At 34.7% G+C, this 72089-nt stretch overlaps 1 long non-coding RNA gene across 2 annotated transcripts; it reads right to left on the reverse strand.

Moving 5' to 3' along the window:
- Positions 1–12813: 12813 nt before the first annotated feature.
- LOC123572384 (uncharacterized) lies at positions 12814–41445 on the reverse strand. 2 transcript variants are annotated; one of them, XR_006696925.2, is made up of 4 exons: positions 41385–41445; positions 16930–17019; positions 13626–13688; positions 12814–13101 (listed from the first exon to the last, which is right to left on the reverse strand). It is a non-coding gene; the product is annotated as an uncharacterized lncRNA (long non-coding RNA). The 2 variants fall into 2 exon arrangements; XR_012428000.1 differs by having other exon boundaries at positions 12814–13688.
- Between the last annotated feature and the right edge of the window lie 30644 nt (positions 41446–72089).

Genomic DNA, 72089 nt, shown 5'->3' on the forward strand with positions numbered 1-72089 from the left:
CTCTGTTACCTTCTTTAGGCACCTGGGCTTACCAATCAGAAAGACATAATTTTTGCCCAAAGCCCCATCGTAGGTGGGAGAGCATCTGGAGTTTTAGGATCCCTCCTCAGACAAGCAGGCCTAACAAAAGCTATTCTTGAGCTATTATACGGGGAGCCTCAGAAATTGTATCCTTCCTATTCAAATAAGTGAGTACAAAAGGCATCACTCTTCCAACCTTGGAGATCCCTTCCCTCAGGGTATGGCCCTCCACTTCATTTTTGGGGCATAACATCTGTATAGGATAAGGGTAATGCCCCAATACTAACAGGAGAATGCTTAGGACTCTAACAGGTTTTCGAGAATGTGTCAGTAAGGGCCACTAAATCCTATTTTTCTTGGTCCTCTTTGTGGTCTAGGAGGACAGGCAAGGGTGCAGGTTTTAGAGACTGCATTGGTAAGGGTCACTAAATCCGATCTTCCTCAGTCCTCTTTGTTGTCTAAGAGGAAAATTAGTGTTTCTGCTGCTGTGTCTGTGAGCGCAACTATTCCGATCAGCAGGGTCCGGGGACCCCTGCAGGTTCTTGGGCAGGGGAGAAACAAACAAACTAAAACCATGGGCAGTTTTGTCTTTCAGATGGGAAACACTCAGACACCAACAGGCGCACCCTTGAAATGCATCCTAAGTCATTGGGACCAATTTGACCCACTAACCCTAAAAAAAAGGCAGCTCATTTTTTTCTGCACTATGGCCTGGCCCCAATATTCTTTCTCTGATGGGGAAAGATGTCCACCTGAGGGAAGTACAAATTACAAAACTATCCTGCAGCTTGACCTTTTCTGTAAGAGGGAAGGCAAATGGAGTGAAATACCTTATGTCCAAGCTTTCTTTTCATTGAAAGAGAATACACAACTATGTAAAGCTTGCAATTTACAGCCCATAGGAAGACCTCACAGCATACCTCCATACCTTAGCCTCCCTATAGCTCCCCTTCCTATTAATGATAAGCCTCCTCTAATATCTCCCACCCAGAAGGAAATAAGCAAAGAAATGTCCAAAGGACCACAAAAAACCCTGAGCTATTTGTTATGTCCCCTTCAAGCTGTAGGGGGAGGGGAATTTAGCCCAACCCGGGTACATGTCCCCTTCTCCCTCTCTGATTTAAAGCAGAGAAGGGCAGACCTGGGAAGTTTTCAGATGATCCCGATAGGTACATAGATGTCCCACAGGATCTAGGGCAAACCTTCAAATATCGCTTGGAGAGATGTCATGCTATTGTTAGATCAAACTCTGGCCTTTAATGAAAAGAATGTGGCTTTAGCTGCAGCCCAAGAGTTCGGAGATACCTGGTATTTAGTCAAGTAAATGATAGAATGACAGCCGAAGAAATGGACAAATTCCCTACCCATGAGCAATCTGTCCCCAGTATGGATCCCCACTGGAACTTTGACTGAGATCATGGGGACTGGAGTTGCAAACATCTGTTGACCTGTGTTCTAGAAGGACTAAGGAGAATTAGGAAAAAGCCCATGAATTATTCAATGATGTTCACCGTAACTCAGGGAAAGGAAGAAAATCCTTCTACCTTCCTCGAGCACCTACAGGATGCCTTAAGAAAATATACTCCCCTGTCACCCAACTCACTTGAGGGTCAATTGATGCTAAAAGATAAGTTTATTGCCCAATCAGCTATGGATATCAGGAGAAAGCTCCAAAAGCAAGCCCTGGGTGCTGAACAAAATCTAGAGGCATTATTAAACATGGCAACCTTGGTGTTCCATAACAGGGACCAAGAGGAATAGGCCTGAAAGGAAAAGTGAGATCAGAGAAAGGCCGCAGCTTTAGTCATGGCCCTCAGACAACCAAACCTCTGTGGTTCAGAGAGGACAGAAAATGGAACAGGCCAATCACCCAGCAGGGCTTTTTATCAGTGTGGTTTACAAGGACTCTTTAAAATAGATTATCCAAAGAGAAACAAGCCAACCCTCGTCCATGTCTGCTATGCTGAGGCAATCACTGGAAGGTGCACTGCCCCAGAGGACAAAGGTTCTCTAGGTCAGAAGCCCCTAAACAGATGATCCAACAGGACTGAAGGTGCCCAGGGAAAGCACCAGCTCATGTCATCACCCTCACTGAGCCCCGGCTACGTTTAACCATTGAGGGCCAGGAAATTGACTTCATTCTGGACACTGGCACGGCCTTCTCAGTGCTAATCTCCTGTCCTGGATGACTGTGCTCAAGGTCTGTTACCATCTGAGGAATCCTGTAACAGTCTGTAACCAGGTATTTCTCCCACCTCCTCAGCTGTAATTGGGAGACTTTGCTTTTTCACATGCCTTTCTTATTATGCCTGAAAGTCCCACACCCTTATTAGGGAGGGATGTATTAGCCAAAACTGGAGCTATTATCTACATGAATATGGGGAACAAGTTACCCATTTGTTGTCCGCTATTTGAGGAAGGAATCAACCCTGAAGTCTGGGCATTGGAAGGACAATTTGGAAAGGCAAAATATGCCCACCCAGTCCAAATCAAGCTAAAAGACCCCCCCACTTTTCCTTATCAAAGGCAGTATCCCTTAAGGCCTGAAGCTCATAAAGGATTACAGGATATTGTTAAACATTTAAAAGCTCAAGGCTTAGTAAGGAAATGCAGCAGTCCCTGCAACAACCGAATTCTAGGAGTACAAAAACCGAAGGGTCAGTGGAGACTAGTGCAAGATCTTAGACACATGAGGCAATAATTTCTCTATATCCAGTTGTACCCAACCCCTATTCCCTGCTTTCTCAAATATCAGAGGAAGCAGAATGGTTCACTGTTCTGTACCTCAAGGATGCCTTCTTTTGTATTGCCCTATACTCTGATTCCCAGTTTCTCTTTGCCTTTGAGGATCCCACAGACCACATGTCCCAACTTACGTGGACAGTCTTGTCCCAAAGGTTTAGGGATAGCCCTCACCTGTTTGGTCAGGCACTGGCCAGAGATCTAGGCCACTTCTCTAGTCCAGGCACTCTGGTCCTTCAGTATGTGGATGATTTACTTTTGGCTACCAGTTCAGAAACCTTGCGCCAGCAGGCTACTCTATCTAGATCTCTTGAACTTTCTAGCTAATCATGGGTACAAGGTGTGTAGGTCGAAAGTCCATCTTTGCCTATAGCAGGTCAAATATCTAGGCCTAATGTTAACCAGAGGTACCAGGGCTCTCAGCAAGAAATGAATACGGCCTATACTGGCTTATCCTCACCCTAAGACATTAAAATAGTTGCAGAGGTTCCTTGGAATCACCGGCTTTTGTTGACTGTAGATACCCAGATACAGCGAGATAGCCAAGCCTCTCTATACTCTAATCAAGGAGAACCAGAGGGCAAATGCTCATCTAGTAGAATGGGAATCAGAGGAAGAGACACCTTTCAAAACCTTAAAGAAGGTCCTAGTACAAGCTCCAGCTTTAAGCCTTCCCAAAGGACCAAACGAGCATGGGGAACCAATCGAGCATGACTGCCAAGAAACTGTAGTCCAAACTTACACTGCCTGAGATGATCTCTTTGAGTCCCTTTAGCTAATCCTGACCTTAACCTATATACTGATGGAAGTTCATTTGTGGAGAATGGGATATGAAGGGCAGGTTATGCCATAGTTAGTGATGTAACCATACTTGAAAGTAAGCCTCTTCCCCCAGGGACCAGCTCCCAGTTAGCAGAAGTAGTGGCACTTATCCGAGTCTTAGAACTGGGAAAGGGAAAAATAATAAATGTGTATACAGATAGCAAGTATACTTATCTAATCCTACATGCCTATGCTGCAATATGGAAAGAAAGGGAGTTCCTAATATTTGGGGGAACCCCCATTAAATGCCACAAGGAAATCATGGAGTTATTGCATGCAGCGCAAAAGCCCAAGGAGGTGGCAGTCTTACACTGCCGAAGCCATCAACAGGGGAAGGAGAGGGAGGAACAGCAGCGTAAGTGGCTGACAGAGGCAGGGAAAGACCAGCAGAGAGAGATAGACAAAGTCAAAGAAGGATAGAGAGAAAGAGACAGAAATTCAGAAAAAGAGCGAGAGAGAGAAAGATAGGAACTCAAAGGAAGGAGAGAGGAAGAGACAGAGAGACAGTCAAAGAGAGAGACAGAGAGAGGAAGGAACAGACAAAGTCAAAGAGAGAAAGAAAGAGACAGAGACCAAGAGGGAGTCAAAAAGAGAGAGACAAAGAGGAAGTCAAAGAAAGAGAGAGAAGTAGTAAAGAAAAAACAGTGTACCCTCTTCCTTTAAAAGCCAGGGTAAATTTAAAACCTATGATTGAAGGTCTGTTCTGTCACCCTATAACACTCCAATACCACCTTGTTGTCAGTGTAAATAAAGGCATAGCCTGAAAGCACTGAGGCCCCTGACAACCAGTAGCCTTCCTATCAAAAATCTTTAACCCAGCAGGTTTCTTAACAGGGGGTCTAAATCTAAACTAATTACCATACAAAGGTCTGACCAGACATAGGAGGAGCTCCCTTCAGGACAGGACAATAGATGGTTCCTCCCAGGCAATTAAGGGAAAAAGACACAATGGGTATTAAGTAAGTGATAAGGAAACTCTTGTAGAAGCAGAGTTAGGAAAATTGTCTAATAATTGGTCTGCTTAAATGTGCGAGTTGTTTGCACTCAGCCAAATCTTAAAGTACTTACAGAATCAGGAAGGAGCCATCTATACCAATTCTAAGTTAATGTGGACTGAATGGGGTCTTATTAATAGCAAAGAATAATTGAAATCCCAAACTGACAAGGTTTTCAACAAAAGTAAAGTTTGCTAAAAAGTTAACAGTGTAACATATATTATCCTAACTTATAATCTTATGGAAATCAGACCCTATCAGTACCCCTCAAAGCTCAAGTCTGTCAGTGCACAGCCATACAACTAATACACCTACTTATAGGGTTAGGAATGGCTACTGCTACAGGAACTGGAATAGCCAGTTTATCTACTTCATTATCCTACTACTACACACTCTCAAAGGATTTCTCAGACAGTTTGCAAAAAATAACAAAATCTGTCCTTACTCTACAATACCAAATACACTCTTTAGCAGCAGTGACTCTCCAAAACCACCGAGGCCTAGACCTCCTCACTGCTGAGAAAGGAGGACTCTGCACCTTCTTAGGGGAAGAGTGTTGTTTTTACACTAACCAGTCGGGGATAGTACAAGATGCCACCCGGGTTTACAAGAAAAGGCTTCCGAAATCAGACAATACCTTTCAAACTATTATGCCAACCTCTGGCATTTGGCAACATGGCTTCTCCCCTTTCTAGGTCCCGTGGCAGCCATCTTGCTGTTACTCACGTTTGGGCCCTGTATCTTTAACCTTCTTGTCAAATTTATTTCTTCTAGAATCAAGGCCATCAAGCTACAGATGGTCTTACAAATGGAACCCCAAATGAGTTCAACTAACAACTTCTACCGAGGACCCCTGGACAAACCCACCGGCCCTTCCATTGGCCTAAAGAGTTCCCCTCTGGAGGACATTACAACTGCAGGGCCCTTTCTTTGCCCCTATCCAGCAGAAAGTAGCTAGAGCAGTCATCGGTCAAATTCCCAACAGCAGTTGGGGTGTCCTGTTTAGAGGGGGGATTGAGAGGTGAAGCCGGCTGGGCTTCTGGGTCAGGTGGGGACTTGGAGAACTTTTCTGTCTAGCTAAGGGATTGTAAATGCACCAATCAGCACTCTGTCAAAAAAGACCAATCGGCACTCTGTAAAATGGACCAATCAGCTCTCTATAAAATGGACCAATCAGCAGGATATGGGTGGGGCCAAATAAGGGAATAAAAGCAGGCCATCTGGGCCAGCAGCAGCTTGGAAGGGGACCCAAGCAGGTTGCTGCTGCTGACTCCATTTTGTCCATTTTACAGAGAGCAAAATTTATCGTGAAGAGCGAAAGAACGCTGTGGAAGATGTTCTTTTGCTCTTTGCAATAAATCTTGCTGCTGCTCACTCTTTGGGTCCACACTACCTTTATGAGCTGTAACACTCACCGCAAAGGTCTGCAACTTCACTCCTGAAGTCAGCGAGACCATGAGTTCACCAAGAGGAACGAACAACTCTGGACATGCTACCATTAAGAGCTGTATCACGACAAAGGTCTGCAGCTTCACTCCTGAAGTCAGCGAGACCATGATCCCACCAGTAGGCAGAAACTCTGGACATATCCAAACATCAGAAGGAACAAACTCCAGACACACCATCTTTAAGAACTGTAACACTCACCCCGAGGGTCCACATTTTCATTCTTGAAGTCAGCGAGACCAAGAACCCACCAATTCCGGACACAATATGATGTTACCTGTAAGCCTCTCATATATTGTCATTATTATAATGAAGAAGTTTCCTTGTATTCCTGGTGTGTTGGGCATTAAAAAAAACATGAAAGTGAACTAAATTTTGTCAAATGCTTTATCTAATAAACTACCTTTCTGTCTGATTACATGCTTTGCTTGATTTTTAATCTTATTAAGTGTTTTTACATTGGTCTTAATGCTTATCAGTCTATCCTGGAGAATATTTCGTATATTCTCAAAAAAAAAAAAAACCCATATTTTTCTGTTAGGTGGTGAAGTAATTGCCAACACTGTATTATGTTAGTTAGTAGTTTTTATTATTATTATAATATAGTGCAGCCACTCTGGATTCTGATTTTTCTCTAAGGGGGTTGTGTTCATTGCTGCTTTACTTGTTTCTTTGTTTAGTAATTTGCCTGGATTCAATTTGTGAACTGTGCCTTTCTATAAGAGTAAAAATGCCAATGTCACTGATTTTTTTTATTATTATTGCTTTAAATTTAAGTTTGTTTTCCTACGGGTCACTTCAGTGTCAGTACAAATTAGTGGTCGGTTCATGATTTGTGGTTGAGTTTAAACACCATGAACAAGTAAAGTTCCCATTCTCTGCTGATAAATCTAGTTTAGGATGGAACTACAATAAAAAATTAGGAAGTTTACGTATCTAATTGGATTTCTACTTTCCTTCAGGCCCTCTCCATCTCCACTGTGTATGTGCACGGCTTCAAGTTTAGCTGTGGAAGTTTAGATTTCAAGACCACTCCGTAATCTCTCCTATGTGGCCTTATTTGTTCATGCAGCATTCCAGACTGCCAGCGATATATAGCATCTTGTAGAGGCTCCTTTTTACTGTTTCACTTCCCAGATTTCCCCGTTAAGCTTCTGGGCAGTCTGCCTGGTTGTTACTTTCCCCAACCAGTACTGCAATAGGATAATTACTGTGATGGCCCTTTCCCCTTTCGTTTGCCACTGATATTGTTACATTTTCAGACAGTTACTCAGTCATGAGATTATTTTCATTCTTCACTACAAATCGAGCAAGCACACTTCAGCAGAGAGATGCCGGTTTTCATAGCTTGTCCTTCCCTGACAGGAATTCTAAACACGCAGTGAGGTATAGGGGAGTAAGGAAAGGTCCTGCTAAGAATGTTATGACTCCTATTGTTCTTACCCAAGGTACAATAGTTATTCTTGAATAAATGCTTTTTAGTTTGTTATGTTCTTTAGTCAATTTCCAGAGCTCTTTTCCTTTCTTTTTTTCTTTCTTTCTTTTTTTTTTTTTTTTTTTGAGATGGAGTCTCGTTCTGTCGCCTAGGCTGGAGTGCAGTGGCATGATCTCTGCTCAGTGTAGCCTCCACCTCCCAGGTGCAAGCGATTCTGCTGCCTCAGCCTTCCTGACCAGCTGGTATTACACTCGCCCACCACCATGCCAGCCTAATTTTTGTATTTTTAGTAGAGATAGGGTTTCAGCATTTTGTCCAGGCAGGTCTCGAACTACTAACCTCAAGTGATCCGCCCCCCTCGGCCTCCCAAAGTGCTGGGATTACAGGCCTGAGCCACTGCACCAGGCCAATATCTGGCCAGTTTCTGGATTTCTGAAACAGTTGTTTTTGACAACTTGGTCTGGTGTGATTATTCTATTTTGAGATACAAAATGGTCCAATCCTTCGCCTCACTAATCCAGAAGTCCTGTCAAAACACCAGCAAAAACACACTTGAAATATTCCATTTCATCACCAAAGAAAGGGAAATAATCTCAAATTTGTATTATCCTCAGCTTCACAAAACTAAAGTATCTTATACTGAGTTAACACAACTGACATCTTTTAATCATAGGTGAGGGATGCATGACAAAGTGAGGATTTAGTGATATTAAAGATAAAACTATAAATATTATATTACAGTATTAGAGACAATAATTATAATAACTATTTTTACTAGTGCTCAAATGTACTTTAATTGAATAATGTCCTACTGGCTTTGGATATTACTGAAATAACATGAAATAAGGAAGATAGGAATATAAACTACAGAGAATGCACATTAAAGCATCAAGTCAAAAGATTTTTTTTAATTTAGAGAACAAATCTCTGTGACTCAGATACAATAAAAGAACCAATCAAGAGGCCCGTGGCTCACGCATGTAATCCCAGCACTTTGGGAGGCCGAGGTAGGCAGATCACAAGGTCAAGAGATGGAGAGCATTTTGGCCAAATGATGAAACCCCATCTCTACTGAAAATACAAAAATTAGCTGAGCATGGTGGTGCACACCTGTAGTCCCAGTTACTCAGGAGGCTGAGGCAAGAGAATCTCTTGAACCTGAGAGGCAGAGAACCAGTGAGCTGAGATTGTGCCACTGCACTCCAGCCTGGCAACAGAGCAAGAATCTGAAAACAACAACAACAACAACAACAACAACAACAAGCAATCTTCTTGATTTTGCTTTAAAAAGAAAATAAATTTAAACTGCAACACTAGTTGTTTTAACATTATATAGTTTAGGAAACTCTAATTTTAAAGTGTACATGGTTCAACTATGTAAATAAAATGAATAATACTGAACACAGAGGGTATTTCCTATAAAAAGCAACTACAACTCACCTCTGACTACTCTTTCTCAGGCAAGAGGCCTGTCACTCTCTTAGGGAGTTCTTCTCATTCTTTTATGAGAAGACAGTAAATCAGATCTTTAAACTGTGAAATGTCTTGAAAAAATGCATTACATGTATATTTCTAAGTGCATATATTTATACACACACATAATTAACCAGATTTTACACCTCTAATATAGACATGTATGTATATGTGTGTATATATATATATTTTTTTTCAAGCAGCTTCAAAAGCATGTATTCTCATGAACATCCCAATGTCATGTAGTCAGTGAAATTAAACTGTACCATTTTAGACAGCTGTCAAAATCAGCTCAATCATAACTCAATTATGAGTTAGCATAATATTAAGTTTTACATTCCTCAAGAAATAAGCAGAATGACTTATTGATAAATAAAAATCAGTCAATTTTTGTAACCAATTTATAACAATATTGTTAAATGGAAGAATTTTCAATAATATTATTCGAATAAATACCACTTTAGCTATACCATCTCCAGGAGGTTTAAAGAAACCACCTAATAAAACAAACATTTGTTAAACTTTTGCTGTGTTCAAGGCACTCTGCTGAGCAACAGAGATATAAATGTGAAAAGGCCATGGTTAATGAGATGTGTAGTACTGCATATGATTTTTTTAAAAATTATTCTTTGGTATATACATATACTGCAGATAGGGGAAGAAAGTAGTTTCAAGTTTCAATAGTATGATTAGGCAAGGCATTTCAAGAACAATTCTATTTCTGGTAATTTATTTTTCATTGGTAATTAGAGTTATAGGCAAGAAAGTTGTTAAAAGGAACTTAATCATAATATAGATATATAATTTAATATTCAACATGAAAAAATTTATAAATTACATAAATAAGATTGAACATGCTGTCATGAAAATTATGCTTTAAGGTATATTACATGATAAATAAATATTCACAATAATATTGTGAGGTGAACACAGTGTGTAAATATATAAACAGTGATTTCTACTTGATGTTTTTATAGAAAAATACATAAGGGAGTACAAAGATATATGGGTGGAATTATAGATAGATAAGTAAACATATAGATATGGATAGAGTAAGCAGCCATTACAAATATTTCATTGTATATCTGATTCATATGATTATATAAGACTTCTTTCTTTATACATTTCTGGAATGTTTAAACGTTTATATGGAGTTTCTATATTAAATTCCTAATCAGAACATAAAATTAAAGACCTTTCACTGGCTACCTACTCTCTAGCCCACTTCCTCATTCTGTGAGAGTTATATGCTTCCTTTGAATTCGGTACCCACATAAACATCTTTGCATTAAAAATAATCATAAGTAGATCATGACTTTATCACCTTTGAGAAACTGTAACCTCTTGAAAAGCAGAAATATTTTAAGAAGTGTCTGTTCATATCCTTCACCCACTTTTCAATGGGGTTGATTTTTATTGTAAATTTGTTTAAGTTCCTTGTAGATTCTGGATATTAGACCTTTGTCAGAGGGATAGATTGCAAAAATTTTCTTCTATTCTCTAGGTTGCCTGTTTACTCTGATGGTAGTTTATTTTGCTGTGCAGAAGCTCTTAGTTTAATTAGATCCCATTTGTCAATTTTGGCTTTTGTTGCCATTGCTTTTGCTGTTTAAGTCATGAAGCCTTTGCTCATGCTTATGTCCTGAATGATATCACCTAGGTTTTCTTCTAGGGTTTTTATGGTTTTAGGTCTTAATTCAAGTCTTTAATCCATCTTGAGTTAATTTTTGTATAAGGTGTTAAGGAAGGGGTCAAGTTTCAGTTTTCTGCATATGACTAGCCTGTTTTTGCAACACCATTTATTGAGTAGGGAATGTTTTCTACAGTGCTTGATTTTTATCAGGTTTGTCAAAGATCAGATGGTTGTAGATGTGTGGTGTTATTTCTGAGACCTCTATTCTGTTCCATTGGCCTATATATCTGTTTTGGTACTAGTACCATGCTGTTTTGGTTACTGTAGGCTTGTTTAGTTTGAAATCAGGTAGTGTAATGCCTCCAGCTTTGTTCTTTTTGCTTAGGATTGTCTTTGCTGTATGGGCTCATTTTAGATCCATATGAAATGTAAAGTAGTTTATTCTAATTCTGTGAGGAAAGTCAATGGTAGTTTGATGGGAATAGCAGTGAATCTATAAGTTACTTGGGCCAGTATGGCCATTTTCATGATATTAATTATTCCTATCCATGAGCATGGAACGTTTTTCTATTTGTGTCCTCTCTTATTTCCTTGAGCAGTGGTCTGTAGTTCTCCTTGAAGAAGTCCTTTATGTCCCTTGTAAGTTGTATTTTTAGATATTTTATTCTGAACAATGAGAACACATGGACACAGGGAGAGGAACATCACACATCGGGGCCTATCAGGGGGTGGGGTGCAAGGGGAGAAAGAGCATTAGAACAAATACCTAACGCATGCTGTGCTTAAAACCTACATGATGGGTTTATGGGTACAACAAATGACCATGGTACATTTATATCTATGTAACAAAGCTGCACATTCTGCACATGTATCCCAGAACTTAAAGTATAATAATAATGAATAAAAACAGAGCATGTGACAGAAATAGAGAAGGAAAGAGAGAAAGTGAAGGGGAGATCTTAATTCTCCAGATGTGTTTCATAAACTTTAAACATGTTTCTGTCTTCTTCCAGTTTTTTGCTGTAGAAAAGTCTGAAAGGTAACCTGGACATATAATCTACAAGACAAAGCTCTTATTTAATCCCCCATCCCACAGCTGCTGACCTGTTTCTGATGAAGAACCTTAATTCTTATATTATCATCTTTACAATGAACTAAAACTTGTAAGATTTCTCCTTATATCTTATTGAAATAATATGCAATTTATTCTATTTATCTTTAATGACAAAATTGTGATGACTTTCCTGTTTTGTTTTTCTCTGCAGCCTCTTTATAGACTCATCATTGAGATGTCAAATTATCACCCGTGTTCTCTGTACTACTGGATATTAAAAACAAAACAAAACAAAACAAAACAAAAAACAGGAACCATGATCTTCAGTTTCTCTCTAGAAAAAAATATACACACTAGGATATAGAAGAAAAATGTTTCAATGAGGTCTTCTAATTCCATTACAACATACTATACTGCTATATTTTAACAGCGCCTAAGAGACAATATTTTAAAGTGATAAATTTTGCTGTTAATGTAACCTGAAAATCCTCAATAATTAGAGGGTTAGCATATTTGAGGATGTATATATCAAAAAAAATTGTGTTATGTTTCAACATTTTAAAGATGAATACATGTACATGTATATTACACACAAATGTTCCAAATAATTTTCATTGTCATTGTACAGATTCTATAGTATTTCTTGTCATTTTTATGCACTTGTCAAACAACTGCAGAAACATTTATTGGTTAGTTTCTGCTTTAGCATTTTATTTTCAGTTGACATTTGCTAACTGGCTATTATTTATTTATTTATTTATTTTTTAATCTCTAGAAAGACCTCCAAATCCAGTGCAATTTTCTCTTATTATTTTCCGCAGTGCTGAATTATTTTGAACTTCTAAGTCCTTTTTATGTGAGTGTAGAAAGATAAAATACATCAAACTGAACCTTTTAATAAAACTTCAATGAAGTGATAAATCAGGTAGCTATTGCAAACAATGCAGAAGTACACTTGTGCCATTAAATGATGTAAGAAACACATCTAGTATAAATGAGTTGTTTGGAAATCAAAGAAACATCCCTCTGTTTAATATTTCCTGTAAGTTGATCCTTCAAACTCTATGTTTTAGCAAAAGAACTTGTTGCCTTTGAATTGGGATTTTTGCAGGTATTTATCAGCAGTAATCACATTTTCAATTATACTAAAGTCTCAAAGTTTGAAAGTACAAACCAGTTATTGTGTATTTATTGACTTTTATTTTAAAGTTTAATTTGTACCAGTGAAGAACTCCAGCGCCTTCTATATTAAAAAGTAATATTAATACCTTTTTTAAGAACTTACATATCAGATAACTGAAGTCAATAAGGTGACAATATTGTTATAAAATAAAAATTGATAGAACTGTGTCATACATGCTCACCTTTTCAAAGTCGGTAAGTTTGAGCTTCTGTGTTCCCTTGGTGTTTTCAAGATTGTTTTGATGAGTTTGTTGTTATTAATATTTTTCATAGCATATTTTTCTAGTCTTCCAAAAGACTGGTTTCAAAGAGATTAAGAAAGAAATTTGTCACTAAAGAGAGCCTTCTTTGTCTAACCTAAGTAGCAAGAAAACAATTCAAGCTACCCCATTCCCTTTTACCTCCTATAGGAATTGAGAAGAAATGGGACATCTAAATTGCTCAGATTTTCTTGGTGCACATCCTGGATCTCTGTGTAAATATTGCCAGCATATATAATACAATTCAAATTATCAAATATTTATGTTTGTATACTTACTGTTAGAATTCAGATTGAATGGTTACATATGGAAGCTTTGTAGTATTTAGCACCATTCTTGAATTTGATTAGTGCGGTTAAGATAGTTGTCTATGATAGAAACCTGGGCTTCTATTGGCACTCTGTAAATCTAAATTCCTAGACTATCGAGATAGAAAAAGGGATTTTAACAACTGGAAGAGGCAACACTTCCCTTTTTTAATAACACATCACCATAAATGCATGTTAGGCCAAAAGAAGCTTTCATGGGTAAATATACCCTCTAAAGCTGAAAAAATACTCACTTTTTAAAAAAAGGTACTCTTTTCGTTGTTGTTGTTAGTTTTTCAACCAAAAGGAGGAGGGATCTGTAGTGGTGGGGAAGACAAGAATTAGAGCAAATCACAGCATTTGCTCAATAGCATTTCAAATAATTGCGACTGCTCCCAGGGAGATAGAAACACTCCCTACTGATAGCCATGCTGCTTTAAATTCCTTTGCTGCTTCCCTATTGTCTCATCTCCAGATTCTCTACTAAGTGGGAAGATCACATTAGGGTAAATCACCAAAACTACTGAACAGAGGAATCTGATCTAGAAATCAAATCCCTTCTACTTTATTCCCCATGGGAATTTTACCTAAAAAGTGGAAGAAAAATATATCTGTTCAGTTGTGGCAGCACAATTTCTCCATTTATGATGTTAGATTATTTTTTGTATTTAAACACATATCTCTTTCAAGTAAATATACCTCACAATTTTAGGGAACTCCACTAAATATTCTATTTTATTATCTTTGCCATCCATACATAATGGGTTGTGTTATGATCTCCAATTTCCATGCCAGTCATTGAAAAATGAAACAAAACAATTTTCTAATGAATAATTATTTTACTTAATCTCTAGAGATATTTTCAGGAATTATTTCTCTGACAGTGACATATAGATAAACTTTCAGAAACAGAGTTGAAAGAAGGAAAGAGAGAAAGGGGTAAAGATTACTACCATAAATAAATTATATTTTGGCTTTTTAAACTTACATATATAACACAAATAAAATCTATATATATTATTTAAACAATGCTTTTGATTTCCTGATGATCTATTAAACAGCAATCTGACTCTAAACTCTGTTATCTGATATTTCAACAGAGTCTTATATAGGGAAACAGTGTATTAAACAATATTACTTTAGTGTAAATATGTAGTGAGGTCATTAAAATGGCAAAAGAGCTGAACCAAGAGGTAATTTTTCTTAAAACATTCTACCATCTCGAAGACTGATTCTTTTCATGTTTTAATTTTATAATCTATAATTTTAATTTCTTAAAGTAATATTAAACTGTAGAACATAATTTTATAAAAAGTATCAACCTTATAACTATTGTGGATTTTGTATCATTTTCATTTCCAATACTCTGCCATAAAAAACCTGAAAGATTTGTCCAAATTTTGTCTACTTAACTTCCAGTTTTTACTGCTTCATAGATGTGTTTAATGAGATTAGAGCCTAGATAATATTCACATATCTCAGATAAAAGAATGGTCAACAACTGGAGTATTTTGATTTCTCTATGGAGGAAAATAAATACATAACATAGGAATGTCCTGAAACGTAGAAAACTATTTCAAAATGGTGAACATCCATGAACATGAGAACTCTTCCTTTTACCTGTCACTTTATAAACATTGTTTTTTAAAAAAGGGTACATGACATTAGCAACTGGATGCTAAAGCATTTGCTACTATCAACACTTTCACTAAATTTCTAAAGATATTTTAAATGTTTCTATATTTCCGCACCTCTTTAATAAATTCATCATTAACTCTTCATTACTAAAAATATAAATTTTGAATGAATCAAAGACATGGACTGAGTAAAGAAGAAATATACATATATATGTAATATATGTACACACATACTTTAGAAACAGAAATAGAATGCAAAGCAATGGACACTATAATTTTAAAATTTATTGTTTTAAATTTGGAAACAATAAAATTCCTTATTTGTGATGTATAATTGTACCAATTTTGACAAATGTACTCATATATCTACCACCAAAATCATGATACATAACAGTTTAATTACCTGAAAATATGATCTTGTGTTGCTCCTTTGTAGTTAACCTGTTTCCTCATCCTTAATCCAAAAATTAACTGATCTAATCTCAAAAACTACATTTTTTGTATTTCACAAAAGTCATATATACAAAAGTTATATGGAATAGCTTAGTGGTTTTTGACACTAGTTTTTTTCTTATAAAATATAATCCCTGTTAGTGTACGTATCAATAGTTTAGTGTCTTTTATTTCTGAATATTTCTTTTCTGGGATTCATGGATCTGTGCTTTGGTGGCATTATTAATTTGTAAAATTCTTAGACCGTATTATTCTAATATTTCTTTTGGCCTGCTCTCTTTCTATTATTCTTCTGGAACTCCAAGTATAAGTATACTTGATAGTTCAGTATACAAAAATTATGTTATATATAATGTTCAGCTGGTTCAAATTCCTTAGGACTATATTATTATAGCAGTCAAGAGAGTTCATATAGCCCTAGGGGAAGGCAGAAAACATTTATTTTTGCTCTTATCATATGCATGCAAATTGTTTCTGGTCCTTCTTTTTGATTAGGATTGGAAAAGTTCATTTGGCAGTTCAAAGGTACCAGCATTATATTGGAGGCTGTGTTAATCATCTATGAGTAAATCTTCTCATCTCTGACACCATAACTAAATTTGGGCTGCTAATTATCTGAATTAACCTACTGTAATCCTTATACCTAGTTTTTGCAGGTACAAGACTATTAAATAAATTTGGATGAGATAGGTGTAACTACTCCTGGTTCTTTCAGGTTTTTAAAGGTGGTATTAATCTATGCTCTTCTACCAGGGAGGTGACGTTGTATTTTATTTACTAATTTTCTGCAGGCTATATGTATGCATGTAGAGATTGGGATAGGAAGAGTGTCTTAGAAGTTTCCACTTGGCTTTCTATGCTGTGATAACTCTTACCTTATGGACCAAGGAACTAAGAAATGTGTGGTCTCTGTCAACTAACAAATATATCCATTCCAGTTATCTATTTAAGAACTAGAAAAATGGTGTGAGCAGACTAACAGACTCACTTGTAAGCCAGATATAAAGCAGGATTCCATTTATTACTTGATCTTGTATGTCTTCACTATAAAAGAAAGTCTATGGTAATATGTGCCTGGATATCAATGACATCTCAGATTCTGTGCCAAATATTCTGAAAATGGTTAGGTGTTTACCTTTTATTACATTACAGGTACCAGAGTAAATAGCCATAAGTCTCTTTGATGAATGACCATTAAAATATTTACTTCAAATAATTCCCATGGTGTTAGAAGGTCCTACCCTCCCTTTGATGTAGTTCTAATAACTGACTCAGGTTTGACAACTGGGCAAGAGGTCATTACTTGTTATTCAGGAGATTACCATCAGGCCCTGATGATAAATCCTTGTATTATCACATTTAAACCTATGTTTCTAAGGTTTGAGAAATATTACAGTTGGATGTCACTCTATCTTGCTTCTGAAATGCTATTTTCTAATAACTCCAAAATTCCTACGTATGTTGTTACCTGATGTTAATTATTGTTCTGGTGGCAGGGGAGGATGGTGAAAATAGATCCGGAGAGGTGTACGCATTGCATAGCAGAAGCTTCTGCAACCTGTATAAGCAAGAAGGGGAAGTAGCTTTTAACAGGAAAAAAGAAGGAGGGGGCTTCTTTTGCAGACCTATAGATCTCAGGAGGACCGAGATTTCAAGATTGTAAAGGATACTGATTTCAGACAACCCCATCCAGAGATTTTGTTTGCCATTCTTTTCCATTCAAGCAGTCAAGACTTTGACCTTGATGTAGCAGTCTGGTTAGTGTAGAAAATGCAATAAATTTCTGTTACTTAGGCCACCCAGGGTGTGGTATGTTATTGCTGGAGCCCTAACAAACATAGAGGGAACCAGTTGTTACTATTTATTTTCTACATTAGGATTCTTGGTTATAAGTTGAAAAATTAATTTTACCTACCTTAAAAACAGAATGCAACTTGTAATCAAAGATTCAAGAATGTGTCATGGAAGACAAGGGAAGTGAGGTGGGGCATTGTGAGTGAATAGGTTCTGGGAACACATACACAGATATAAGTCTCTCTGAATCTCTTTGTCCACCTCTTCTGTTGTTTCATTATCTGTCTTTGCTAAAAGGCTTCCTTTGAACTAATAGGCCCACATGGTGAGAAGCATGGCATCTAAATACCTCTGGGAAACAGAATCCTATCTCTCTCTTTCTCTCCCTCATTTGCTTTTTAAATTTCAATTCCAGGAGAGGAGTTTTTGATTAAGCAAGTGTCTCTACCTCAACTATTGAACTGTGCCCTGAGGTGTTGCCAGTAAGTGTCATGTATTACAGATTAAGAGAAAGGACAGGTCTCCTTCAAAAAGGGAGAGAGGAAGACTGTGGGTAATCTGCTAGATGTACACTACTTATACTGTGTTTGGTTGAAAGTTTTATTGAGTAGCCATTTTTTACTTATTCCCAGCACCAGTAACTTGAAAAGTTTGAAGAATAAACCTTTAGAAGGCCATAGTAATAACAACAGCAATAACATCTTTCTATCTATCATCTATCCATCCATCTAATTATGTTTATTCACTTCAGTGCACTTATATTTGTATCATCTAATTTAATTATAGCTAAAACTCATGAACACTTTAAAACAATTATAATCATTATGCTGGTGAAAAGATTGGGCTCATATAGACAAATATATGTCTACAAAAGATCTGTTTAGAATGAGGCATTTTTAAGAATAAAGGTTTCAAGTATCTTATTCAAGTAATCAGCCCAGAAATAGTGGAACAGCACCATATTAAGATTCTAGAGACTTTGACTATGATACCAATCATGAGAGTATTTATAAAACAGTAACATCTGTCTTTATAAAGTAATGTCTGTTTATGACTCTTTAAATAATTTCTTTTGGCATTCTCACTGACTCTTGTATACCTTAACTTTTTTTATTTTGAAACATTAGTTGAGTTTATATTAAAAAAAATCAATTATCACCAATGGATGCTTTTATACTATGATGTCTTCACTGGAATTTTCTAATTTGTTTTATGTTTAAACAATTTTTGTGCCTGCATCAACTGGAGATAAACTAATCTCCAGTTTATCTAATATTTTAGAGGTATTTCAATGTCATTTGAGTTTTTACTTATAAAACAAGAAAAGACTAGAAAACTCAGCCCAAGTTCATGGAATATTTATATTCGCCATCTGCATGCCACTCTGTGTAAACACAGAAATTGTCAGATGAAGCAGCAAAACATAGGGCCTCTATAAAGTGCTATTCCCTGCTGAGCAGATTCTTGGAAACACTGCAAGTCTTGCAAGAAATATGAAGGGAGTCTTCTTTGAAATAAGCATGATATTCCATGCTGAGACAAATCACACTCACAGGGTATATGAACATTGAAATTAGAATTACAATCAAGAAATAAGAAACTCTAGCCAGAGATTCTACATCCAAATAAATAAGAAGAAAAATGTTAGTGTTTAGAAAAATGTAAAACATAAAGTAAAGCAAATAGAACAACAACCAAAGTAAAATACTAAGGATTATATATTGTTATCATTTAAAAAAATAAAAGATACCCTGTTCTGACTATGTTGATAAGTGCACTCCTATAAAATGTGAATGCTGAAGGTATGACAGTTGCAAACCTAATTAGATGAACCAGATGTGATCGTTGTAAAAGCCATTTCAGGAAAAACTAGTTTTGGCATGCTGGCTCCTCTTTCTGAAGTGAATGTCAAATATAAACATCCTTAATATAAAAACTTATAGCTCAAACCCTTTTAGAGCATTTTTTGTTTACAGTCTCTCCATAGATTCGTATGTTTTTAAGTGACTGAAGTTTTGTAAAATATTGTCTTCCCAGAGATCTATGTAACTTGCAGTAATATTACACCTACACACTCCTGCAAATGAAAGATGAAAAATATGTGAATCATAAAAGCTTAAAAATTAATTACAACAAATGGATTCCAAACAAAATTATCATATTAGAAGATAAGTGGATATAATGATACATTTATTTTTACCATAAAGCTTCTTAAAATAAGGAGTATAATTTTTTTTCTATATTCTCCACAAATACATCAAACTTCAGTGTAACATATGGACCAAGTGAAACAAATAAAATCTAAACATGTGTCTAATATGTTATATGTGACAAAGTTGTGGGAAATTAATTCCAGTATTGTGATTTATCTGAGAAATCTTGCAAATATTGCTCATTGAAATCAATTCTTAGAAACGTCTAACATAATGAGGGGAAAAATTGTGAAAAAATAATAATATAATTATGGTTTAAACTTATGACATCAGCTAGGCAACCAGGATACTTTATTTTCCTGTTTAATTGTGTGCTGCTTACAAGGGATGTGAAGGACCTCTTCAAGAAGAACTACAAGCCACTGCTTAGTGGAATAAAGGAGGACATAAACAAATGGAAGAACATAACATACCATTCTCATGGATAGGAAGAATCAATATCGTGAAATGACCATACTACCCAAGGTAATTTATAGATTCAGTGCCATCCCTATTAAGCTACCAATGACTTTCTTCACAGAATTGGAAAAAAACTGCTTTAAAATTCATGTGGAACCAAAAAAAGAGCCCGTATTGCCAAGACAATCTTAAGCCAAAAGAACAAAGCTGGAGGCATCATGCTACCTGATGCTATATATTCGAACTCTACTAAAAGGCTACAGTAACCAAAACAGCATGGTACTGGTATGAAAACAGAGATATAGACCAATGGAACAGAACAGAGCCCTCAGAAATAATACCACACATCTACAGCCATCTGATCTTTGACAAACCTGACAAAAACAAGAAATGGGGAAAGGATTCCCTATTTAATAAAAGGTTATGGGAAAATTGGCTAGTCATATGTAGAAAGCTGAAACTGGATCTTTTCCTTACTCCTTATACGAAAATTAATTCAAGATGGATTAGAGACTTAAATGTTAGACCTAAAACCATAAAAACCCTAGAAGAAAACCTAGGTAATACCATTGAGGACATGGGCATGGGCAAGGACTTCATGTCTAAAACACCAAAAGCAATGACAACAAAAGCCAAAATTGACAAATGGGATCTAATTAAACTAAAAAGCTTCTGCATAGCAAAAGAAACTACCATCAGAGTGAACAGGCAACCTACAGAATGGGAGAAAATTTTTGCAATCTACTCATCTGACAAAGGGCTAATATCCAGAACCTACAAAGAACTCTAACAAATTTACAAGACAAAAGCAAACAGCCCCAACAAAAAGTGGGCAAAGGATATGAACAGACACTTCTCTAAAGAAGACATTCATACAGCCAACAGACACATGAAAAAACGCTCATCATCACTCACCATCAGAGAAATGCAAATCAAAACCACAATGAGATACCATCTCACACCAGTTAGAATGGCAATCATTAAAAAGTCAGGAAACAATAAGTGCTTGAGAGGATATGGAGAAATAGGAACACTTTTACATTGTTGGTGGGACTGTAAATTAGTTCAACCATTGTGGAAAACAGTGTGGCAATTCCTCAAGGATCTAGAACTAGAAGTACCATTTGACCCAGCCATCTCATTACTGAGTATATACCCAAAGGATTATAAATCATGCTGCTCTAAAGACACATGCATATGTATGTTTATTGCAGCACTATTCACAATAGCAAAGACTTGGAATCAACCCAAATGTCCATCAGTGACAGACTGGATTAAGAAAATGTGGCACATATGGCCGGGCGCGGTGGCTCAAGCCTGTAATCCCAGCACTTTGGGAGGCCGAGACGGGCGGATCACGAGGTCAGGAGATCGAGACCATCCTGGCTAACACGGTGAAACCCCGTCTCTACTAAAAAATACAAAAAACTAGCCGGGCGAGGTGGCGGGCGCCTGTAGTCCCAGCTACTCGGGAGGCTGAGGCAGGAGAATGGCATAAACCCGGGAGGTGGAGCTTGCAGTGAGCTGAGATCGCGCCACTGCACTCCAGCCTGGGTGACAGAGCCAGACTCCGTCTCAAAAAAAAAAAAAAAAAAAAGAAAGAAAATGTGGCACATATACACCATGGAATACTATGCAGCCTTATAAAAGGATGAGCTCGTGTTCTTTGTAGGGACGTGGGTGCAGCTGGAAACCATCATTCTCAGCAAACTATCGCAAGAACAGAAAACCAAACACTGCATATTCTCACTGATAGGGGAGAATTGAACAATGAGATCACTTGCACACAGGAAGGGGAACATCACATAAGAGGGCCTATTGTGGGGAGGGGTCAGCGGGGAGGGATAGCATTAGGAGATACACTTGATGTAAATGACGAGCTAATGGGTGTAGCACACCAACTTGGCACATGTATACATATGTAACAAACCTGCATGTTGTGCACATGTACTCTAGAACTTAAAGTATAATAAAAAAAATTAAATTAAATAAAAAATAAAAAATAAGGTGCACTGGAAAATATTTCAACTACTAAGCGAATATAAGAAACAATTGTATACAATTTGAATGATTTAAAGGCATTACTATCAGAGTGTTTTAAATATAATAGAGTTTTATATAATAAAGGTCAATCACAATGAATATTAAAATCATATGTAAGGTTACATAGTAAAAAAAATTATTGTTTCTTGAGAATTAATGTCTGTTCACTTATCCAATCTTTACAGACTTTTTAACACAGAATTTCTTCTAGTGACTATGGGAAATAAGGTACAACTTTGTCCTTGATGTACATATGATAAAATTAGAAAGATGATTTAAAATTTTAATTTTTGTTTTTTTTTTAGAGACAGGGTCTCACTCTCTCACACAGGTAAGTGTGCAGTGGTGTGAACATGGCTCACTGGAACCTCAGCCTCCTGGACTCAACCATTCTACCTGCTCAGCTTCCCAGGTAGCTAGCACTATGGGTACACTCCACCACGTCTGACTTTTTAATTTTTTTAGTTTTTTTCTGTGGAAATGAGGGGTCTCACTGTGTTGCACAGGCTGGTCTCAAACTCGTGTCCCCAGGCATTCCCACTGTCTTAGCATCCCAAAGTGCTGGGATTATAAGCATGAGGCACCATGCCCAGACAATTTATACAATGTAATGGTGTTCTATGGATTGCTATGAATAAATGTTGTCTTGAAATTATACAGTATTTAGTAAAGCATGTAAAGAGACAATAAGTATACATTGTGAGGGTAATAATGGTTAACATTTACAAAGATAGTGCAGTTGGTGAAATAACGCATGAAAAAGGCACTGGGCACAAGCATGATGGACTGGAAGGGGAGCGATATGGATAACACCAAAGACTATGTTAGACCAGAGTGTCATACACCTGAGAGGGGAGAAGAAAAGCAGCATGTGGTAATATAGAAGACATAATAGTTATTCACACAGGCTCTGAAAACATATTTCCTGGTTTCAGATCAGGCTCTCCCTCTTACTGACATTGGTTAGTCGGCTTAAACTCTCTATAGTTCGGTTTTCTCCTGTATAAAATGGGGATAATATTTTCCGTCTCATGGGATAGTTGTGAAGGTTAAAGTTTATATGTGTGTGTGTGTGTGTATATATGTTAAATGTATGTGTATATATATACTCACACATATATACACACATATAGACACACACACATATATATATATCATGTTTATACCACTAAGTACATACTGTAATTAGCTGGTGGTCTATACTAAATTATTATCATTATTGTTAATTTATTAATTTATTTATTTTGTCACAGGGTTTCACTCTGTCTCCCAGGCTGGAGTGCAATGGTGCTATCTCAGCTCATTGCAACCTCTGCCTCCTGGGTTCAAGCGATTCTCCTGCTTCAACTCCCTGAGTAGCTGCGATTACAGGCACCCGCCACCATGCCCAGCTAATTTTTTTGTATCTTTAGTAGAGATGGTGCGTTGCCCTGTTGGCCAGGCTGGTCTCGAACTCCTGACTTCGGGTGATCCACCAGCCTTGGCCTCCCAAAGTGCTGGGATTACAGGCATGAGTCACCACACCCAGCCCGTATTCTATAATGAATTATTAAATATAATGTAGTTTGATGGAGGCAGAACTTCCTTTAATGGCAAAGTAAAGCTATCTGTAACTTCTGTCCCCAATATTACTAATAAAAATTCTTAAAGAATTATCAAAGTCAATTTTTTTCAGGTCTCCAAAAATTAACCAAAGTTTGAAACAATTTAAAAAGGATTTATTCAAGAAAACAGCTAAACCACAGTACAACCAGGAGGATGTGTGATACTTTAACATGGCCTACTACGCCTTTGCTCTTCCCAGCTCTGTGACAGCATTGAAAATTAGCAGTTTTATGACAAAAAATAGTTATAAAAAGCATTAGCTTCAGAGTCATAGGCAGGGTTAGATGGGTTCAGAGTTCTCTAAAATTCCTATTCAATATTTGGCCTATCACACAGTTCCCGAAAAATTTCTACGGAGAGAGCACTGTGATTATTTGACCTAACCCCGAGCTTGCTCTATGAGAAAAGCCTTGCCCTCAGGGTGATAGTTGAAAACAATCAGCTGCAATTTTTTTAAAATGTCCACTTTTTAATACAATGATGTAAGATGATCAACTAGATATGACAGAAAACACTTCTACTACTAAGGGACAAGACCACCAAGAATACTGGCACAATCCAAACAGATCTTTGGAACCAAGGCATTGAGAGTCATTGAAGGGATGCAGGTCCCAGATTCAAAGGAGAAGAAGCTGGGAACCCTGCATGTGATTGTCAAGCATGAGGGTTTGTTCCGGACCCTGAGCAGTTTTTGGGAATGTGGTGAGTGAAAGAAGTGTGGAGTGGCTCATTCTTGCTATGGACATTCAGAATCTTAGCTGCAGGAGACCCATGACCCCCATGAGCATTTGAGTGGGCAGGGAGAACTGCCCAGAGAATTGGCAGAGACAGAATTGCAGCTTGAACAGAGCCAACAGAGCCTGGTGCGGGAACAACTGCAGTGGAGCATCGCCATGGGTACCTATCCCTCAAGAATTGCGATACTCCTCTAAGTGGCTTTAGCATTTGTTGGATGCCAGACCTGATCAGAGCAGGGCTATCTTGCCTGTGGGATGTGGTCAATCTGATCTGAGTGCTCCCCATGTCTGCTCCCTGTGGGGTCAGGTGAGGCCAATCAGATTCAAGTGCTCCCCATGTCTGCTGGCTGCTTGTAGCACAGTTTTGGCTGCCCAGAGGAAGCACTTGCCAGAGGCCACTACCATACCTCTTTCAGCAGACACCACCTAACAGTTGAAGAGCTTCTGCACAGGGGCCTCCACTGGCACACCTGCCTGCAGCCCTCTCCATGCTACTTTGCTAGTGTAAGCACATAAGCTGTCACCACCACTGCCTCCTGCTGATGTACACCCATGTGAGGAAATCTCCCCTGTGCTGCTGCTCCACCAAGTGCATTTGCAGGCAGTTCTGATCAGAGTTTGACACCAGTGGACTGGGAATACCTCGAACCTTTAGGCACAGCAGGTGTTTAACATTAACGGACAAGAGAAAAAGCCATAGGCATGGTTTCAGCTCCCTGAGTTAGAGCACACAGCCCAGGAGTGCTCAGTTGAGCCTAGGCTCCATCCAGATATAAAGCCACCAACGAAACCCAATTTATACCACAGTGAAACCCTCAGGACATCAAAGAATACAAAAGCAAAAAGCCTTACGCAAAGGACAGTAACATCAAATATTAAAGGAATATCAGGCCACACAGACGAGAAAGGACCAATGCAAAACCTCTGGCATCTCTAAAAACCACAGTGCCTTCTTACCTCCAAACAACCACAGTCTCCCCAGCAATTTTTCTTAACCAGACTGAAATGACCAACACGATAGACATAGAATTCAGAATCTGGATGGCAATGAAGATCATTGAGATTAAGAGGAAAATTAAAAGCCAATCCAAGGAATCTACGAAATTCAATAAAACAATACAAGAGATGAAAGACGAAATAGCCATTTTAAGAAAGAACCACAAAATGATAGTGAGAGTAGTGAGAGACTTCAACACCACACTGACAATGTTAGACTAATCATCAAAGCAGAAATATAACAAAGATATTTGAGACCTAAATTTTGACACTTGGCCAAAGGGACCTAGCAGAAATCTACAAAATACTCCAACCAACAGCAATGGAATATATATTTATTTCATCTGTGCATGGCACATACTTTAATATTGACCACACATTGGGCTATAAAGCAATTCTAAAACAAACAAATAAAAAACCCCAAATCAGAACAACCCAGATCATAGTGCAATAAAAATAAAAGTCAATGGCAATAAGATCTCTCAAAACCATGCAATTAAACAGAAATTAAACAACCTGTTCCTGAATGACTTTTGAGTAAACAATGAACTTAAGGCAAAATTCAACAAATCCTTTGAAATTAGTGAAGACATACAACACAGCAGAATCTCTGGGAAACGGGTAAAAAGTGTTAAGAGGAAAGCTTATAGCACTAAATGCCTATATCAAAAAGTTAGAAATCTCAAATTAACAACTTAGCATCACACATAGAAAAACTAGAAAAATAAGAGTTAGCTAAGCCCAAAGCTAGCAAAAGAAGTAACCAAAATCAGAGCAAATTTAATGAAATTGATGGAAAAATCCATATGAAACATCAATAAAATCAAAGTTTATTATTTGAAAGAATAAGTAAGACTGAAAAATAACTAGGAGACTAATGAATAAAACAATAGAGGCAAATCAAATAAACACAATCAGAAATAACAAAGATAATTTTTCTACCAATCATACAGAAATAAAAAAAGTAAATCCTTAAAGACTTTTATGCACATCACTTATGCACACAATCCAGAAAACCTACAAGAAAAGGAAAGATTCCTGGAAAAAATACAACCTCCCAAGATTGAACCATAAACAAATTGAATACCTGAACAGAACACTAATGACTTCCAAAAAATGAAGAGGTAATAAGAAACGTATCAAGCAGAAAAAAATAAAAACAAAAACCTGTACCATATATATTCACAGTTGAATTATACCAGACATGTAAACAATTACTAATACATGCCCTACAGAAATTCTTCCCCAAAAATCAATGAGGGAGGACTACTTCCTAACTCATTCTATGAAGCCAGCATCATTCAGGTGTATAGAAACAACACAAACAAAACTTCAGGCCAATATCCTTGATGAACATTGATGCAAAAATCCTCAACAAAATACTAACAAATTGACTTCAACAGCACATCAAAATGCTAATGCACCATGTTCAAGTAGGTTTTATTCCTGGGATGCAAAGTTGGTTAAACATATGGAATAACAGTGGAAATCAATAAATGTGATTCAACATATAAGCAGAACAAACAATAGCAACAACTACAACAAAAAAACCCACAGAAATCACATGATCATTTCAATAGACTCAAAAAAAGGCTTTTAATAAAAATCAACATACATTCATGTTAAAAATCGTCAACAAAGTAGGCATCAAAGGAACCTACCTCAAATTAATAAGAGCCATCTATGACAAAACTACAGCCAACATCATAATGAAGTGGCAAAAGCTGGATTCATTCTCCCTGAGAACCAGAACAAAGTAAGCATCCCTACCGTCATAATTTCTATTCAACATAGTACTGGAAGTCCTACCCAGAGCAATTAAACAAGGGAAAAAAATTAAAAAGCATCCAAATATGAAGATAGAAAGTCAAACGATTTCTCCTTGCATATGATATGATTCTATAGCTAGAAAATCCCATAGTCTCTGCTCAACGTTTTCTAGAACTGATAAACAACTTCAGTAAGGTTTCAGGATACAAAGTCAATGTACAAAAATCAATAGCATTTCTACATATCTAAAATGTCCAAGATAAGATCCAAATCAAGAACACAATCCCTTTCACAATAGCCACAAATAGATAATACATATAGGAAGACAACTAACCAGGGAGGTGAAAGATGTCTTCAATGAGAATTGCAAAACAAAGAAATCAGAGATGATATAAACAAACAGGAAAACATTCCCTGCTCATGGGTAGAAATCAATAATATTGTTGAAATAGCCATACTGCTCAAAGCAACTTACAAATTCAATGCTATTTCTATCAAACTACCAGCATTATTTTTCAAAGAATTAGAGAAAACTATTCTAAAGCATATGGAACCCCCAAAGAGCTTAATAGCCAAAGCAATCATAAGCAAAAAGAACAAAGCCAGAGGCATTACACTACTCTAATTCAAACTATACCACAAGGCTACCATAACCAAAACGCATGGTACTGCTACAAACACAGACATATAGACAAATGAAACAGGTTAGAGGACCAGAAATAATGTGTTAAACCCACAGCCATCTGTATTTTGACACAGTAAACAATAACAAACAATGCAGAAAGAACGGCCTATATTAATAAATCATGCTGGAATAACTGACCAGCCATATTCAGAAGATTGAAACTAGACCCCTTACACTCACCACATAAAATATTAACTCCAAGTGCATTTAAGATTTGAATAAAAGACATAAAACTATCAAAACCTTAGCAAAAATGTAAGGAAATAGTATTCTGGCTATAAATGTTGGCAAAGATTTCATGACAAAGACTTCAAAAGCAATTGCAATAAAAACAAAAATTAACACGTGGGACTTAATTAGACTAAAGAGCTTTTGCATAGCAAAAGAAACTATCAACAGAATAAACAAACAACATATATAAGAAGATAAATTATTTGCAAGCTATGATCTGACAAAGGTCCAATATCCAGAATCTATAAGGAACAAATCAATGTGCAAAACACGAACAGCTTTATTAAAAAATGGGCAAATGATATAAATAGACTCTTCGCAAAAGAAGACATGCACATGGCTACCAAGCATAAAAAAAAAAAAGAAAAAAAAGCTCAACATTACTAACTAGGAGATAAATGCAAATAAAAGCCACGGTGAGATATCATTTCATACCAGTCGGTATGGCTATTGCTAACATTTTTTTTTGAATGACAGGTGCATGAGCTTAAGCCCATATTCCTATATTTCCAACACTTTTGGGGTCTGAGTCAGGAGAATCACTTGAGTGCAGGAGTTTGAGATTGCAGTAAGCTGTGATGTGCCGGTATATCAGTATGGGACATAAAGTGAGACTCATCCAAGAAAGAAAGGAAGGAAGGAAGGAAGGAAGGAAGGAAGGAAGGAAGGAAGGAAGGAAGGAAGGGAGGGAGGGAGGGAGGGAGGGAGGGCGGGCGGGCGGGAGGGAGGAGGAGGGGAGGGGAGGGGAGGGGAGGGGGAGGGGAGGGGAGGGGAGGAGGAGGGGAGGGGAGGGGAGGGGAGGGGAGGGAAGGGAAGGGAAGGGAAGGGAAGAAGGAAGAAAGAAAATACAGACATTGGAGAGGTTGTGGAGAAAAGAGAAAAAGGGAACGTTTACTGATGGTGGGAATGTAAAATAGTTCAGACATTATGGAAAGAAATTTGTAGATTTATCAAAAAACTTAAAATAACTATCATTTGTCATAGCCATCCCATTACTGGGTCCCAGTGGGTCCCATCCCATCCAAATGAATGTAAATCACTCCACCATAAAGTAATGCATGCATTTTTCCATCTCAGCACTATTCACAATAATGACAACATGAAACCAGCTTAGATGATCATCAATGATGCACTGGATAAAGAAAATATGGTATATATACACCATGGAATAGTATGCACTTATAACAAAGAACAAGATCATGTCCTGTGCAGCATCATGGGTGCACGTGGAGGTCATTATCCTAAATAAATTAACACAGGAACAGAAAACCAAATACCACATATTCTCAATTCTAACTGGGAGTTAACATTGAATATAACTGGACAGAAAGAGGGGAAAAAGAGTCACGATATGTACTTGAGGGTGGGAGGAGGGTGAAGATTGTAAAAATTCATATTGGGTACTCCGCTCATATTTGTTACCTGGATAACAAAATTGTACGTACACCAAACCCCAGTGAAACACAATTTACCCATGTAACAATTCTGCATATGTACCCACTGAACCTACAATTAAAAAAATGAAGAAAAAAAAACTTTGATACCAGCTGATAATTTAAAACTCCAGCCAAAGTTGCATGTGCTGGTTTATACCTTTAATCCCAGCATTTTGAGAGACTGAGTCTGGTGGATCACCTGAGGTCAGGAGTTTGAGGCCAGCATGGCCAACATGGTGAAATCCCGTTTTTACTAAAAATACAAAAATTAGCTGGGCATGGTGGTGCACAACTGTAATCTCAGCTACTCAGGAAGCTGAGGCAGGAGAATTGGTTGAACCCAGGAGGCAGAGTTTGCAGTGAGCTGAGATCACGCCATTGCACTCCAGCCTGGGAGATAGGAGCAGAATTCCATCTCAAAAATTTTTTTAAATAAAATAAAAATAAAACTCTAGCCAGAACTTTGAAAGAAACATCTAGGAATAACATTTTTATAGAAGGCTATGAACACCTCTGATATATTCTTGAGGACCTAGAAGGCTGAACACACGTTCAGTGCTGTGTACATGCTCATGAAAGACGAGAAAACATTACTCTCTTCTGACTGACCTTGAGGCCTAGCGAAAGCAGGAAACAAAGGCATTAAGAGAAATCAAGGTGAAGGCTGAATTGTAGTATCCTACAGCATTAAAGGCATGCCACAACACAAAGAGCTTCTCAGTGCAAAGTGGAAGACTAACTAACTTGCTTGATACATTTAGGGAAATCTCTGTTAAATGGTTAGCCTACCTCTAGTGTATCTGAGTAGTGACGTCAGTGGTTACATACCATAGTAATACAGATTTTACAGAATTAGTCACAGAAAGTAACAAAGAAACAAATAACAACAAGCCCTGGAGGCCGAACAGTCTGATTTATAAACTTGTGACATTAAATTATCTAAAATGTGCAGTTTTAAACAATAGTTTAAAAAACAAGTAAATAGTGTGGGGAAAAGAAAGAGAGATCAGACTGTTACTGTGTCTATGTAGAAAGAAGTAAACATAAGAGACTCCATTTTGTTCTGTATTTGAGATGCTGTTAATCTGTGACCCTACCCCCAACCTTGTCCTTGCAAGAGACACGTGCTGTGGTGACTCAAAGTTTAAAGGATTTTGGGCTGTGCAGGGTGTGCTTTGTTAAAGAAGTGCCTGAAGGCAGCTTGCTGGTTAAAAGTCATCACCATTCTCTTAATCTCAAGTACCCAGGGACACGTACCCTGCCAAAGGTCGCAGGGATCTGTGCCTAGGAAAGCTAGGTATTGTCCAAGGTTTCTCCCCATATGATAGTCTGAAATATGGCCTCGTGGGAAGAGAAAGACCTAATCGTCCCCCAGTCTGACACCCATGAAGTGTCTGTGCTGAGGAGGACTAGTATTAGAGGCAAGAAGGCCTCTTGGCAGTTGAGATAGAGAAAAGCATCTGTCTCCTACCCCTCCCTGGGCAATGGAACATCTTGGTGTAAAACCCGATTGTATGTTCTGTTTACTGAGAAAGGAGAAAATTGCCTTAGGGCAAAAGGTGGGACTTGCTAGTGCAATGCTGCTCTTTATGCACTAAAAAGGTTTATGGAGATGTTTGCCTATGCATATCAAGGCACAGCACTTTTCCTTAAACTTAAGTCACAGAGATCTTTATTCATATGTCTTACTGCTGACCTTCTCCCTACGATGATCCTATTATCCTGCCACTTCCCTTTTTCTAAGATGGTAAAGATAATTATCAATAAATACTAAGGGAACTCAGAGACCGGTGCCAGCATGGGCCTCTGTATGCTGAGCACCGGTCCCCTGGGCCCACTTTTTCTTTCTCTATACTTTGTCTCTGTGTCTCATTCTTTTCTCAAGTCTCTCGTTCCACCTAACGAGAAACGCCCACAGGTGTGGCGGGGCAGGCCACCCATTGAAATGAGAAAATATAGCTGGTACATAGGGAAAATGCAGTTAATGGGAAGAGTCTTGGAGGAGGCTAAAATGTTGGATTTACTAGGGATATTCTACATTTTCAATGACAAATATGTTCAAGGAACTAAAGAAAATTGTTTCTAAATAATTAATTGATAGTATTAGGAGGAAATCTCACCAAGTAACCAGTATCTAAAGAGAGAGAATAATAAAGAACAAGATGAAAGTCTGGAGCCGAAAAGTAGTATAATCAAATTGAAAATTTACTGGACACAGATAAATAATTTGAGAAAATCCAACATCTATTAATGAAAAAAAATTCTTTTCAAATTTGGAATTGAAGGAAAATGTCTCAGCCTAATAAAGTTCATACACAAAAATCCTACAACAAACACAGTGGTTAATGGTAAAAGAATAAATGCTTTCCTCCTTTGTTGTAATAAGACCGGAAGTTTTATTCTTGCTTTTTCTATTCGCATAGTATTGGAGGGTCTACCAATTGCAATAAGAAAAACAAATAAAAGGCAACTAAGAAGATAAATAAAATATTTGAATGAAAGAAGTAAAACTTCCTACAGTCATAGAGGACATGATTCTGTATGTAGAAAATTTAAAGAAATACTCCGTCATACACACACACACACACACACACACACACACACACACACACACACACACAAAAGGACCAAAAAAAAAAAAGAACATCAAATGATCAAGATACAAAAATCAATGCATAACATTAATTTGATTTATATATATGAGAAATAAACAACTGGAAAATGAAATTAAGAAAAAAGTTGCATGCACAAGAACATAGAAACTAATTAAAAACATAGAAATAAATTTAACAAAGTGAAAGACCTATAAACAAAAATTTGCAAAATATTGTTGAGATAAAGATTTTAATGAAAGTAGAGACATTTCATGCTTATGGAGTAGAAGGGTCTGTATTGTTATGGTAGTGAATCTCCTCAAATTTGGTTAGTGTTTCAATGCAATCTCTATCAATATTCTGGCAGGCTATTTTGCAGAAACTGCAATGTAGATCCTAAATTTTATATGAAAATTAAAACACCTAGAATAGCAAAACACATTCAAAGGAAAAAAATGTGTTTGAATCATTTTCACTTTCTGATTTTAAAAATTATTATATAGCTATAGTTTGAAGATAGTGTGGTACTAGTAGAAAAATAAATTCAATAATCAATGAAAACAATAAGTATCCAAAGATGAATTCGTATTAATTTATAGTCAATTAGTTTTTGACAAAAGTGTAATGACAATTCATTGAGGAACGATAGTCTGTTCAACAAACGATGCTGAGGAAGTTGTATACACACATTAAGATGAACTTAAACCTCACCTGATACCATATTCAAAAATTAACTTCAACTGGGGCAAAGAGTTAATTGTAAACCAGAGGATATAAAGTTTCAGTTTGACAAGAGACATATGTGTTCTTACTGTCTATTGTATGCCACGAAGACTCTTGTTAATAATAACGTACTACATACTTGAAAATTGCTGATAAAGTGGATTTTAAATACTCTCATCCTTAAAATATAAGCAATTGAGATAGTAGGAATATTAATTACCCAGATTTAATTTTTCCAACTGCATTCATATATCAAAACCAATATACCATAAAGATTGACAATAATAAATACTTTAAAGAGACTATAGGAGAATATATTTGAGGCCTTGGATTAGGCAAGATACAAATAAATAATAAACCAAATGTATGATCCATTAAAAAATCTTTCACTTCAAAATAAACTATCAAGAAAATGAAAATACAGTCAGTAGTCTGAAAAATATTTGCACGACACATATATTAAAAATAGCTTATATTCGGAATTTGAAAGAATTCTTACAGCTCAATAATAAGAGCAGATGATCCAATCAAAAAGTAGTCCAAATATATAAACACACATTACGTCAAAGAAGTTGTATGGATAGCTAATAAGCACATGAAACAATGTACAATTGACTTAGTCATTAGGAAAATGAAAGTTAAAACCACAATTTAACTATTTAATCCCCACTAAAATATCTATAGTGTGTAAAATGGACAGTAACCAAGCTTGTGAGGAAGTGGAGACACTGGAACTCTAATAGTTTGCTGGCAGGAATGTAAAATGGTGCAATCACTTTAGGAGAAGTTTGGCAATTTCTGAAAAAGGTAAACATAAAACTATCTCATAACCGAATATTTTAACTACTAGGTATATGCTATGGTTTTAATATTTATTCCCTCCAAAACATATGTTGATACTTAATCCCCAGTGTGGCAGTATTGAGAGGTGGGGCCTTTAGGGGTTGACTGGGTCATGAGGACTCTACTCTCATGAATCCACTAATTCATTAATGGATAAATGAGCTAAAGGATTAATGGTTTATCATGGGAATGAGACTGGTGTCTTTATAAGAAGAGAGACTTCAGCTAGCATGTTCAGTCCCCTTGCCATTTGATGCCCTACACCACCTGAGGACTCTTCGGAGAGTCCCAAAAAGCAAAAAGGCTCTTACCAGATGCAACTGCTAAACTTTGGACATCCCACTATCCAGAACTTTAAGATATAAAGGCTAGGTATGGTGGCTTATGGCTGTAATCCTAGCATTTTGTGGGGTCAAGGTGAGAGGTTCACTTGAGGCCAAGAGTTTCAGAAATACATTTTATTTCTTACAAATTATCCAGTTTCAGATATTCTGCTGTAAGCAATAGAAAATGGACTAGGTAAGTATTTCATCAAGAGAAATGAAAGTATATTTACATAAATACGTGCATATGAATGGTAATAGAAACATTATTTATAATAGCTAAAACCCAGAAATAATCTAAATGGAATAAATGAAGAGATGGAATGTGGTACATCTACATAGTAAAATACTGTTCATCAATAAAAGAAAAAAAAACAATGTGACATACTATGAATTTAAAACGTACTACTTTAAGTGAAAATAATCAGACACAAAAGACTATGTATTATATTATTTTGTTTATTAAATGTTCAGTAAAGGCCAGGACAGATTGACAGAAAGTGAACAGAAGTTTCTTGTGACAGGAAGCGAGAAGAGGATTAGCTATAAATAGACATGAGGGATTGTATTGGAGAGATGAAAATGCCCTTAAACCAATTTATGCTGATGGTTGAGCTAATCAGTAAAGTCAGTAAGAATCATTTAATTGTACAAAATAGACAAGATTTATGATATGTTAGATAGACTTCAATAGAACTACTTAAAATATAAGCAGTTTTAAATTTATAGACAATATTAATGTTGTTTTAATAATGATTATGGAAGGACATGGAGTTATATTTTAAAATGATATTTACCTTTACATTTTGATACACATTTTGAATTTGCACATTATGATTTAATTTGTCATATTTAATCTCATACAATGCAATGAGGTAAAAATAGAAGCTAAATAAATAGCCTTTTAAAAGTGGATAATTAATGTGAAAATATATTCAAATTCTTTTGAAACCTGCAACCTGTAGTTAAGTTTTAGTATTATCTAGATTATATTAGATAGAGCTGGAGCTAAATTGTGGTATCAATTAGGATAATCTTATAGTAATTTATATTTTCTGTGTCATGCACACCAGGAAAAATGACAAAATTCCATGGGCATTGCTTTAATTGTTAATAAAAATGCCAACTTAAAGTCAATATGCATTTATTTAGTCATATGAAGTTTTCTGATATTTATAGCTCCTTTCAGCACTTTTTGTTTGACTCTTTACTGAACATGATTTGCTCACAAAAGAATATAAAAATGTAACAACATAGAAGAGAATAATAGAATAATTGTATGTATAAGGTGTTTTCAGAATGAATTCCCCCCAGATATCAACATGTTTGCTTATATTTTAATGTTGTTCACTGGACACAATGTGTGAAATTACTTTCACACTTCATTGAAATTGAATTTCGTTGAGTCTATAAATTGCTTTGGGAAGTATAGTGATTTTAATATGACCTGTTTTTATCCATGAGAATGGGATGCTTTTTCATTTGTTAAGTCTTATCTGATTTCTTTGAGCAGCATTTTAAAATTATCATTGTAGAGATCTTTTACCTCTTTGGTTGGCTGTATTTGTAGGCATTTTATTGTTTTGTGTGTGTGGCAATTGTGCCTGGGATTGCCTTTCTTGATTTGACTCTCATTTCAGTTGTGGTTAGTATATAAAAATGCCAGTGATTTTTGTACATTGATTTTGTATTCAGTAACTTTGCTGAAGTTGTTTATCAGCTGAAAGAACTTTTGGGCTGAGACTATGGAAAAAGGGCTTGTCTGGGATTTGAACCCAGGACGTCTCACACCCTAAGTGAGAATCATACCCCATATCAATGAACCAAAACAAGATTAAATTTCATTATCTGCCCCTGGCAACTGGTTTACAATCACATTAACATCAAGATTCCAGATTAGCAGCAAAATAAGAGAAAGAAATTGAAAGGTTAAACTCAGAGACCTTAATGACCTTGTAATTGGACTATAAACAATATGCCTAAAATGCTCACATAAAATTCACAGTTAGTTAGATATCCTCAGTTCTTTAATTTTTCTTATGATATCAACATTTTCATTCAGTACAATACTATTAGAAAATCAGATCAGCTATTTTGGATTTCAAATGTAGACAAAATCATGTACATAATTTCACACTTTTGTGAAATCATGGCCTTAGTGGCCATCGTAAAGGGCCACTGGATGATTCTGTCATAAGGAAGGGACACAATCAGTTTTCACCATGAAGTACAGGACTTGGGAGCTGAGTGTTGGTCCCCTAAAATCTTCCAGAAATGAAGTCAGTCAGCTGAATCCACCTTATACTACAATAAAGCCCTCAAGGTTATCAAATAGGATAAATTTTTTTTAAAAAATCCAAAGGTCAGCAACTTTAAAGATTGAAGGAATGTAAGTCCACAAAGATAAGAAAGAAACAGCATAGGGACCCTGACAACTCAAAAAGACAGAGTGTATTCTTTCTTCCAAATGACTGCACCACCTCTCCAGGAAGGGATCTAAACTGGGCCATGATGGCTGAAATGGCAGAATATATAATATAAATAGGAATAAAGATTATTGAGATGCAAGGGTACATTGAGACCCAATCCAAGGAAGCTAAGAATCACAATTAAACAGTGTAGGAGCTGACAACATAGCTAGTATAGAAAAGAATGCAACTTACCTGATAGAATGGAAAAACACATGACAATAATTTCATAATGCAATTAAAAGTATACACCAAGAATAGACCAAGTCTAGGAGAGAATCTTAGAGCTTGCAGATTGGTTTTCTAAAAAAAGACAATCAGACAAGAACAGAGAAGAAAAATGAAAGTAAATGGATATAACCTCTGAGAATTATGGGATTACGTAAAGAGACAGAATGTCCCATTAGTGTCCCTGAAAAAGACTGGGAGATTGTAATCAAGTTGGAAAATATATTTTAGGATTTCATCCATGAGAACTTCCCCAACCTTGCTAGAGGTGCCAACATTCAAATTCAAGAAATGCAAAGAACCCCAGTAAGACACTTCACAAGAAGGTTATCCCAAGACACATAATCATCAGATCCTCCAAGGATGAAATGAAAGAAATAATGTTAAAGGCAACTAGAGAGAAAAGGCCAGGTCACCTACAAAGGGAAGTCCCCCAAACGAACAATGGGCCTCTCAGCAGAAATCCTATAAACCAGAAGAGATTGGCACCAATATTCAACATTCTTAAGGAAAATAAATTCCAACCCAGGATTTCATATCTGGCCAAAGTAATCTTCATAAGCTAAGGAGAAATAAGATCCTTTTCAGACAAGCACAGGCTAAGGGAATTTGTTACCACCAGACTACCCTTACAAGAGTTCTCAAAGAAAGCATTAAATATGAAAATGAAAGACTATATTACTAGCCACTACAAAACCAAACTTAAGTGCATAGATCAGTGACACTATAAAGCAACCACACAAACAAGTCTGCTTAATGAACAGCTAACATCATGATGACAGGATCAAACACACACATATCAATACTAACCTTGAGTGTTAATGGATTAATACTCCAATTAAAAGGCACAGAGTGGCAAGCTGAGTAAAAAACTAAAACCCTTAATAAGCAGTCTTCAAGATACCCATCTCACATGCAATGAAACCTATAGATCCAAAATAAGGGGATAAAGAAAAATCTACTAGGTAATTGAAAAGCAGAAAAAAAGCAGGATTGCAATGCTAATTTCTTACAAAATAGACTTTAAAGCAACTAAGATCAAAAGACAAAAAAAACAGCATTACACAATGATAAAGGATTCAATTCAACAAAAAGACCTAGCTATCCAAAATATATATGCACCCAACACAAGACCTCCCAGATTCATAAAGCAAGTTCTTAGAGACCTTCAAAGAGACTTCAACACCCACACAATAATAGTGGGAGATTTTAACACCCAACTGACAATAATTGACAAACTATTGAGGCAGAAAATCAACAAAGATATTTAGGACCTGAACTCAGCATTGGATCAAATGGATCTGATAGAGATCTACAGAACTCTCCACCCAAAAATAACAGAATATGCGTTCTTCTCATTGTCACATGGCACATACTCTGAAACTCATCACATAATCAAACATAAAACACTCCTCTACAAATGCAAAAGAACTGAAATCATAACAACCAATCTCTCATACCATAGCACAAATTAGAAATCAAGACAAAGAAATTCAGTCAAAGCCATACAATTACATGGAAAATCGAATATTCTGCTCCTGAATGACTTTTGGATAAATTATGAAATTAATGCAGAAATCAAGAATTTCTTTGATATCAGTGGGAACAAATATACAACATACCAGAATCTGTGGGATGTAGCTAAGGCAGTGTGAAGGGGGAAATTTACACCACTAAATGACCACATACAAATATTTTAAAAATCTCTATATAAGAACATAACATCACAACTAAAAGAACTAGAAAACCAAGATAAAACCAACCCCAAGCTAGTAGAAGACAAGAAGACAAGAAATAACCAAAATCAGAGCTGAACTGAAGGGTATTAAGACCCCAAGACCCTGCCCCCCAACCCCCCACACACAAATCACTAAAAATATCAATGAATACAGGAGTTGATTTTTAAAAATAATAAAATAGGCTGTGCTAGCTAGATTAATAAAGAAGAAAAGAGGGAGATTCACATAAACACAATTAGAAATGAAAAAGGGGATATTCCCACTGACCCCACAAATACAATGAACCACCAGAGAATATGATGGTCACCTCCATGCACATAAACTAGAAAATCTAGAATAAATGCAAAAATTCCTGGACATTTATTCCCTGCCAAAGAATAAACTGAGCCAGGAAGAAATTGATCCCTCAGCCAGGAAGAAATTGAATCCCTTGAAAACCACCACAAGACAAAGATTCCTTCTCTCACCACTCCTATTCAGCATAGTATTGGAAGTTCTGGCTAGAACAATCAGTCAGAGAAAGAAAGAAACAGCTTCCAAACAGAAAAAGAAGAGGTCAAACCATCCTTGTTTGCAGACAACATGATTCCATATCTAAAAAACCCCATAGTCTCAGCTCAAAATCTTCTTCAGGTTATTAAACAACTAAAGCAAAGTTTCAGGATACAAAATTAATGTACAAATATTACTAGCGTTCCTATACATCAATGATAGTCAAATCAGAAATGCAATTCCATTCACAATTGCCACACAAAAAAAATCTAGAAATACTGCTAACCAAATAGGTGAAAGATCTCTACAAGGAGAACTACAAAACACTGCTCAAAAAAATTCGAAATGACACAAACAAATAGAAAATTATTCCATGCTCATGAATAGAAATCATGAACATGATTAACATTGCCATACTGCCCAAAGCAATTTAGATACCATCTCATGCCAGTCAGAATGGCTATTATTAAAAAGTCAAAAAAACAGCAGATGCCGGTGAGGTTGTAGAGAAAAAGGGGAACGTTTACACTGTTGGGGGGAGACTTTAACACCCCATTATCAATATTAGACAGATCAACAAGACAGAAAATTAACAAGGATATCTAGAACCTGAACTCAGCTCTGGACCAAGTGGACCTAATAGACATCTACAGAACTGTCTACCCCAGATCAACAGAATATACATTATTCTCAGCACCACATCACACTTATTCTAAAATTGACCACATAATTGGAAATAAAACACTCCTCAGCAAATGCAAAAGACTGGAAATCGTAACAAACAGTCTCTCAGGTCACAGTGCAATCAAATTAGAACTCAGGATTAAGAAACTCACTCAAAATCGCACAAGTACATGGAAACTGAAAAACCTGCTCCTGAATGACTTCTGGGTAAATAACGAAATTAAGGCAGAAATAAAGATGTTCTTTGAAACCAATGAGAACAAAGTCACAACGTACCAGAATCTCTGTGACACATTTATTTCTGCCTCTAGGTTTTAAGGAATCACCACACTGTCTTCCACAATGGTTGAACTAATTTACACTCCCATCAACAGGTAGAAATACCATTTGACCCAGCAATCTCATTACTGAGTATAAACCCAAAGGAATGTAAATAATTCTGTCATAAAGACACATGTACATGTATGTTCACTGCAGCACTATTAAGAATAGCCAAGATGTAGAATCAACTTAAATGCCCCTATATAGATGGGATGAAGAAAATGTGGCATATATACTCCATGAAATACTATGTGGCCATTAAAAAAAGAGTAAGATTATGTCCTTTGCAACAACAAGGATGTGCCTGAAGGCCATTATTCTTAGCAAAATAATGCAGAAACAGAAAGGCAAATACCACATGTTCACACTTATTAAATAGAGTATCAATATTTATTGCAGTTTTGGCTTTGTTTATATTTAATTTTATTGTTATTAAAATATGTAAATACTTAATTTTTGTGCAGGTAAATTTATCCAGTAGTTGCATTGATTAATTTTACATGTCTTTGGGGTTTCCTCATTCTTCAATCAGCAAAACATAGCCATCTATATTTTATTACTTTTTATTAATATATACTTATAAATATTCTGTATACATGGAACTTTATAATGGTGTGATGTAGACCTCTGTAAATATCATTGCATTGGTTTCTGTAACTGCTATAACAAATTATAAGGAATTCTTTGGCTTAAAACACCACCAATTTATTCTTTTGTGGATCTAGATGCCAGAAGTTTATGATAAGGTTTACCTCATTGAAATCAGGTTTTCAGCACCACAGAGCTCGCTCTGGAGGATCTAAAAGAAAATCTGTTTCCTTGACTTTTTCAGTTTCAGGAAGCTGTCTTCATTTCTTGGCTCATGGCTCCCAAACTATGTTACATATATGGATTTTTCCTCTTCAGTCTTCAAATCTCCCTCTACCTTCCTCTTATAAGGACAGTGATTCCACTTAGGACCCACCCTGATAATTCAGAATGATCTACCTATGCCAAGATCCTTAACATAATCACATATGCAAGTACTAGCTACCATATATAGTGATTTTGACAGGTTCCAGGAATTATAACCTGGATATCTTTTGGGACTAGTATTCAATCTACCACAATCGTCTTGAGGAGGGAGAAATATGAACTAGAATATAAAACATTACCAATACACTTGAAAAACCATCTACCAACCGCGTCTAGTGCTTTAATTCAATTTTAACATAATTTAGCAATTATGAAAAATATAAATATAAATTATTTTCCCATATAATTAATTACTTTTCCAGCAATTTATGCAAGGTAATTGCTCATTTTCCCACAATTTGAAATGCATTACTAACATAAACAAGTATATAGTAAGTGCTTATTTAACATTATTGATAGGTTTTTGGAAACTGCAGCTTTAAGTGAAATTATGTATAAGAAAACCAGTTTTACCATAGGCTAATTGATATAAACAAGAGTTTAATTTCTGTGGCATATTTCTGGTCATAAAATCATTGCAAAACTGCTAAATGAAGAACAAAGCACTTCTAGTATTAAACATTGAAAAAATGTGAGCTTTACATACATGTAAGAAAGATTAATAAAAACAAGATAATTACTTACCTTCTTATTCCAGTTCAGGTTTGCGGTGGCAGGAGCCCATCAAGGAAGCTCAGAGTACACTGTTGGAATGCACCCTGGAGAGGCTACATTCCATTGCAGGGTACACTTACAGACATACTCCCACACACTCAGGTTACTCATTCACTCACCCATTCAGCCAAGAAAACTAACCACATCTTTAGAATGTGGGAGAAAACCAGAGCACCCAGAGAAAACTCACACATACACAGGCAAAATATACAAACTCTTCACAGACAGGGGCCTTGGCTGCAAAGTGATTTTTATCGAATCAACTTTATGAGGCATCAATATTTGAGTATAATGTTTGAGGACTTGCTATACTTGCATAGTAGTCTTCCTATTTTTGTAACTCAGTTTGGGCACGGAATTTGAAATTCAGAATCCTATGGCAAACATTTTTTTTTTCCAGGCTTAATTCCCTTCAAATACTTTGCCTGAATCTTATGCTCCAGACAGTCTAGAAAACTTGTTATTATGAAAAGTAAGACCTTTCCTCTTTACTTGCCTTTGTTCAGAGTGTTATATTCTCTTGAAGTAACTTTCTTTTTTCATATCCCAGCTTGAAGAAATTTTACCTCCTTAAATTGCAGCTGAAATGCCACTTTTTCTTCTATCCCTCTCTAGAGGTATCTCTATTCTCTTTTGCGCTACTAGATGCTTATAAGTACTTAACATACTTTGCATTTTATTAGTCTAAGATTACTAAATGCATGCTCGAGACAGGTTTGCATTCTGACTCCATCACTTACTAGTTGTTAAGACTTTGTGAAAATTATTTTTCTTTTTTATGATTTATTTTCCTCTACCATAAAATGATACAAATGACAGTTTCTACTTCAAAGAGAGAGTGAAAGGAATAAATAAAATAATTCATGTAAAGCATTGATTGTATTTAATACCAGACAATAGCAAGCTTTCAATAGACATTATTTATTACTATACTTTTTTCTATATTCATTTTTATCAGTAGGTAGATTATTTAGGTTATAAGCTTCATAATGTCAGGGCTCACAGGAGTGACTTGCAGAATTTATAGACAATATTTATTTAACCCATTTTCCACTGAGAAAAAAAAGTGCAACTTGCTGCCAATGTTCATTTAATTTTACATAACTCCATTTTGAGGCTTAAGCAAATCTGACTGATTTTTCACTGTGAAAATAAAATATGAAACTGTTATTGGAGTTATTTCTAAGCAGAACTTGTCTCTAATTCTAATGTAACATTATATACATTCCTGTTACAGAATACTCTTATCCCTAATCCTAATGTAACATCACATACATCTCTGTTACAGAATACAACATCATATTCCATCACAGAATGCAGCATGGCATACATTTCTCTAACAGATAATACTTTAGCATTAGAGACGAGAGTATTCTTTAGGCAAACAGGAAATGAGTGAATAAATTTACATTCAATTCAACTATGTGCATACACCCTTAGTATATCTATCTTTATAAAATAATCATATTCTTTAAAAAGCACAACCTTCCTCTATTCTTAACTTCTTTTTATGTGACTTGTTAAATGTATATAGATTCCCTATGTCTAAGTTTCTCACAACAGTGAGACTTATCCGATAAATTACAGTCTATGATCACTTTTATTTCAGGGAAAATTCTTAATTATGTAAGGTAAAATTAAAAGTTCAGCAGATAGATGTTTTCTCCACCCAACCACACGATCCAGTTGAATGTCTTGATTCTATGCGTGAATAAGTTCACTTAGAAAACAAATTATAAAATTGTGCTCCAACTTCAGGCAAGTACTTACAAACAAGTTTCTTGCTGTATGAAAATAATATGTTGATTTGTAGAAATTTTACTTTCAGAAAATTGTAGAATTACATTCTTTCTATATCAAAAGTTACAGGGAATTAATTGCATATTTTTGAGTTAAGGCCACCATATATACTCTCAGGCTTCCTCTAGGATCTCCCCTGACTTGTCCACTGTTCCCCCCCCCCGCCCCCACAAATTAAACATTTTGCATAATTTTGATAACTTTTTCTGGCAAAATGTATTATTTTGTTATAGTGTCTTTCATGTATTCTTTTCTGTTGCTTCTCAACATGGGTTAAAAGAAAGAAAGGACGGCTCCAGGTGACGTATGACTTCTGTGACAAAAAGTACAGATAATTTGCTTGTTTTCTCAGAGAAGCAGGCAGGCAGCCAAACTTCACAACCAAAATTAGTTCTCAATTTAATGTTCGATGTCATTTCACGAGGACTAGAATGATAAATGAGACATCGGACATGTTAACTCTGAGGAAAATTATCACTTCACCTTGTATAGGGCGTCTTTACGGGATGAAATCAGAGGAGATAAATCACCACACTCTGTGACAGATCTGCCTGTCATTTGGGGAAAGATGTGCCCCAGTGAGAGGGCAGGCACTGTGTGAGTTTCCCTCAGGCTATAACCAGATATATTTTATACCTCAAAATAATTATAGAAATTTAAAATGAAGATGATGTATGCAGGACACACATCCCAAGTTGATTTTTCCAAGTGACATTTTAAGCATGTGTGTGTATATAAATACAAATAGAGATGCATACACATTTGTGAACTGCATAATATCCTTGAAATGGTTTCTGAGTAAAGAAAATGTTTCCTGAGTGCCTACAATGTGCAGTGTGGCCTGTGATTATCAATATAAGTAAATGCATATGCCCAAATTTGAGTCACTGAGAATTTTGTTCCACAAATTTTTCTTCAGAAAACAGGAAATAACGTATATTTAAGCCCCTACAAAGTCAGTCATATTACAGCAAAATCTATCACATATCTTATTATGAAATCTTCAATACTTATTGGAAAAGGCACATTAACTAGAAGTGATAACACTGCAAATCAAATTTTGAATTGACACAAAAGTGAACTTACAAAATTTATCAAATTGGAGGCAAATATATTTTTATGCAGATTTTGTGCTTATTCCACAGTCATACCATCACAATTGAGAATTTTCTTTAACATTAAATTTAAAGAATTGTCAAAAGTAAGAGAAAAAGTGTTAAGTTGTATGCTTTCAGAAATAATGGAAAAATAGTCACCTAAGTGTTCCATGAATAAGTCTATGAATGGGTCTATGAATTGAGCATCTGAAATAAAATGCTCAATGGCAGAATCATAAACATTTTTAAACGGCAGTTATCAGATATTTTCAAGGGAGGTCATAATCTCAAAACTATAGGATAATGCCAAAATACCTCTAGTATTAGCAGTATTAATGTTAAAAAATACTAGATCATTGAAAAAGTAGTTCCACATTAGCAAACTTAAAGGTAAAAATCTGCTAGATAACTCTAAATGCAGCTTTAAGTTTAATGGAGCTAAAGCTATATAAACTGCTACAAACTAAAAATATAGTATTATAAATTTAAAACTATGTTCTGAAGAATGTAAATCTAATGTTTCAATTTCTTCTAAATCTCCACTCTAGTTTTACCAAAGAAAAAAATCTTTTTTAAATCATCTTTTAGAAAATCAATCACTATTATTTCTGGTTGACTGATATTTATAAAAATAAAATTTTGAAAATCAATCAATGTTCATAATGTAAAACTTTGTAATTCATTAAAATTATACGAAATTTAACATCAGATAATATATTTATAATTAAGAAATTAATAATTCAAAACAATCATTTAGGCCTGTCCTTCCAAGGAAAAATCAAACTTGTGATAAGCCTTTCAGTGATTTTTATTAATTCCTGTCTTTTGCATAGTAAAATAGATCAGCAAATGTTCGTTCATTTACTCATTTATTCATCAGGCGTTTATTGAGCACATCTCTTGCCTGGGTCTTGGGCTAGGCACTAGAGGTACAGTGTTAAACAAAGCGGATGGCGTCTCAGAGCTGAAATCCTGGTGATCATAGATTTAGTTTGTGTCACTGATTGTTCAGGACTGTTTTAACAACAGTAAGTTAGTGCCACATGAGCCTGACATGGAGAAAGTGTGAACTGGGAACAGATAGATCTGCAGGAATAATGCAAATGATAAGAGGTGCTCAAAAGCGAAAACTAACCAGTCCATCAACAAAGGAAGGATTGCCACCAATTTTTTTTTAATAGACAATCTTAACATAGAGGTTATGGTTCAGGGTGTGCATTAGTATCCACACAACTGATGGAGGAGGATAGTTCAGGAACTGACTCAGAGATAAGCTAGAAGAAAATACCTTCACTGGCTCTGTTGTCTGAGTAAAGTAAAAATTCTATCTAATTGTATTTATTCACTTATTTAGTTAGTCATCCATTTATTCATTAAAAATTTATTGAGTACCCTCTATATAATAGGAATTCTTCTATTTTATAGGCGTAGAGTGGTAAAACAAACTAAAAGGAGTCTATGCCCTTATGAAGCTTATATTCTACTAGATAAAGATAATAAACATCATAAAAATAGAATGTGTACAGATGTAGATTATGTATAGTATGTATGCTATACCTACTTATGAATGACTTATTATCTACATCTATATTGATCTACATTCATATCTCTATATAGCTCTCATCTCTTTGTAGGTACAGAGAAATAATAAAAAAGAAAAGTGGAAATTGAAATGGTAGACGAGATGAAGCGTTAGAAGGTTTAATAAGCTCTTTCTGATTCACTTCTTAGATACAGCTTCTTTCCTAGAAATCTTGAACATGATGCTTCACATGTTCTCAGTTCCTTAATGCTCTCTCTATCCTCCATGCCTTTAATTTTACTGCTCTGTCTACTTGGATGTTATTCTCAAACTCCTTTAATTTGAGATTTAAAAAGGCTTGTTTTTGTTTGAAAGCCTTCATTAACATAACACACTCTGTAACTTTTTTCCCCCCGATTGGGTTACCACCTCCTTCCTTTATTGTGCCCACAAGCACTCAGTGTGTTCTCATATGACCACAATATTTCCCTGCCATGAGAATTCCCCAACTCTCTCATTCACATTGAACCAAAACAGTTTTAACATTTTACTAAATATTTATTGACTGCCTAACATCATCAAATCCTCTTTGTAATATTTTTTCTTCATTGTGTGAATTCTCTTATTTCAAAATTAATTTTTGGGGGAATCTGGCTTCATGTTTGAAGGATGGCAGTTTTACTCCAGATACCATCCTAGGTTGACATCCTGGTCCAAAAATCTGGAGCAAGGGGAAAATATTCCCAATACAAAAAAGTTTTCTAAAATAGAAGAGGGAAACCTATTTTCCTTATTTTATAAAAGTAGTTTTATTACCATAAATTTATAAAAAATCTCAATTAGTGTTATGGATGTTGAAAGATGTTTTTTAAAATATTGACCCACAGCTATAAAAATCCCTCTTAGCAGTAAGGCAATGAATATATAGCATGATGAAGGCATTTATGACCACTGTTAGCAAAGGCAATAATTAGTAGAAGTTAGCAGTATAGCCTCTAGTTTTAATTTGAATATATGCAGCAGAAAAATGGTTACTGTTAGTTTTACTAGCAACTTTAGTATATGGGACAAGTGTTAACAGGGCTTTAAGAATTCTTTTTATATATAATATTTCATGAAAAATTATACTGTTTTGCATCACTCTGCAAGTAATATTCCACTGGCAATTTATCTTGACCTTCTGAAGTATACCATTTGAATCTGAAGTCCATCTCTCTGAAAGACTGATCTAAAATGCAGATTTGATCATTGTTCAATTTTAAAAAACTTCAGTTTCTCCAAATCTCAGAAAAAAATCAAAATCTTTTTTCTTTAATTCCTATCAACATAACACCTATTGTACTTACCTTGCCACCTGCATTTCTTTTCAATGTAAGAGAAATAGTTCTATTCGCAATCTTACTACAGTTATGCATGTAATTAAGATATTCATGTCTTTACATATGATATTCCATAGGCTTAAAGTTTATCCCTCATTTCTTATTAATCTAGCTCCTACTCCCCATAATTTCATATTGGCTGACATTTTTCTTATCTTCAGGATAAAATTCCTCCTCCATTAGCAATCTTCCAGTCCCAGACTGGGGGAATATCAAACTCCCCTACTATCTTTTGTATAATTTTAGTTTGATTTTGTCGTAAATACTATTTCTATACTGGCCTTAATATATTTACATGTTCATCTTCAGCATTGTTGTGTGATGCCTGTAGCCTTAGTTTGTGATTCTTGGCTTAGATTTTTTTTTCAGGATTCATGTCTCTCTCCCATCCCCAAAGTTCATGATTAACCAGGTTTTAAAATAGTCCCAAGTCACAATTTTATAAGAAAAGTGAAAGAAGAAAGACAGAAACAAAGAAGTATTGAAAGTAGTTGACTATAATTTAGTGCATCAAATGTTTAGAGTTATTGTCCTGAAAGGAACTCTGTAATTCTAATGCATTACTTTGTTCCTGCAACATTATAAGAAGAGAGAAAATATCTGAAAAATAAATTATGTAAGACTTGCTTCAGAATAAGTATGAACTTGAAAAAGCTTGATAACATTTCAGTTGAATAACGTATATTAAAATATTGGATTATCTTGTTTCCCACTTTTATTCATAACTCTGTGACCTACATTCCATGGTGTTTCCCAATGTATGTCAATAAGACAGGGTAATAAAAAGCAACAACACTTTTGATAAGGCCGTGCAAGACATGATTGCCATATGGATAAAGGGATGTAGATAACTCCAGGCATAAGCCTTCTCCCCTGCTTCCAAGACCACATAATTCTAAATGTACAGTGTTCACAGGTCTCTAGTCCTGTTATTACAGGCCATTAGCAATTTCTCATCTTTCTACTTCTCATCACAATTCACTTCTCTTATGCTCATTCTTCCAGAGTTCTGGTCTCTGCTTTGATAAGCAGCTTATGTAATAAATGTAGAAGTAAAGTATACCAAAGGCATAAGTAGGATACTTTCCTTGTCCTACTTTTATTATCTCCCATTTATACTTTAACAAGAAATTTCTGAAATTATAATGGCTTAGTGGAAATCAGTGACATAAATGATAACAATTTCAGGAGTGAGATAGGATGTTGAGTTTTTTGAGAGGAAAAATGTCCAGGTTGACAGTCACCTAAAACGATATATGTGCCCATAACAAAAATATTATTTGAATGTTCTTAATTATTTATGTTTTGAAAAAGAACGAGATCAACTTTAAATCACAAATTTTATAGGATTATATTGTGTTTCACATAATTGAATATCAGCCTTTCTACATGGAACCATTGCTTGGTGTTTGGTTTGGCAGGAAAGTAACAGAGCACAGCGGGTAGTACAATAAAGTGCTAGTTAACTTTTAGCCATCTTGTAGAAGTTAAATTTAATTTAATTCCAAGCTAGGGAACATTAAAATGTCTCAATTAACTTAGCATTGAGTAATTAAGAATATGAATCTTTTTAATATTAAAAAGCACCAGGATCCATTTTATAAAAGTTTTTTAAATATAATAACAATCAACATAAAAATAGATTATCACGCAGAAGGCATGCAGGGCATACCAAACACTATAAAATATAATTATAACAATGATAATACTGTAAAGCTAAAGTGTTTTAAAATTTGGAAAATAAATTCATCCTGTAATATGCAAAATTAACATATTTCACCATGTTGTCACTGGTTTATATTTTACTTTAGATCAAAGCAAAATTCAGTATTATACATAGTTACAGCTATTCAATAAACATTAATACTAAAGATATTGACTTCATTCTCTTTTGATAAGGTTATAATATCAAGCAAATATAACACATGTCTCATAGATGGAAATTGCAAAAGAAAAAAAATGCATTAAAGCATAAAGTGAAACCCATAACTCTTGGATTAAAATGCATTATGTGTCAGAGCTTGAGGAATAAATTTTTTTGTTGAAAACAGGAAATATATAGGAGACTACATAACTCTACTGCTTGGTATTTTAACTATTAACATTTCATTACTCACCTTAAAAGAGATTTATTTTTTTACAGTTTGCTTGCTTGTTGGCTTGTTGCTAATGTTCTAGAAAGTATTATAGACAGATTATTCCAATTTTCTTTGGCATGTGGTAATAACATATTTAATCACTAAGATCATTTGGCTCCCACCAGTTCTTACTAACTCTTAAAAAATGTTTATTCACACATCTTTCGGTTCATATTCTTCAAATAAAGTAGTGCAATTTAAAGCTAAGACCTGATGAGTCTCTGATGCCAATCAGGAAACTAAATTTCCTAGCTAAATACTGTATTAAATAAAAACATTCTCCATCAGCCTTATTGCAGCATCCTATTCTTCATTCAAACACAAAAATTTCATTATAAAGAATTCTTGCCAAATATACAACTCAGCCTTAATTTTATTTAAATTGTGTACGTTGGATAGATAGAAATAATCTGTAGATAATTTCCCATTTATATCTAGATAGAGGACACTTTGGGCACTTAAGGAATATTTGATTCAACTGGTAGTTTCCTATGATATGTCTTACATGAAAATTTTTAACTATTCTTTCCTCTCATTATTAATAGATTTTTCAGTAAAATGCGGACCTCAGTATTTTTGATAGTTTGTTTTTAACACTACTTCATTTTAATTTGATTATTTATAATTAAGTACTTTTAGCTTGGGCATTTTAGGTTTCAAAGTATCAGAAATTAGCTTGTACTACCTTTAAAAAGTGGAGCATTTTTTAAAGTACAAGGAGATGTTTTACATCAGGACATTTAAGCAGCTGGGCCTTAGGAAGGTCTATTTTAAATAAAAAAGGAGCTATCAGAAACTCAGAACATGCAAATTTTGTTTTGTTTTGCCATTTAAATTCACAGATAAAAATGTAAAACATAATATTTGGAAGTATATATATACATTGTGGAGTGGTCACATCTGGCTAACATATTACCTTACCTATCATTTTTGTGGTAAGAACATTTTAATTCTAGAATTTTTCAAGAATGGAATATTTTGTTATTAACTATAGTGGCCATATTGTACAGTAGATCTCTTGAACTTATTCCTCCTATCTAACTGAAATTTTACATCCTTTGGCCAAAATTCTCCTTAGCTGACCTCCAGCAACCTCACCAGTACCTGGTAACCACCATTCTACTCTCTACTTCTATGAAAACAACTTTTTATGATTTCACATAAGATCAAGATTATGTGGTATTTGTCTTTATGGTCCTGATTTTTTAAACTTAACATAATGTCCTCCAGTTTCATCTATGCTGTCAAAAATTACAGGATTTTCTTCCTTTTTATGTGTGAATAGTATTTCATTATGCATACACAACACATTTTCTTTCTCCATTCATTGATATGCACTTAAGTTAAACACTTGGGTTAAACAAACAAACATTTACAACTATTATAAATAATGCCACAGTAAACATGAGAATACAGGTATCTCTTCAACATACTGATTTCATTTCCTTTGGATGTATGCCCATTACTGAGATTACCAGATCATATGGTAATTTTATTTTTACCTTTTTAAGGAACTTCATACTGTTTTCCATAGTGGCTGTACTAATTTACATTCCCACAACAGTGTGCAAGATTTGCCTTTTCTCTAAATCTTTGCCAGCACTTGTTATCTTTTGCCTTTTTGGTAGTAGCCATTTTAAGAGGTGTGAGGTGATATCTAATTGTGATTTTAATCTGCATTTCTGATGATTAATGATGTCGAGCATATTTTTATATACCAGTTGGCCAGTCGCATTTCTTCTTTTGAGAAATGTCTTTTCAGGTCCTTTCCCCATTTTCTCATCATATTATTTGTTTTCTTACTATTGAATTGCTTAAGTTAACTCCTCATTAGATGTATAGTTTGCAAATATTTTATCACGTTCTTCCATTTGTCTCTTCATTCTGTTGATTGTTTATTTTGTTGTGCAGAAGGTTTTTAGTTTCATGTAATTTCATTTGTCTACTTTCGCTGTATTGACTGTGCTTTCAGGATAATATTTTCTAAAAAATAATCTCCCAGGCCAATGACATGGAGCTTTTCTCTTGTGTTTTATTACAGTAGTTTTAGACTTTCAGCGTCACACATTTAAGTCTTTAATTCATTTCAATTTGATTTTTGTACATGGTTGGGATAAGGGTCATTTTCCTGAATGTTGACACTCAGTTTTGCAAATACCATTTATTGAAGATGGTGTCTCTTTTTCCTATTGCGCGTCCTTGCCTCTTTTATCAAAAATCAGTTGGCTGTAAATGCACAGATTTATTTCTGGGCTGTCTATTCTATTCCATTGGTCTATGTGTCTATTTTTATGCAAGTACTATGTTGTTTTGGTTATTGCAGCTTTGTAGTGTATTTTGAATTCAGATAGTGTGATGCCTCCAGCTTTGTTCTATTTGCTCAAGATTACTTTGGCTATTTTAGAAATTTTTTGAATTTCTTTGTCAGATAGTTTTCTGTTAATTTATAGAAGACTACTAATTGTTGTTAATTTTGTACCCTTCATATTAGTTCTCATAAATTTTTGGTTGAGTCTCTAGGATTTTCTGTTTATAAGATCATGCCTTCCACAAACAGGGACACTTTAATTTCTTTCTTAAACATTAGATGTCTTTTATTTATTCTTTATGCCCAATTGATCTGGCTAAGACTTCTAGTACTACGTTGAATAAAAGTGGTGAAAGGGTTATAATTGTGTTTTCCAGATCTGAGAGGAAAACTTTTAAACTTATCTCTAAGTGTAATATTAGCTGTGGGTTTGTTACATATAGCGTATTTTTTAGTTCTGGTACGTTCCTTCTACAACAAGTACTTTGAGGGTTTTATCATTAAATTATGTTAAATTTTGTCAATTTTTTTCTGCATCTACTGAAGTGTTTTTTGTTTTTAATTCTGTAACAGTCATGTATTACATTTATCAGTTTGTCCATGTTTAACTATCCCTACATTTCTAGGATGAATCCAACTTAATCACAGTAAATGATCTTTTCAAAGTACTGTTGAATTCAGGTTGCTGATAGTTTGTTGAGGATTTCTGTTTTGAGATCTATTAGTAATATTGACCTGTAGTTTATCTTTCTTTCTTTTTTTTTTTTTGTAGCTTCCTTGTCTAACTTTGGAATCAAAATAATGCTGGCCTTACGACATGAGTGTGGAGTATTCCCTGTTCTTCTATTTTTTGCAAGAGTTTTAGAAGAATTTCTATTGGTCCTTTTTAAATGTTTGGTAGAATAGAGCAGTGAAGTCATCAGGTCCTTGGCTTTTCTTTGTTAGGAGACTTTTAGTACTAACTCAATCTCCTTACTCATTATTAGTCTGTTCATACTTGTTACTTTTTCATAATTCAGTCTTGGTTGACTGTATGTTTCAACAATTTATCTCTTTCTTTTTGGTTATCCAATTTGTTGGTAAATGGTTATTCATAATAGTTTCTTATGATCCCATCTATCCACTCATCCACCTGATGTCTTTTAATTGGAGATCTTAATATATTTAATACCTTCAGGGGAATTTTTTTTTTTTTTTTTTTTTTTCTGGTGGAGGGGATGGAGTCTTGCTCTGTTATCCAAACTGGAGTGCAGTGGTATGATCATAGTTCACTTCAGCCTCAAACTCCTTTGCTAAAGCAATCCTCCTGCCTTGGCCTCCTTAGTAGCTGTGACTACAGTTGTGTGCCAACCATGGCCAGCTATATTTTTTTATTTTTTATTTTTTGTAGAGACAGCATATTGCTATGTTAACTACGCTGGTCTCAAACTCCTAGTCTCAAGTGATCTTCTTGCTTCAGCCTCCCAAAGTACAGAGATTACAAGCGTGAGCCATCACACCTGGCTACATTCACAGGAATTATTGATAGGTAAGGACTTCCCACTGCCATTTTGTTCATGATTTTCTAACTTGTTTTCTAGATCCTTTTTTTTCTTTCTTCCTCTCCTGCTGCCTTCCTTTGTGGGTAAGTGATTTTATCTAGTAGTAAGTTTTTATTCCTTGCTTTTTATTTTTTGCATACCTATTACGAGTTTTTATTTCGTGGTTGCAATGAAGCTTAAAAAATACATCACATAGTCATAACAGGTTAGTTTAAACTGATATTAACTTATCTTTATTCACAAATAAACCTCTACGCTTTCATTCCACTCTCCCCATTCCTCACATTTTAATGTTTTATGTCACCGTTGATATTTTTATATTGCCTACAGATTTTATTATCAGTGAAACCTGCACCCAAATCCTGGTCATTCCATTTTATAGTCACATGGTCTTGTGCATGGCATTTAATTTTCCTGAGCATCATTTCCTCAAATGTATAAAAATATCTACATCATACCATTGTTCTATGGATTAAATAGCATATAATAAAGTGCATCTATTACTTAATAGAGCACATCAATTTGGCTAATCCTGCCAATGGGTTTGATCTCTACTCTTATAAAATCTCCTTAGATAATTATTCCCAGATTATCTAACCCCTTATTCTACTTTATTTTGTTACACATTTTATAATATTATTTAAATCAGTTATTTCTGTTTGTATTCATTTATTAGCTGTCTCTTCCATCAGATTGTAGTCTTCCTGATAGCCGGTTATTTGTTTAAATTGTTCACTAACATAATCCCACTTCCTGAAACATGTCTAATAAGTACAAATTTGTTTAATGAAGGAAATATTTGCTACACTCATAGGAACTACTATATTTCAGTGAAATGACACAGCACATAATTTTATTCTAGATCTTTGAATATATTGTGACATGACAAGCAATATTTGTAAATGAATTTCTAATAATGTCTATTTAATTTTTTACAATAAATATGAAGAGACTGTTTCCTAATAAAAATAAAAAGAGAAATATAACAATGAAAGCAGTAACAGATTGGAAAATTCAGTCAGTATAATATTCGTTATTTCAAAGCTGCAAGAAGTAAATACCACTCTCTAAAATTGCTCTCTTTGCCTCTCTTTGAGCCTAAAGAAGATAACTTTGGATTGTGGTGTTAGGCAAAATTTTTGACTATTTGTATAGTCTTCTGAACTCTATACATTTACAATATGAAAATGTAGAACTGCTTTAAATTGGATTGAATGTCATTTTGTTTTAAAGTATAGTATATTTTAAATAATATTTTTATTTATAATAAAATATTAAATTATCTAAAATCAAAAATTAAAAAATTATCTGATTCATACCTTTTAAGGGATCAGTTGGGCTTCTATGACTCCTTGCCCACAGAATGAAATAAAATATATATAAAGAAAGAATACTTGGCATTAAGAAATGAGTAAGCATTTAAACATGGGATGAAACAGCATAGACATGGAAAAAATTAAAAATTAAGTTAGAGAAATGTAAGGCAGCTATGGGCACTGAGAAGTAAATATTATCTATAATTGTGTGACAGACTATTTATCCTGATTTGAAATGAGAACGTCCACCCTAAAATGTCCTAAAAGTTTCTCAGTAACTGGGTTCCATATCTTAAATGGCTTTAAAAAGTCAATGAGATTAGAAAAAGCATAATTATGGCAAATAATAAAAGACTGTTTTAAATTGGTGGAGTGAGATTTTCTTCAAAATTACAAAGTCAATCACTTGAAAATATTATCCCAACATATTTGTTATTGGTTGTTATTATGGCATCCAATACTTCATTGATTTTAGACTTCTTTATTTTTTCTGAATCTGACCTTCAAACACCATCTTCTTCAAGTTCAATATGGCTCCCTAAAAATGTTTCCATCTTGCTCTGAGAAGTAAGGCTCTAGGGGAAAATTCATTGAAATGTCAGCCACAGTATGCAAAAATGGATGAAGAAATACAGAATGAAGAAAAGGACATAAAATTACTCTCTGGAAATGTATTATTTAAATTGGATTAATCACAATATATACTATATAAAAAAGTATGCATTCTATACACAGATACAAAATATAGGCATCATTTTTGTAGTCATTTAATAATATATTGAGGCTATTTTATTAGAAAATGAACTTTATGCTAACTGTATAAAGGAAAAAATTGCAGAAGAAGTATTTTTTAATTTGCTTTTCCTTGATTTTATTAAAAACTAAATTAATTTATAATTATATTGTTTCCATATAATTTATAATAAATAAAGCACATAGGCCAGGCGCGGTGGCTCACGCCTGTAATCCCAGCACTTTGGGAGGCAGAGGCGGGTGGATCACCTGAGGTCAGGAGTTCAAGACCAGCCTGGCCAACATGGTGAAACCCTGTCTCTACTAAAAATACAAAAATCAGTTGCGCATGGTGGCAGGCACCTGTAATCCCAGCTACTCGGGAGACTGAGGCAGGAGAATTGCTTGAACCCAGGAGGCTGAGGTTGCAGTGAGCCGAGATAGTGCCATTGCACTCCAACCTGGTGGGGACAAGAGCGAGACTTTGTATCAAAATAAAAATAAAATAAAACAAAAAAAGATAAAAAACATAAAAAGCAAAAAATTATTTCTTAGCTATATTCTGTTTAATCAAAAAATAGGGTATCCTCTATGTGAAGAAAAATGTAATGTTATTGAGCCATTTCTTTCAAAAGAACAAGCTACTCTACCTATGTAGAGTGACAATGTATCCTCAGGACTGAAGATCAAAAGAGGTAATATATACAAACATTCTTTGAAAGATGCTTTATAAAACAAAAAATTGTTTTATCATAAAATTTAAGGTAGTGCAGAGAGCTAAGATGAAAAATTTAAACATTGGCAATAAGAACAAAGACATACTATGTTTGAAAAATGGTTAATGTCCCTTTTGAATATCTATGTCAGCATTCATTTTATGTAGACATAAACAGGTGTCAAAATTATTTCTGTTCTGCCAACATTATTTTTCTGGAAATAATTATTGGGAAGCACTAAACTGTATTTACACTAACCATCTGTTTATTCAGTTGCCTTACAAAGACCGTATTAGAATAAAAGAAGCCTCAGGCACTTCTATTATAATAATGAATGTCTCATGAGATGGGATGATGTGCAGGTTACAACATTCTGATAGTAATTTCTAATGCATTACAGTAGAGCATGGACTCTTGAGAATCAGATGAAATTTTCTTCCATCTAGATTACATTTTCTCACTGTCCCAATGTGCTTGATATGAACTGACACCACCATAAATACTTTTATCTGAACGGCAGCACTGTCATAGTTAGACAGAGAAATATATAGCGTTGAGTGAAAAATAATTTCAGATACTTTCCAAGTGCTTTTTGCTGTTGTAACAGTAATTCCTGCAAAGTACATACTAAACCATGTAAAATTACAATCCTGACTATTGATTTAGTGAATTATGTATTCTTTGAGGAAAGTGGAAACTTTGTGTTCAGATAGTATGTAAAATACCTTCACTTTCTGGAGGCTTATTGATCTCCATGTTGCCTGTGTAGTCACTTGAAGAAGGAAACCAACTGCTCTTGCCCTTCTAATGAATTTTGAATGCATCAGTGATCACTGTATTATGTATCTCTAATTAACTAGAGAGACAGGCTCACCATATTCTAAACTTACACACTAAGGAAATACATAACACTGTGTTGTTAATTGAGAAAATACTCATCCCAACAAGGTTATCAACCCTAAAGGAGTTAAAATTTATCAAGTGCTTGAACAGTGCATAGCACTTATTAAGTGCTAAACAATTTGTTGACAATTAAATATTCACCGTATGAAATTTGTAAATTGCATTTTCTTCATAAAACACTGTATAAGTTTGTCACATATTTTAAATTATGACATTCCTTTTTTCTTTTAATGAGCCTAAATAACATTGGTGGTATTAGATATGATTGAACTCTATTATTGATTGGATTCACTAAGCATATTATCCAGATTTTTTAAATAGATGATATTTAAAAATTGAGGACTTTGCCATGTTGTATGATTACTCGAATTGCTTAAATATTTTAGTAACATAAGAAAAAGTTGTAGCGGTAGTGATGAATAGTATATCCAACAAAATTTCAATGCAACTTTATGTAACTTTATGTCACATCCTTGACCACTATGCTTGCTGCATTTCTAAACAATTTAACTTACTATTATTTAAAGTCTGATTAAAATATAAGCTCCCTGATAAAGTGTTCCCAAACTCTGTACTAAATTTCTTCTTAACGCAGTGCCAAATGTAAAGGCAGGTGAGACATTCTGAAAAACTTTTATCTTTCCTCAGCAATTATCTCTTCAATTATTTCTATCAATGCCCTAACTACCATTGCTTAAGAAATTCAAGAACAATTATCGTGAAATTGAGAAAATAGATTCCAAGTTTACATAAAAATGTAAAGTCCCAATAATGTCAAAAAATATTGATGAAAAATAATTTTGGACTTAATTTACTATCTTGAGATGTATTACCTATGTTCAGTAAAAGATTAACCTTGCCCAAAGGAAGGTTTGTTGTTTTGCACTGATGTTCTGAGGAGTAATTTGAACTTATTGGAATGTACTGCCTGATAAGAGTGTCTTCATTTGCCGGAGGACCCTGTGCTATGCCACTTTACTTATGCTAACAATGTAGTTTATGTTAGGGACTTTGTACCATATGGTGTCACCTCAGTCTCTGGAGGGCCTGGCGACTAAATTCAGCCATATGGGTGGTCAGCAGTGTCTATATGACCAGTCCTCATAAAAAGTCTGGATACCAGTGCTTGCATGAATTTTCCTGCGTGGCAATGCTCCATGTGTATTGCCACACGTTGTTGCCAGGAGGAATATGTTAACGCAACTCCTTTAAGAGATGACAACAGGAGACTTCATGCTTGTTCTTCCCTGCACCATGCTCGATAAGCCTTTTCCTATTGTTTCTTTTAATCTGTATCCTTTCATTAAAATGAAATGAAACCATGAGTATAACAACTTTGTTAAGATCTGTGAGCCTTTCTACTGACGTATTTAACTTAGAGGAGGTTTTAGAGATCTTCCTGACTGTATTTATACAACTATGATTTTAATTTTTTTTTGAAACACACAGAAAAAAATCAGTGGAAGAAAATGCACTATGAGATACAATATCGTTGCCACCAGCCATACAGCCATATGTTGCTATTTAAATTACATTTAAATATATCAAAATGAAATAAAATTAACTCTTTAGTTTCTCACACACATTATATAAATATCCAGTGCTCAACACTATAAGGCTGTTGGCTATTATATAGAATTGCACCGATATAAAACATATCCATCATGAAAGAAACTTATATTGAACAACACTTGAGTGAAAGTCCAACAGAAGAAAGGACAGGTTGATAAATGTTATGATAGATACATGTTTCAAATGAATTGTGCATTAACATTTGAGAGGCAAAAATACAACACATCTAGAAAATCACATGTGAAACAAATTAAAGGTTCATATACACATTTGACAAAAATAATACACATAAATACAACTACAATAGTGGTACATGTTGTGAAACAGAAGTTTGCTCTGAAAGTATATAATAAAAATGCCTAGTGATGCTCAGGCTAATTCTAATTTTGAGAAAAAGAAAAACTTCCCTGAATTTCCCAGTGTTCTTGTAAAAAGCCCCAGCTTCCTAGAGCCATCTTCGCATACCAGGAGATATGTAGACATTTGTCTAGTTGATTGCTGTGACCCTGGAGGGCAGTAAAATGTCTCTTATTACTTGGAGATTCCCAAACATTTACAGCACTGGACTAGCTCCCTAGGTTAAGTACCAAAGATTCCTGGAAAGATTGAAGCTTCATCTTTCTAGGTATTAGCATATCTATGAGGAATGAGACCCAACCACTTGGAGATAACTGTAGGTCTTAAAAGCTGAGACTTGCAGCCTATCAGACTCCAGCAAAGACTTTTTTCATATCTTAAAGAGCTAGAAAATAAAAGTGGGGCTACTAGTGCATGGAGGAGACACTTCGAGCTAGTGAGAGGAATAGCGACCTCCTTCTACTGTATAAGCACAGGAAAATCATCCTCTAAACCTCTTATTTTTGGACTTAGAACCACTCATGCAGGAAAATTCCCACCATTGGCTCTCATGGTGTCACCCTAAGTGTAATGACTAGAGCAACAAGGGCATGCAGATAGATACACATGTTATTTACTGTAAAGTTTAAAAAAATCTTTCTGATTCCACAGAGATTTTATTTGCACTCCTGATAAAATAAGTAGAGAGGCATATTAAAAACCCACCACTAACATATGTACTATATCTAAAATTTTTGAATGCTTTTATATCTTTTACGTGACACTAAATGCTTATCCTACAATTTATAAATGAGAAAATAAAGACAGAGAGAAGTTAAATATTCTACCTAACTACAATGACCTATCTCATAAGTGGTAGAGGTATGCTTTAATAAAGGAATTTGATTCCAAAGTCCATGTGATTAAAATCTATGCTATAAAATGAGAAGATCTTCCTAAGGAGCTTTCAGTTAAGATGCTACTTGAAAGCTTTAGGCAGCTATAAATGGTGGAGATGATTGTCCAAACAGAGAGAACATAACATAAAAAAGACATCATTTGGCACATTAAAAGGGGAGAGAAAATGCTGAACTAAAGAAGAAAACTCCTAATTAGTATAGATCTACTGACAAGGCAGCATTACAGGTTTTATTTTGTAGACTCCTACTAAGGGTAATGTACACACATTGTTGTTTATATAGATAGTCCTGAATAATCTCATGCTTTGCTAAATTGCAAGCTAAAATATCAAGGCTCATAAATAAAGATAAAGCTAGAAGCAGATTACTTAAAATTCATGCAGCTCTTCAAGTATAGATTCCTAAAAAAATAACCATCCAAAGAAAACCAGTAGCATAGCTAGCTCTCCCCTGGCATTCACACACAGAATCTTATCCTTAGTAGCCTTAAAATGTAAACTCTGCTTTCTTCATTCACTGTGGATCCTTATAGGGATTCACTTTCAAAAAAGACCAGAGTTATCAAAATTCTAAACTTGAAATCAATAAACATTGATAGGCAAATACCTAAAGAGATAAAGAGAGAGTGTACTACTCTCCATCTTTTTTTTTTTTTTTTAATTTGGAGAAAACGTTTTCACCTTTTCCTCATTTATGTTCTCACTTTCTGAAATAATTTAACAGAGTAGAATCAAAGAAGTTCTTGAAGCCATAAATCAACTACTATTTTCATTAAACAAAGACATTTTTGTAGAGACTTTAATTATTCTTAAGGTTTTTATGTTGCCTAGGTTTGTCCTTTTGTTACCAAGTTAGCAATGCCCTTACTTCCCAACATGCTTAGAAGCCAATACTAAATGGCACAGGCTTTTGAGAAAAGAAAGATTTACTATGAATCAACTGGAAAGGAGACAGAAAATAGCATTCAAACTTGTCTTCTTCAGCTAGAGACTAGGGTAGGTTTTATAAACAGAAGGGAATGAGGAATGATGTGATTAGATACTGCAATGAAGTGATGTCTGGAATCATGATCTAACTGGATTATGTCATGGTGTGGTGCCAGGGCTCAGTCTAATTGGATGATTGATCATGAGGTGTGTGCTTCTTCATTCAGTCCCTTTTCCTTGGATCGAGGACTTATCTTCTGCCTGTGGTTGCATGTGTGGTTAATCTGGGCAAGCTTGGGTTACAAACTTGAAACCTGGAGTCCATGGCAACTGACAAACAACTCATTATTTTATGATACAAAGTTGAATCAGATTGTGCTGATTCTGTGGTTACACTTTTCTGTGAGGAAACTTGTCAGCTGAAGCTTTAAAATATTAATGTACCTAAACAAAGTTACATATAAAACAAATCAGCTTCTAAGTTATACTAATATTGTTTTCTATTTACTGATATGGGAGCTAATACTCATTAAAGTAAAACTTTTGAGGAAAAACAGACTTGACTCATAATAAATATTAAATGTGATACTTATTAGTCCTTTATGAAATAATTTATGTATTAAGAAATATCACCATTTTAATATTTTATAGCTGACAGTTTACTTTGCAGTTGAAACTTGTGTCATTACTTTGAAATAGATCTTTCCTCAGTCATATGGAAACTGTTACAAACAACTTCAAGTTTTTGTCCTGATTTACTACTTTTCAATATGCATGGGAGTTAATTAAGTTAGCATCTCAGATCATCTCTTAGTTCATTTGTAAGTTGAAGAGGTTAGAATTACTAGGTATCTTGTAAACTTGACCAGCTCTGCAGCAAGTTTTAGAGAAAACAAAATATAACTTTAATTATTTGAGTTCATATTCTTTAGGATAAAATTTCTTTTTTTTTTTTTTAATTTATTTATTATTATTATACTTTAAGTTGTAGGGTACATGTGCATAACGTGCAGGTTTGTTACATATGTATACTTGTGTCATGTTGCTGTGCTGCACCCATCAACTCGTCATTTACATCAGGTATAACTCCCAGTGCAATCCCTCCCTCCTCGCCCCTCCCCATGATAGGCCCCGGTGTGTGATGTTCCCCTTCCTGAGTCCGAGTGATCTCATTGTTCAGTTCCCACCTATGAGTGAGAACATGCGGTGTTAAGAGTTTCTCACAATATATCTCTATATATCATTTTATATATCTATGGTTTCTTTATGTAGAGATATAGATATATAGAGAAACTCTAGATATATGTATGCACACATACCTATGTAGATACACATATACATACACAGAGAGACATATGTACATGCATACACACATATATATGTTTAGGCAATTTTAATTTATACTAAAGAACGTGTGTGTATATGTGTATGAGTGTGTGCATACATATGCATGTACATTTGTTTATATGTTTTATCAGAAAACCAAAGTGGTAGATGCCCCTTCTGAGCAATATCCTTAAAATCTTTTAATGGTCTCTGATTTCAGTTACCTTATAGTCCACACTCTTTACCATACCGTTGTTATAACTGTGGGCAGTTTTATATTAACAAATTTTGACTTATTAGATGAACCACAAGGAACCCAAAAAGTATTAAAAAATCATAAAATATCTGGTATATTTTATTTTAAAAATAACTTTATAGACTCACTGGGTATATGTGCAGGTTTGTTACATGAATATATTTTGTAGTAATGAGATTTGGAATTCTAGTGCACTTCTCACCCAAATAGTGAATATTGTACCCAATAGATAATTTTCAACACTCCTTCTCATCCCATTCTCCCCCATTTTTGAGTCCCCCAGTGTCTATTGTTTTTATCCATCACACTGTGTACCATTGTTTAGCTCTTAGTTATAAGTGAGAACATGAAATGTTTGATTTTCCAAATCTGAATTATTTCACTTAGGATAATGGCCTCCAACTCCATTTATGTTGCCTCTTGGAACATGATTTCATTATTTTTATGGTTACATGGTGTTCCACTGTGTACATGTATCCCACTTTCTTTATTCAATCATCTACTGATAATATACTTAGATTCCATGACTTTGCAATTGTGAGTAGTGAATTGTTTTGTGATAAACATACGAGTGTAGATGTCTTTTAGATATGACAATTTCTTTTTCTTTGGGTAGATATCAGTAGTGGGATTGCTGGATTGAATGGTAGCTATATTTTCAGTGATTTCAGAAATCTCCATATTGTTTTTCATCATTGTTGTGCTAATTTACATTCCCATGCACAGTATATAAATGCTCCCTTTTTTTCTTCATCCTCACTGACATCTGTTGTTTTTTGACTTTTTAATCACACCTATTCTGATGGCTGTGAGTAGGTATCTCATTTTGATTTTAATTTGTATTTATCTGATGATTAGCAATGTAGAAAATTTTTTCATACGTTTGCTTTCCACTTTTATGTCTTCTTTTTAGAAGTGTCTGTTCATGTCTTTGGCCAATTTTTTTTAACTGAGATTTTCTTTTTATCTTTTGAGTGGTTTGAGTTCCTTGTAAATTCTGGATATTACTCCTTTTCAGATGCATAATTGGCGCATATTTTCTGCCATTTTTTATGTTGTCTGTTTACTCTCCTGATTATTACTTTGCTGTGCAGATGCTTTCTAGTTTAAGTAAGTCTAATTGGTGTTTTATTATTTTTGTCACATTTACTTTTAATATCTTAATTTACCTTGGTTAATGTCCTGAAAAGCTTATTCTAGGTTTTCTTCTAGGTTGTTTATGGTTTCAAGTCTTACATTCAATTCTTTCCTTCCTTCCTTCCTTCCTTCCTTCCTTCCTTCCTTCCTTCCTTCCTTCCTTCCTTCCTTCCTTCCTTCCTTCCCTCCTTCCTTCCTTCTCCTTCTCATTCTCTGTTTCTCTTTCTCTCTCTTTCTCTTTCTCTCTCTTTCTCTCTTTCTCTCTTTCTTTCTTTCTTCTTTCTCTCTTTTTGTTCCAGGGTACATGTGCAGGATGTACACATTTGTTTTGTTGGAAAATGTGTGCCATGGTGGTTTGCTGCACCTATCAGCCCATCACCTAAGTATTAAGCCCAGCACGCATTAGCTATTTTTCTTGATATTTTCCCTCCCCCGTCACCTGCCCAACAAGCTCCAATGTGTGTTGTTCTCCCTGTATCCATGTGTTCTCATTGATCAGTTCCCACTTATAAGTAAGAACATGTGGTGTTTGGTTTTCTGTTCCTGTGTTAGTTTGCTGAGGATAATGGCTTCCAGCTCCATCCATATCCCTGCAAAAGACGTGACCTTATTCTTTTTTATGGCTGCATAGTATTCCATGATGTAGTCAACCCAAATGCCCATCAATGATAGACTAGATACATTTAAATTTTTAATTTACCTTATGTTAATTTTTGTATATGATGAGAGATAGGGGTCCAGTTTCATTCTTCTGCATATGACTGTATAATTTTTCTGTCACCATTTATTAAATAGGATGCCCTTTTACCATTGTTTATTTTTATCAACTTTGTCAAAAAAAGTTTGTTGTATATATGTGGCTTTATTTCTGAGATCTCTATTTTGTTCTAATGTCCCGTTTTCTATTTTTGCACTAGAAGCTTCTTATGTTCGTTATTATAGCCTTATAGTATAGTTTGAAGTTAGATAACATGATGCCTTCTGTTTTATTCCTTTTGTTACGATTGCTTTGACTACTTGGGCTCTTTGTGGCTGTATATGAATTTTAGGATTTTCTTCTAACTCTGTAAAAAATGACACTGGTAATTTGATTGGAATTGCTTTGACTCTGTAGATTGCTTTGGGCAGTATGATCATTTTAACAATATTGAGTCTTCCAATCCATGAGAATGGGATACTTGTGTATTTGTTTGTGTCATCTACTTCTTTCATCAGTATTTTCAGATCTCTTTGTATACTTCTTTAACCTCCTAGGCATGTTATTTTTTGTACTGCAAATAAGATTGAGTTCTTGATTTGATTATAAGTTTTAATGTTATTAGTTTATAGAAATAATACTGATTTTATATGCTGAGTTTGTATCCTGACACTTTACTGAATAATTTATCATGTCTTGGAGTCTTTAAGAGAAGTCTTTAGGGTTTTCTATGTATAAGATTATGTCATCAGTCAATCGAGATAATTTGCCTTAGTCTTTCATAGTTTAATTTCTTTAATAATTTTAATTTCTTTCTCTTGACTGATTGCTCTAGCTAGGACTTCCAATACTAAGTTGAATACAAGTGGTGAGAGTGGGTATCCTTGTCCTGTTCCAGTTCTTAGGGAGATGGCTTTCAACTTTTGCTCATTCAATATGATGTTGACTGTGGGTTTATCATGTGTAGCTTTTATTATTTTGAGGTATAGTTCATTTATTCCTAAATCATAGGGGGTTTTATCATAAAGATATGTTGGATCTTATCAAATGCTTTTTGTGCATCTATTGAAATGCTCATAGAGTTTTTGTTTTTAATTGTGTTTATGTGGTGAGTTACATTTATTGACTTGTGCATGTTGAACCATCCTTGCATCCATATTCACTAAATGCTATCCAATTATAAATAATGGAAAGCAAAGAATTATTCATTGTCAATATGTCGTTATATGTATATTTTAAAATGATAAACATTTAAATACTTTGATTTAACTAAAAACTGAATGTATATAATAATGTAGAATTTCTAATAACATGACAAAATAAAAATAGCCATAATATGATACTTTGTTTTATATATTAATAACATAGTATAAACATAACACTACAATATTATGACTGTGTTTACATATATTAATTAAATCTAATGTTAACAATCCATTATGACTATGACTTTTTACATCTTAAAAGGAATCTTCCTCCAATTTATTGTAGTTTTACAAAATGTTGTTATTAAGTACTTCCTAGATACTTTTTGGGGAGGTGAATATATATTAAATAATGAGTAGAGTATGTTGCAAATATCATTGATACCGGAAAAATCATCATTGACATAGAATAGTGATATCATCTGCTACTCTTTATGTGATAATTTATTACTCACCCCATCCAGCAATGTTTAGGTCAAATATCAAGTTCTCTAGCAACCCTCCCATAGGACTGAGAAGTTCTTCTCGTAAATTAATATAGTACTCATCATAGCTCTCTCTCACAGTACTTATACTTTATTGTGATTATACATTTATTTGCCTTTTTTGTCAAATCTCAGTTTTCAGATGCTAAATAAATGGCTATAGTATGTGATCATCATTAGCATTTTGATTCACTGTTTCTCCCAAAAAGCCCTCTATTGACTTTTTACTGCTTCACTTTCATTCTCTCTCTCTTTCTCTCTCTCTCTCTCTTTCTTTCTGTCTCAGAGTAGTATATATGTGAATATGTATGAACATGGCTTATTGCCGTGGAAAGGATACATACTTGTAGACCTGAGATACATACTTGCAGTTTTCAAATGCGGGCTACACTACAATTGCTCAGTTGATTCTTGTCAAGTTTCTGAGCTTCTTTCTGCCTGATTTTTTTCATTTGTACATTATGCATAATGATATAACTGGCCTCATATTGTTTTTGCAAATATTAATTCTAATAGAAATATTTGTATTGCCTGACACATAAGTAATTAGTAAACATTTCTACATTCTGTTATTCATATCAATATTATTTATGACCCTTGTCTTTGTTCTAAACTTTCTCGTCTTATGCCTGTGGAAGTTCACAATTTCACTCATTGTTTATATGTCAATGACTCACAAATTAAGGTCTTACTTTGTCTCTACATCACATGTCCAAATGCCCATTTGACATTCTCATTTAATAGAAATTATTCAGGCTTCTTGATTATTTCTCTCTGCTCTCCAAAATAACCCCATTTCTAATCTTAGTTTCGTCAACCTGAAATACCTCAACCATCTACATATAAGTTCAAGGAAATACTCAGCTTTGTCATATCCTTATCTGATATATCCAATTCATTAATAAACTTATTCAAAATATATCTCATATTCATTTATTTATCTCCATAATCTGTATTGTTACCTCCCTGTAAAAGCCACCCTTGATTCTCATCTAGACTGCTATATTTAGGTGATTATTATTCTTCTGGCTTTTTACTTCTCACTGCCTTATAATTATCCAATAATTATTAAACAATTAGAATAAACTTTTAAACATATAAGTAAGATAAAACCCAAACATCGTTAAGTCTTCAAGCCCTTTTCAGGTTGGGCTTCTGCCTACTAGCTAATTGCATATTTTGTACTCTCCGTCTCTCTAACTTATTAGGATTCAGTTATGCTAGATCATGAACATACCAAGCCCTTATTGCAAGCTATTTTATCTGCCTAGAATGTTCTTCCCTCATACTTAGAACTATTAAATTAATATTTATTCAATAACTATTTACTAATAGCGCTTAACAAATAAAAATCATGTAAGTTGTTTATTTTGAAAATATGATAGAAGTTAAAGCCTTAAATTTTGTATTAGTAAAATTACAACCCAGAAAAAAAAAAATTCTAAAAATAGCATATTCAAATAACCCCAAAGCATATGTAAAGTTTAAACAATTTTTAAAAAATAATAAATGAAATTGATATAGTAGATTTTTACATGTTCCTACTACTTCTGGTCTTTCAAAGATAAAATATAAATATAAAGTACATATTACGCAGAAAAGATAGGAAGTTAGCCTGGATAGATACCGCATCATATTATACTTTGGTTAGTACAAACAGTTTTACATTTCTTACTCTTTAATATCCTTTTATGGTTTATGCCACTATGTTCTAGGTACTATTATTCCATATTAAACTGATCCCACAAACAACAGTAAGGATGATTTTCTCTTTCTTTCCCCTTCCTCAGTCTTGGGAAGGGTCACATGGGGAAACTAAATCTTGGCTCTGATTTATTTGTTGAAATACACTCTCTATCCTAGAAAAACTTCAGAGGAGCTCTGAAAATTTGGGGAAACTAGTTACGTTTCAAGCATCAATGTTTGTAAATTAAAGGTTATAATTCCTAATTCCTACTCCAGGAGTTATGGCAAAGGTTATTTAAGATAAATTCTGTATAGTATTTATTACAATATTTAGGAATATAGGTAGAACCCAAAGTATCATATTCTCTTCTATTTCTCTGTTATTAAAAGTTAATATTTCATTTAATTATTTGTATATATTTTTATAGTTTAAAAGTAAGGAAATCATCCTTTCAAACCAGATGTATTATAAAAAGAGCTGTTTTATCCAATATTTCCTGAGAGGAAAACAGAGACAGTTTGTTCAAATCACTTTCCCCTCCTGTTTTTATAGTTTGGGAAGACAAGGAATCATTACAGCCAAGACTTAGTTTATTCTCTGAAGCGGACCAGACTTCATCTGTAGCTTTACCATATATGAAAGTGAACTGTTTCCACTGCCAGTTGCCACCTGACACATTCTACATTTGTGGACTTTAGATGAATGATTTTCTTTTGCTCTCACTGAGCTTGAAAGATCCCAACAGAGTAAAATTGGTATATATTTCAAAAGATGTATCAAGAATAATTTTCGAATGAAGAAAGATTAGAATGACAAAATGACCTATCTCATTTCCCCATGCTAACAAGAAAGTTCCTATGATTTTATTTCTACAAGACCACTTGGATCCTTGCTCTGATTGACAGCAATATAATCATTATAACTTAGAGAACACAGAAGGAATTTCAATTTAACCAACTCCGTATTACTGAGATACAACTTATGATGTATTAAATTATAGTATTTCAGAAGAAAATGTCAAGACTGATTACAGGTTCTGAAGGTATCTTTTAGTAGAGTATGTGTCTATCAGGAGATAATTTTTAATGGGTTTTCTATTAAACTTACAGATGTTATCAATACTAACAAAAATTATCTGTCACAATAAAATATATTTAGAACAACTTATTGTTAAAATTAACATTCTAAATTATGATATTTATTATTTAATGGTATAGTATAAGATATGGGTTTGTTGATAAGATAGTAAATAAAACTGAAGATTAGCATAACTCTGTAAAGAACAGAGCTAGATTGTTTACGTTCATTAAGAAGAAAAGCAACTGATAAACACTAAAAGTGGGAGTTTCTCTTTCGATATTAGCAATCTGAGTTCAAGGAATTACTTGCTCTCTTCTTTCAATTGTTACTGAATTAGCCAAAGACACACAAAAGTAAGAGTGAACCTGTACCCACACTAAAAAGGAGTACTGCAAATACATGAAGAAAAGATGTGATTTCAATAACAGCATCAAAAACAGAAAGACCAGTGGTTCTAAATTAAAATGATAAGCAGAGGTTTTTGAGGAGTTTCATAAAAATACATTAGAATTTGGGAGTATTTTTTTTTCATTTTTGTATTTTTGCACTTTTTATTTCAGTGATCTGACAACTTTGAGAATGGCTAGTACAATCCAAAAATTGATTAACAAATTGAAAGTAAACCCAGAAAAAATATTTAGCCCTTGTTAACATGAAATTAGTAAAATGTTTTAAATTCCTAAGGCACCTGTTGGTGGGAAGGCAACATTTATTCCATGGACAGTTTTATAAAGAAAGCCTTGTGCTATTGTCAGCACAGCTGTTATCCCTTGAGGTACATGTTTTTAAGCCCTCCTTACATTTCATGTGATTGGCGAATATTACTTGTTGTGGCTGACTAATAAGAAGGTAATCACATCTGTGAAGAATAGCATATCACCGAGATTACTGGGTCTTCACAACAAATACAGAAATTAAATGTTGACAGACGGGCAAGTTTGTTGCTCCTCTTTCTTCATTCTTCCTTTACCCCAGCATTGAGTCTTTAATCTTAAATTATTAAACTGCAATAACTTTATTTACTTTCTTTATCTGCCCTAAAATATTTTAAACAAGAATTCAAAAAATTGCTAGCATAGCCTGCGGAGTCAATACTGGACAAAAACAGATTCTCAACTCCTTCCAATGTGCTCTTCCCAAAATTCTCAGAAATATCAAGTCATTAAGTAGTTTAAAAGAGAACCACCAATTTAAAAAATCAAACCAAGATCCTCCAGTTAAACAGTTACTGAAAAAGAAAAGTTGGTATCTAGAATTCCTTTTTCTATTAAGTTGAGAAAGAACATTACATCTACTAAGCTGAGATCAGTAGGTCAGAATGAAATTAAACTCCTAATTTTCAAATGTAAAATGTGTAAGAGACCTTAAGTGAAAAATTGAATAATATATTAAAAAAATTAGACATTGTAACAAGATGTTTGAAGAGCTCTATATAAAATGTTATATAAAAAAGGTAAGAAATAACAGTGAAGGAAGAACCATCCATCTGTCAACTTCACAAGAGTAAAAAGATTCACAAGAGAAAAAGTTCACAAGTGTAAATTGTGTAAAAGATGGCCAGAATAAAACTTTATGAGCACTGCTGCTTTAGAGTAAAGTGTGCTGAAAGTGATGAAAGGACAAAGGAAAATAATTATCACAAGGACATAAAATTTCAAAATGCTCAGAGGATAGATCTGGAAGTTTTAATGTATGCTAGGAATAGCTTCAGGCTTAGGTAGGGAGAACAGATAGAGAGAAAACAAGAAAAAAAAACAGTCTTTAAAATGTCTAGGCAAATTTTCTGAGCAAAAAAACCATTATCTTTTTAAATAAACTATTATGTTATCACTAATTTTTAACAACTATTTATTTAATGCTTACACACAACTGATAATATTTTGGTGTCTTAGATCATAGAAGTAAACAAGACATGTCCTTTGCTTTGGGTTGTGGAGTAAGGAACTTACAACCACGAAAAAATTACTGTGCTGTTTAACAGCTGTGAAATGTTGAACGACTTCACTATGTTATTGCTTCATTCACAAAATTTGATTTCTTCTTGTGATGTTTGGCTATTGTCAAGTTGACATCATTACTGCAGCTTTCCAAGGTCTCCTCTGCATTTCCCCAAACCTTCTCTCAGTATGTTTCTATGTTAGGCTTTGCCAACAAACAACACTGGTGTGAGCTTTGGAAGACAGAAAATCTGGAGAAGCCATTATTCTCTGAAGGCAATCCTAGCCAGATATGAAGAGATGAGAGGTTTCACTGGACTGTTTCAAAGAGCACAGGGGAACTACCTGCTTGGCTGTTGCACACACAGACAATTAGTGAGAGTTTCACATAGAACCTTTAGCACTGCAGCAGTTTCCAAGACAGTTGTTGGGAGCTTCTGGCTGAGATCTCTGGTTGCTTTCCTGAAATTTTTGTTGAATTACTTACTGTTCAGAGTTAGCTTTCCTGACCTATCCTTCCATAGTTCCTGTAATATTTCTCTAAGCCTTTAATTCCAATATTAACTTCCAAACCTGGAAAACTTAAAGTGGCTTTTGTTTACTGTTGGATCTTAGATTGACTATAGTTTTGGTAACAGGAGTGAGGTTGATTTGCCAACTCCTGGCACACATGTGCTATCAAAGCATCTGGGGTATTTAAAACTTTATGCTTACAAGTCAATCAGCAACTGTAGACAAGAATGTCCATAGTTACCCACCAGATGTAAGGGGCCATCCAAACTTATGCTAGTAAAGAGGCCAGATTTGTAACGTTGACTCTAGTTTGAAACAACGTGGAATAGTTCATGACAACTCACTAATATCCTCCAAGATCTCTCAAATCTCTCCACTTCTTTACTGTCCAAACAGGCTAAGTTCAACAGAGACATGATAAGACTTGAAATATATTGTATTGCTTTTGGTTTAATATTTTGAAGAAAGAAGCAAGTCTAGAGGTTTCACTTGGCCCTTTTTACCATAACAATCCTCACTGCATATGTCAGGGGACCAACATAAGTGTTCTGCCAATCCTTGTTCCAACTACATCTTCAAAACTAGGGGGAAAAAAACACAGGTCAGGCTGATAGACTCAGTGGGCCCACTTTGAGACAGAGTCGAACCAACAACAGATTATGACACTTTAAACAGGTAAATTTATTTTGTAAGGAATTATACAATACTCTAAAAAATTAATCATGGATCCCCCTAATGATAGCATCAGATCACAGCCGGTGTTCAGTAATCTCTCAAAGCTCTGGTAGATGCCTACAAATATCTTTGGAAAATATTTTTGGCATAAGGTTTTTTGTTTATTCATTTTTTTAGCATTTTAAAGTGCTTTGATTAAAACATCAGAAAGTATATGTAAGTGCTTTCCTGTGTTACTACAAGTAAGTGCTCAGTATATTCTTATAATTATCCTTATTAATTTAAATTTTGCAATGAAAAAGTACATTATTTATATATTTATGTGTGTTTATGTATATATATATGAAATCAGTGGATTGATTTTTATAAATTAAAGAAATGCAATGTATTCTACACGTTCAATAACTTAATGTATAATGTAATAATTGATTTAAAAAAATAAAACAAAACTTAAAGATATTAAATGTAAAC

The sequence above is a fragment of the Macaca fascicularis genome, chromosome 1 (genome assembly GCF_037993035.2).
Source record: "Macaca fascicularis isolate 582-1 chromosome 1, T2T-MFA8v1.1".
Lineage (NCBI taxonomy): Eukaryota > Metazoa > Chordata > Mammalia > Primates > Cercopithecidae > Macaca > Macaca fascicularis.